The sequence below is a fragment of the Dipodomys merriami genome, unplaced genomic scaffold (genome assembly GCF_024711535.1).
Source record: "Dipodomys merriami isolate MVZ:Mamm:240054 unplaced genomic scaffold, mDipMer1.0.p SCAF_2, whole genome shotgun sequence".
Taxonomy (NCBI): Eukaryota; Metazoa; Chordata; class Mammalia; order Rodentia; family Heteromyidae; genus Dipodomys; species Dipodomys merriami.
In genome coordinates, this window is record NW_027203381.1 from 79,646,459 (window position 1) to 79,718,399 (window position 71,941).

Below are 71,941 nucleotides of genomic sequence, written 5' to 3' on the forward strand. Positions count from 1 at the left end.
CCTCTCTAGCCTAGCCCAACTGCATTTTGGCTTTGGATTGGCTGCCACCGCAGCCTCCCTAGCACCGGATTGGCGATCTGAGTGGTAGGGGCGGGAGGGAGGCGCACCCAGGGTAGGCTGTCGGCGTGCCGAGGGGCGGCCGCGGGAGGGGCGGGGAGGGGCGGGGGGAGGGGGGCTGGGAAAGTTGAGGCCGCGCTGCCGCCGGGTCTCCGGCCTTGAGGGCTTGGACTCGCAGGGGCGGCGGTGGCCGCTAGAAGAGGCGGCGGGGGCGGGGGGAGAGGAGGGCCTGGGCCCGCGCTCCCCCAGCCCCGAAGGCGCCGGCGGCGGCTGGGGACCGAGAGGCTCACTGGGGTGGTCAGACACCCCTGCTTTTCCCGCCTGGGATCATGACCCAGGCGGGGGCCGCCAGCACGGCCACCACGGCGGCCGAGACCGCGCAGCCGGCGGGTGAGTGCGGTGGGAGCGGGGGAGGGGGCGCTGACGGCCGGGGCGGGGGCCGGGGCGGCGGGGGCGGCTCCGGGGGGCGGCCCCGGGCTCGGCTCCACCCACCCCCTTCGTGCTCGGGGCGGCGAGGGCTCAGCCCGGCGTGCCTCCTTCCTGGGACCCCATTCTAGTTGGCCGGTGTGGGCGCCGGCGGCGCGCGCACTCCTCACCTCCCCGACCTCCCCGCGGCCCCGGTGTGCCAGGCCCGTGGTGAGGAGCGGGGCGGGGGGGGGGTGTCGCGCGAGCCCCCCGACGCGCGCGGGACGGGGGAGGCCCCGGGAGGTCCTGGGCACATAAAGGGCCGGGCAGCCAGCCGCGCGGCCTCGGCCACCCCGCGCACCCTGCCCGGCCCCCCGACTCGCCTGCGGACCCGCTCTTTCCTCCAAGTCCGGCGGCTCTGCTCTAACTCCCCTCCCCGCGGCCGAGGCTGGCGGGCTCTGTTTAGACGCCGGGGTGTCGTTTCGCGTTCTGAAGGGGGAGTGGAGCAAGCTCCCGGCCAACTCGTGGAGTCTGCGTCCACGCTTGCTGAAGAAACCCGAGCGTCCGCCCGCTCTGGTGCAGGGTACACGGTCTCTCACCTCCCGTCACCCCCTTCACGTTGGAACCGGGTCCCTGGCTTTTCTTCACTTACCTTTGACTTTACGTGTGTACTCTGAATCTGGGAAGGAGCCTGCAAACCTAATGCCAAATCCTAAGTAACAAGTCGGATAACATTCTTACCTTTACGGAGATTGGGGGACCTCACAGCACATACAAAAGCAAGTTGGGGTCAACAATGCAGGTAAAGAAGATAGCTGTTTGCTTATAAACAATGCACAGGTTTTATGTTAGTATTTATTTATTTCCATTTGTGTGTGTGTGCCAGTACTAGTCCTTGAACCCAGGGCCTGGATGCTGTCCCTTAGCTTTTTAGCTCAAAACTGGCGCTCTACTGGATCATGCCTATAATCCTACCTACTCAGGAGGCTGAGATCTGAGGATTATGGTTCAGAGGCAGCCTAGGCAGAGAAGTCTGTGAGGCGCTTATCTCCAGTTAACCACCAACTGGTTAATCTCTAATGACAAATACTAACTATACCACTCGTGTCTCTAGTGATAGAGTGCTAGTCTTGAACCAAAAAGCACCGGGGACGGTGACCAGGCTCTCAATTCAAGCCTCGGGACACACACACACACAGAGCACTAACATTTACGCACCCCACACACAGCACTGCATTGTAGGGATAGCAAGACAGCTTAGATTTGGCATAGTTATTTTCTAGGTTGTCTGTGGAACGTCACAGAAGTAAAATTACAAAGTTGTAGACCGAGCCGTGAGTGAGCTAGTCATGTGTGAGAAGTTGAGGGTTATTTCCTTATTTTCAGAGTTAGCCTATCAGCAAAGTAAAAGAAACATTAAGAAAACTGAGAATGTTTAACTCAGGCTAAAAGGTAAGCTTTTATAGGTAATCAGCTCAGAATTGTTGCTTATAAACAAGGACTTAAATCAAGCTTAGATCATAACCAGATCTCATATGTTTTACTGTCTGTTGTCTAGCCCAGTGGATGTTAAAGTGACCATTAGGATCACCTTGTATGTGTCTATATTTTATTGCCCAGACCATTTCCCCCTGAGATTAATATGAAAGGGAGAGTGACCAGCCACATACCTTTTAATGTTTTCTGTTCAGCAGCCAGGACTAAAAACTGCCATAATTCTAGACCAGAGTCCACATTGCTAGGATTGTCCCACGCTGTCACATGCTGCTTCAATTCAGGCCTTCACTTGTATCCAGCCCCTCCCCCCCCTTCCCAGGGTGAGCCTTTGGGCCCCTCCCATCCCATAGATTCACTGTAGATCCCTGCTTTTGTTAACATTAGCTTCTCTCAGTATATGCACTCTTCTTGCAGTTCCTCTCAACACCAACAAGTTTTAATTATCCTTTATATTAAGGTTTCTTCAAACTTTTACACTATGTATTATTTACTTTTCTTTTCTTTCTTTCTTTCTTTTTTTTTTTTTTTTTTTTTGTGTCAGTTGTGGGAGCTTGAACTCTGGGTTTGGGCACTGTGCAGGCAAACTCAACTTTTTTGCTGAAGGCTAACATTCCACCAGTAGAGCCACAGCTCCATTTCTCTGGCTTTTTGGTGGTTAGTTGGAGATAAAAGTCTCCACAGACTTTTCCTGCCTGGGCTGATTTCGAACCTCAGTTCTCAGATCTCAGACTCCTGAGTAGCTAAGATTACAGATGTGAGTCACCAGTGCCTGGCTACATATTCTTTAGAAGATTCCCTTCATGTTATAACACGTAGCAGTTTATTTATTTTTAGTGTTCTGTATGTTTTATTATGCCCAACTGTAATGACAAGGTGTATTATTTTCTGGCTTTGATGGTTATTTTTTCTGTAATGGTTTGTTTTAAGTTGAATGGCTTGGTTTGGGACCCTCTCGACTAATTGTAACAATCTGTCCTGATGTCTCTTAGTAGCTTCTCATACCTCAGCTATCACTGAATTCATGTATTGATGTCAATTTTTTTTTATATCTTTGCCTAATTTCTTCTGCTATGTTACTTGTTTCCTGTGGCTTGTTTATTTTGGAGGGAGGCACAGTTCTTTGAAATCATCCCTCATACTTGTGAGGTAGATGCTCTGTTGCTGGGCCCTGCTTCTAGCCCAACAGCTTACATTTATTTCTGTGTTAGCACTTACCACTTGTGGATATGTTTATCTTCCTTCCATACCAGACTGCCAGCCCCCAAGGCCTCTATGTTAGAGGGTATGATTTCAATTAATATTCCTCAGGATCATTGCAACATGGCAGAGCTAAAAGTTTATCACCAAAGAAATTGCATTCTCTTGATCTTTGTACTCTGAGGACTGAACATTGAATTTGTCATTAATAGCCATTTTATAAATGTGTTATATGAATAATTGACTGCTGTACTAAATACTATACAAAGATAACTAAACATCTCTAACATAGGTAAATTGCTACTTAGTACTATGCCTTGTACTTCTATTATGGACTTTTTTTTGGTTGGTCATAAGGCTTGAACTCAGGGCCAGGGCACTGTCCCTGAGGTTTTTTGCTTAAGGCTAGTACTCTACCACTTTGAGCCATTGGAGCACTTCTAGTTTTCTGGTTGGTAATTGGAGATAAGAGTCTCTTGGACCTTCCTGCCCCAGCTAGCTTCAAATCATGATCCTTAGATCTCAGCCTCCTGATAGCTAGGATTACAAGTGTAAGCCACTGGTGCCTGGCTTTTTATGGACTTTAGAGGATTAGTAGCATTTAAGTGAGTTGTATTTGTGACCAACCCCTTAAATATGTTCTCTTCTATCTGATATACATAGGCATATACACCTTGAGTCCTTTCCTCTGAGCTTATTGTCCATAAAATATTTGTGAATCTCTTGTTAAGAGAACACTGCTAATTGTCCAATTGGGTAATTTTTCTTTTTCTTATTAAATTTTCCATATGGGTACAATTGAACTACTTCAGAAGGCCAGATCTTTTAATTAGATCAGTAGTACATGATATGTTACTCTTATTAATGTGCTAATACAGTGTTTTTAATTCAGTTCATCAAGTATTTATTGAGTACTTAACATATGTACAACCATTAGGTGCTAAAGAGAATACAGAAATAGTAAGTGGTGAACTCAGCTCATAAGAACTTTTAGGGAAGACTGGAGAGCACTCATCAGATAGTTAAGAGATTTAATGCAGTATTCACTAGATTCTAAATTAAAGTGCCTAAAATCTGTGATATGATGATTAATAATGAAAAATTAGGATACTCTTTCAGGTATTCTTTTGGAAGGTATTTTATTTTATTATTTTTTGGGATCCGGTTGTGGGGCCTGAACTCTGGGCATGGGCACTGTCCCTCAGCTCTTCAGCTCAAGGATAGCGCTCTACCACTTGAGCCACAGTGCCACTTCCGGCTCTTTTCTTTTTGCTTATGTGGTGCTGAGGGATCGAACCCAGGGCCTCATGCATGCAAGGCAGGCTCTCTACCACTGAGCCACCTTCCCAGCCCCTGGAAGGTATTTTATTATACTAATTGAATACTAATTGTCAAGAGCACAAGTATGAAAGATATGATTTCTACTACTAGGAAGCTATATAGTCTGTGGGAAAGCTATTAAGTTCATGAAGTGTATCTCATATTAAAACATTATGATGTTTGGAACTATGAAGGATATCTAGGCTAACTTTAAGGATTTGCCATTAATAGATAGTTACATGCATTATGTGAGTGATTAAAAAGTTTCAAAGAATGTAATAGGAGTTCCCAGTTGGAAGGTTGATGTGAGTGTCCCATCTAAAATAGCAACAGAGATGTGGAAGTGAGAGAGAGCAAGTCGATTGGGAAGAATAGAAAGTGAGGGTGGATGTGAAAGAGAGTCAATTTTCAAATCATACAGATGTGGTTTACAAACTTTTATTCCTCAACAGTGTTAAGCCTTTGTCTCTGTAGGCTAGCAGTAGTCTCTTGGTAACATTCCTGTTAGTCTTGATACAAAGAGTTGCTCTAGAATTCTCCCACTTACTCTGTATGTTCCTTGCAATCTCTCCTGCTCTCTCTCTTTTTCCTTTCTTTCTCCTTCTCTGTCTCTTTCTCTCTACTCCCTTTCCCTTTCTTTAGTACTGGGGTTTGAACTTAGGGCCTTTACTAGGCAGGTGCTTTACCACACTGAGCCGGATCTATCATCCCCCGCTTATGGGCAGGGACACTGTTTTTTGTTTGTTTTGGTTTTTTGTTGGTCATGGGGCTTGAATTCTAGGCCTGGGTGCTATCCCTGAGCTCTTTAGCTCAAGGGCTTTACCACTTGAGCCACAGTGCCACTTCTGGTTTTCTGGTGGTTAATTGGAAATAAGAGTCTCATGGACTTTTTTGTCTGGGCTGGCTTTGAACTGCAATCTTCAGATCTCAGCCTCCTGTGTAGCTAGGATTACAGGCATGAGGCACCAGTGCCCAGCATGACACTAGTTATTTTTTAAATAGGGTCTCAATTCCTTCCCAGACCTTGTGCCTGAACTATGATCTACCTGTTTTAGGCTCCTTTTCCTAGCTAGGATGACAGGTCCATATAATCATGCCCAATATCCTCCCAATCTCAGCTTCCTACGTGGCGTAGGTGATAGGTACTCATCACTATGCCCAGCAATTGAGAAATAGTCTCAATTTTTTATTTTTATTTATTTTTTGCCTGTGCTGGCCTCAAACTGTAACCCTCCCATTCTCAGCCTTCCTGGTAGGTAAGATAACAGACCTGAGACACTGGCACCCAGTATAATTTCTTGTCCATTGCCTGGTTTAGACAGCATTACTTCCTAATTCTTGAAATCATAATTGGGTCTGCTGGGAAAAAAATGATCATATTAGCTATTATTTTCTGAAACAGTAGAAGCCACAGAGAATGGGCAGTGAAAAAAATTCATGGCGATCATGAGAGTTCAGACTTCGGCCTGTAAACTGCTTGTAGATTACAATTCTCTTTAGTTACAAGCAACAGAAATTGCCAGGCATGGTGGTGCATTCCTGTAATCCCATCAGTCTAGAGGTGGAGAGAGGAGAAAGTAAATCACTAACTACTTGAGACAAGTCTGAGTGACTTAGCAAAACCCTATCTTAAAACAAACCCAAAACCAGGAGGACGTAGAATCAGAGGGAAACAGGAAAACATACAACAGAGGGGCCTGTCAGCTGCACTAGTTAGATGAAAATAAACTAAGCAACTCAAAGGCAGTGATAGGAGGGAGGGAATGAGAGGGAAAGAGGAAACAGCTTACACTAAGCAAAAGGAAAGAAATGTACATATCACCCGATGTGGAAGAAATAGTTGTATTGTCAAAGCTCATAGAATTCACAAACTTTATCGATCATGATTATGACAATTTGCCTTGTGAGTTAAAATGTGTTTGTAACTTTAAGTATCACTATTCCACAATACTATGAAATATGTGAAATTTATGTAATCACCTAATCTCAATAAAAATTAAAAAAAAAAAAAAACGAAAATGGACTCTAGCTACCTTAAACAGACAATGGTGTTTATGGACAGATACTGGATAAGTTCACAGAAATGAAAAAAGGTAGAGCAGTGAAGCCTCAGGAAGATCTGGAAGTGTTAGGCTAACTCAGCCCCAGCCAGCCTTCCTTATACAAGTCTTACTAGTTAACCCTTTGTGTACCTTAGAGGTGCACTCATGTTTGAAGCCCCATTGGAGCTCAGGAATAGGGCAGAGAAGCACTCCAAAGGAAAATCAAGATACTGTTGCCAGACAGCCCAAGCTCCAGTATTTTCAAATTCATTGGATTTGTCAGTGTGTAGTCTTATGGTGAGTGTGGTGAGCGTGCTGTGAGCTTTTTTTTTTTTTTTTTGGAATGAAAGTCAAATAATAGCTGGGTGAAGAGTAAATGGAATTGAAGAAGAGGGTATAGGTTAAGTGTAAACTCATGCAAGAAACATCGTGATTGAGGGAACAAACACCTAGAGAGAATTTGGGTCAGGAAAAAGTTGCATTAGCCCTTTAAGTGCAAAAATGGATAATGATATATTTTAATGAAAAAAGGCTAATAGAAACTGGACACTGGGTGGCTCACCCCTATAATTCTAGCTACTGAGAAGTTGGAGATCTGAATATCATGGTCCAAAGCCTGCTGGGGCAGGAAAGTCCGTGGAACTCTTATCTCCAATTAACCACCAAAAAGCCAGAAGTGGAGCTGTGGCTTAAGTGGTAGAGTGTTATCCTTGACCAAAAAACTTCAGGGACTGTGCTAGGCCCCTAAAGCCCCATGACTGGTGTGCACACATAGACACACACACACACACACACACACACACACAAGCATGCACACATGCACAAAGATGGAAAATTAAATAATACAGTGAGATATATGTAACAAGCTTACTAAGTAGTGAGAGTGGTGAGTCCAGAGTATACAAAGAGGGCTTAGTGTTGAGAAATACTAGGAAATGTTTGATAGAGAACAGAAACAGACTGGACTTTAAGGTTTGATAGGAGTTGAAAGCAGAACAAAGTGGAAATGTTATTCCAGTGGGACAGTAGCGTGAACCAGCTGATGAGCATGGGAAAGAATCTGAATTGGAGAGGAGGGAAGAGTGGATGGCATAACAGCTAGTTAACTTGATCTGTGTGTTGTGCTAGGTAGAAGTGGGCAGGGCAGATTGGCCAGTGAAGAAGACAGAATCATGAAAGCCAGGATTGAGATCCTTTATGACAATAGTTAGCATAGTTATTTCTGAACTTTTTTGCTCACAGTGAATGCTCTATGACTTTGAACCACAGATCCACTTCTGGTTTTCTGGTGGTTAATTGGAGATAAGAGTCTCACAGATGTTCTTGTCCAGGTTGGCTTAGAACCTTGATTATCAAGTTTCAGCATCCTAAGTTAGGATTATAAGCATGAGCCACATGCCATGGAACATTTCTTCCAGGGTTTTCCACATATAAAAAATTAAAGATACTGGGCTGGGAAGATGGCTCAGTGGTAGAGTGCTTGCCTTGCATGCTTGAGGCCCTGGGTTTGATTCCTCAGCATCACATAAAGCAAAATGAAAAAAAAAAAGCCGGAAGTGGCGCTGTGGCTCAAGTGGTAGAGCGCTAGCCTTGAGCTGAAGAGCTGAGGGACAGCGCCCAGGCCCAGAGTTCAAGCCCCAGGACCGGACCCCCCCCCAAAAAATTAAAGATACTGAAATCTTAGAGTATACTTACATATACTCTATGCTCATCCTTCTGTATACTTTAAATTATCTCTAAATTACTTATAATACTTTAAATATATTAGGTATTGCAGTCACATTGTGAGGGCAGATTACATTCTAAGAACTATATCATTAGGTGATTTTGTTATTATGTGAATGTCCTATAATATGCTTACACAAACCTATAGAGTATTGCCGGCAACACATCCAAGCTATATGCTATATAGTCTGTTCTCCTATAAGCTGCAAACTAGTACACGGTATTACTGACATGAATACTGTAGGGAATTGTAACTTGGTGGCAATTGTATTCCTGAACATATCTAAATAGAAAAGATAAAGAAGAAAAATGTTAGACAATAGATTTCAATTACAATCTCAGGGCCACAGTCATATTTGTGGATTGTCATTAACCAAAAAAAAATGTTAAACAGTATGTGGCACTGTCATAATATTATACATATATACGTGCGCACACACACATATGTATCTATGTTTTGTGTAGCAAAGGCTGTCCTCAAACTTGGCAGCCTTCCTGCCTCAGTGCCCAACTAGGATTATAGGTGTTCACTGCCACACTTAGCTAATACTTCATTGTTTGGAGATTAACAACAAAGAAAGTATCTAGACATGTTCAGTACAGTGTTTTCCAAATATTGAAATCCAAGGCTAGTGCAAGTTATGGAGATATATACTTATATAAATTCTAAAGACTAAGAGGAGAATGTTGGAGTTTTATTAATTGGAAGAGAAGATTGATGAGACAGTAGGACATAGAATTCATTGAAGAACAGGAAAAAGATTGAGAGCAAAAAAGATGATGATGAGGCAACTTGTAACAGGGCCTAAACTAAGGCAGTAGTAGTGAACAGAAAGAAATGAACATTGTGAAGGATATTGATAAGATTTAGTCAAAAGCCTTACAGATTATTTTTGGGTTTATAGCCAGGTTATGGTTTGCTGTTGCTGATAAAAGGGAGGACTTTGAAGTTAAGTCTCTTAAAAGATGAGGGAATTTTAACATGTTCTACACCAACCTGTTTATTTTGAAATGACATACTCTGAAGAGAGCTTTGCCTAGCCGTGATGTGGAGCAAGATCAAAGCTGAAAGTATCTTTATAAAAAGATAATGGCTTAGGGGAGAAACACAAAGGCACAATGCCTCTGTGCCTTTGATTATACAAAATAATATTTATCAAAATGAATATACATATATAATGGCTTCTACACAGAAAAAAAGGAAACTTTTAACAGAAAATAAACAGCAAAAGGGAGAGAGTATTGAAATTAGAAATTCAAATGAGAAAGAAAAGAGAAGGTTTTGTTTTTTGTTTTTTGGGTTTTTTGGTTGGTCGTGGGGCCTGAACTCTGGGCCTGGGCGCTGTCCCTCAGGTCTTCAGCTCAAGGCTAGCACTCTACCACTTGAGCCACAGGGCCACTTCTGACTTTTTCCTACTTATGTGGTACTGAGGAATCGAACCCAGGCCTCATGCTTGCAAGTCAAACACTCTACCACTGAGCTACCTTCCCAACCCAAGAGAAGGTTTTATATTAGAGAAAGAGGATGCAAACATGGAAAAAGAAGATAATTTAGGATTAGAGCATTTGAGGATTAGAGCATTTGAGGAAAGGGATAGGGGAGCAACCTTAAATACTTCTGGAAATAGATTGGCAACAGAGAAAAGATACTTGATTTGGTCAAGACAGTGTCTGGCCTCCAAGAAAGAATTTTTGGTTGCCTAGGTTTAAAAAGGATTGGGATTAGAAGAAATTTCACAGGGAGAACAAAATAGGAATGAGAGGCAGAAAATTTTTGTTTAATGTGAGGGATATCTTTACAGTTTGGAAGCTAAAGATAGACAATTAAGAAAAGTCCATGAGACTTGGAACTCGGAACTCCAGTAAACTGCTAACACACACACACACACACACACACACACACACACACACACACACACACACACACACACACACACACACACACACACACACACACACACACACACACACACACACACACACACACACACACACACACACACACACACACACACACGGTAGATACAGAGTTATGGCTCATATGATAGAATGTTATCCTTGAACTAAAGAAGCTCAGGGTGGCTCAGTAGTAGAGTGCTTGCCTTGCATGCATGAGGCCCTGGGTTTGATTCTTTGGTACCTCATAAACAGAAAAACACCGGAAGGGGCACTGTGGCTCAAGTGGTAGAGCACTAGCCTTGAGTTGAAGAGCTCAGAGACAGCATCCATGCCCAGATTTCAATCCCCATAACCAACAAAAAACAAACAAAAAACAAACCAGAAACACAAAGCAGTACCTCAGGGATAGTGCTCAGGCCCTGAGTTCAAGATCCATGGCCAGCACCAAAAAAAAAAAAAAAAAAAGTTCTACACACTAACCTTCAGTCAACAAATTTTGAGTATCCACTGTGTGTCTGATATTGTTCTAGATACTTAGAATACTATATGTCAGTAAACGAGACACACTCAAATGCCTGCCCTCAAGGGAACTACATCCACTGAACCTGCAAATGAATCTCTGGAGATTCTTAAGAATTATTCAGGTGTTAGAATTATTGCCGTGCTAATAAGTGATGAGAGTCAGATTCATTGCTGAGTGTGACTTTATAGTGAACCTCCTTCATTCAGATGACACTCATAGGCAGTCAGTAACAAAACATTACTGGAAAGTACATGAGATCAAGGAGGAAGACTTTGAATTAGCTAATGCCAGTATCCATTATGCCACAAAGGAAGCTTATTAATGATTATAATGACAAATACTGTGTATAGAGTTACCTGTATTAGTTACTAAGGACCTTTGTTTATTAACAAACAACTGTACATACATTGTGTTGGGCTTTTCTAAAGGAACTTGAACATATTGATCCTTAAAACGATACCAGTTGATCCTTAAAAGAACCCTGCAAGTGGTATGTGAGTCATTTTTGAATCACATCACAGGGAAAAGTAACAGGAAGTACTGGAAACCAGGTTTCTCATTATCAGTAAGAGATACTGCAAATCAGTAAAGGAAGAACACCATTCTGAGCCCTCAGTATTTGTTTAGAACAGAAGATAAAGGTATAATCTCATGGTTATTTTAATGTAGATAGATGCACAAATGAAAATAGGTAATTATGTCAATATGGGTTAGTATATTTGCTAGGTCTGTAGAGAGGGACTAGAAACAGTTAGGTCATTAACAATGAGTACACGTAGCATTCAGAAATCCCTAGCAAAGGTAGATGGGCAGTTGGTAGGTGGTAGATAATGTTAAAAATTTTGTAGTGGAAGGGAAATGAACCATAGGTATGGTTTTTCATAGGAGAGAAATGTATTAAAATTTTAATATGCAGGTTCTGTAGGCACAGATTTAACCATTTGTTGAAAATATTTAGGAAGGTTAGGTGAAGCAAGCTCTACTTCTGGCCTCTTGGTAGTTAATTGGAGATAAGAGTCACACAGATCTTCTTGCCTGGGCTGGCTTCAAACCTCAATCCTCAGATCTCAGCCTCCTGAGTAGCTAGGATAATAGGCATGAGCCACCAATGCATAGCCCTGTCTCTAAATTCAGGTTTAGGACTTCAGTATATGAATAGGTGTGGAAGGTGGGGAAACATACAATTGGGCTCTCTCACAGATAGATAAAATACATGGTATCATCGTATTGTATGATGGAAATACAAGATTGAAACTGTAGTTTCAAGGGACTTAAAAAGGACTTAAGAACTAGGAGCCAATAGCTCCTGGGAGCTATTCAGGAGGCTGAGGTATGAGGATTTTGGTTCTAAGCCAGCCCTGGCAGGAAAGTCTATGAGACTCTCATCTTTAATTAACCACCAAAAATCTGGAAGTGCAGCTATGGCTGAAGTTCCAATGGTAGAGGGATAGCCTTGAGCACAAAAACTCAGGGACAGTACCCAGGCCCTGAGTTCATCCCCCAGGTCTGGCACAAAGAGAGAGAAAGAGATAGACAGACAGACAGAGACAGGAATATAGCTTAGCGGTAAAGTACTTGCCTTGTAGCTTTAAGGCCTTGAGTTCCATTGTCAGCACAGCAAAACAAACAGGAAACATTTTTTTTTAAAGGTCAAATATGGTTTGTTTCAGATAATTCAGTATAATACTATGACATTTAATCAGTCTCCTTTTGATAAGACTTTAGGATATTTTCTTGTGTTCTACTACTTCAAACAGTATTGCAATAATTATCCTTGAATAAATGTCTTTTTGTACTTATAGGAATGTACCTGAAGGGTACATTACTATTTGTTGCTATATCAAAGAATTGTGTTTTTGTGGACCAGTTATGGAGTGGTCAAGAAGGTGTCAGTCTGGGCTCTTTTGCCACAGGCCTTGTTGGCGAGTAAGGCTGTCTTGGCAGAAAGGACTAGAGTATTAGATGAGAGGAGATGTTAGGGGCACAGAAGGTGTAAGACATGGTGTGGGAATTACCCACATTAAAGGAACTGTACTGCTATATTCTCAGTGGAGAATAAAAATTAATAGAACTGCAAGTGAGAGCATTTTATATTGTTTGAATTGTATGTGTCATGTCCTTTCAGTGTGATAGTAAATATGTACATAGGTAATTGCTTGGGCATATTGGAATGTATCTGGAATTCATAACACCACATGGTTAAAATAGTGGTGGGGTATTTGTACTACAACCATTTTGTTTTAAATTTTTGTTTCGTTTTTGTAACTTTTTTTGTAAAATTTTCTTCAAAAGGAAAGAGTTATTTGTGTCATTTTATTTTATTATTTAATTAATTTGTTTAATTTATTTTTTTGGTTCCAGTACTGGGGCTTGAACTCAAAGCCTAGGCACTTTCCATTAGCTTTTTTGTTCAAGATGGGCACGCTACCTTTTGAGTCGTGGCTCCAACCTCTGGATTTTTGTTGGTTAGTTAGAAGTAAAGGTCTTTTGGATTTGTCTTTCCTGGCTTGTTTTGAATCTTGATCCTTAAATCCTCCTGAGTAACTAGAATTACAGGTGCAAACCTCTGGTGCTTGGTTGCAATTGAATTTTTTAAAAAGCCTTAAAACCTGAAGTTTTCCTTGGGTTTACTTATGAAGCAATTCTTTGTTAGAAATATTTAAAAGAATGGTCTGAAAAAAAAATGCTACACTGTTTACAGAGGTTATCCCTGAAGAGTGGGACTACAGCAGCACAAGTTTTCTATTTATATTTTCTGGACTCTGGGAAAATACTTTTTTCTTTCTTTCTTTCTTTCTTTCTTTCTTTTCTTTGTTGGCTGTGGGGCTTGAACTCAGGACCTGGGCACTGTCCCTGAGCTTTTCTGGTCAAGGCTAGTACTCTACCACTTTGAGATACAGCTCCATTTCTAGTTTTCTGGCAGTTAATTAGAGATAAGAGTCTCTTGACTTTTCTGCTTGGGCTGGCTTTGAACCATGATCCTCAGATCTCAACCTCCTGAGTAGCTAGGATTACAGTTGTGAGCCACCAGCATTCCACTGGAAAATTCTTTTGCACACACACACACACACACACACACACACACACACACATCACAACGAAATCCCTTTGTACAATTAATGTATGCTAATACCAACCAACAAACAAACTTCTGGGCCCTCTCAAGCCTTATTTGTCAAGTCTGAGATGAATGCCCTAAAAACATATACCATACACAAGTTTGAGGCTTCCTAATGTCACTGTCTTCATGGCATGTTTGTGAGTAAGTTCTTAGGCTTTTACAAGAGGGAAGAAGATAGGAAGTTGAGGGAAGGTAATTTTTAGAATCGAGGACAGATCTTATCATAAGGCATATATATGGAGGACTTTAGGTAACCCATGGGTCAAGGAGAGAATCTCTTCCTGAGGGTCATCCACTGTCAGTAGGACCTCTATTTTTATTATCCAGATGGAGCCTGGGAAACCCATTGGAAAAGGACTTTGGAGAGCAGCTGCACTCATTTGCTTTCAGGTATTGGGGAAAATTCAGGATCATCCTGCAACCCAGCAAAAATCCATCTGCGTGCCATGGGTTGCCAGCCCTTGACCCATATGCTGCTTATGGACACCTAGTGACTATAAGCACTCATTGACCTTTCCTTCCTTCCCTCCCTCCCTCTCTTTCTTTCTATTCCTTCCTTCCCTCCTTCCTTCCTTCCTTTTTTTCTTTCTTTTTCTTTCTCTCTCTCTCTCTTTCTTTCTCTTTTTTTGTAGTAAGAAGAAAACATAACCTATAGACCATCTTCTAGCAGAAGATGATAGATTTGAATCAGAAACAGGAGGTGTTGGAAGCCAGGAATCAAAAGTGAAGAAACTCTACAAGCTCTTGGGTGAGAAATGTGACAGATTGTTTATGTATCACTTATTTGTCCCACATTATCATTTGGTGATTATCTAATTTGTGTATGTTGCTTCTAACCCATAGGTACCCATCAGTCCTTTCTTTACAAGTTATAAGAAGATGGTGGAATAGGAATAAGCTGATGGAAGTCAGTTTTGACCACCCATGTCTTTGTAGGCTGCTTCAGTCAGTACTTTCTGTCATCTCTTTGCTTTTTGGGGGCTTCCCAGGACCTTCCCTGCTCCGTTCTAGAGCTGGAAACTGAGATAACTGCTTACTACTTATACATAATTCCCAGGCCTTCCAGTGTTATGCTTTCCCTACATTCTTTCCTGCCTTTCACACATCAATACAGTGATATAGATGGACACATGAGGTCTGAGAAGTTAGATAACTCACCAGAAGCTGACACATTTTAAATTCCAGCTTTCTTTTCTGACTTCAGGCTCTATACTTGCTACCTTCCTACCTTCTTGCCTCTCTCAGAGAAAAAAGGGGAGACCCTGCTTGTGCCTGCCCCAGCGTGGTAGAGCAGCCACCCCAGCCTGGCAGGCGTCCTCCGGAAGGTTGTCAGTGTCTGGAATTTAAAAGCAATAAAAGTTTTCATTATGAATTTTTTAATTAGAGAAGAAAGAAATCATAATATTGCTGACCTTTCATAACTACAATGAACACATCAATGCTTTTGCCTTGGGATATTTATGCTCTCATTTTCCAATATTAATAGAATTTTCATGCTTACTTTTTAATGACTCAAATGACAACATGAGACTTTTAGCAGTAAATGAGTGAATGAATGAATTCTTGCTTGTGTATGGAATATTATATTTGTGCACTGGTCACTTGTTCCTCTTTTCTGTGTTTTTATTGAGGAACATCATTGTTTTACAAGTTTAGATTTTGTATAATACTTCAGTGTAATAAACAGTATATGATATCAAGTCAAATATGTTCTACTTGTCTTGCCGAGTTTCGCTGAAAATCATTTCTCTTTTGAACTTGTCTTGATTTCCAAGCGCATGTTGACCTTTTTCTAGTCTGTTCAAGCAGCTTCTGACTATGCCTTAAATTTGACATCCATCTGTTTTACATTCACTAGTCAAAATGAATTTTGTCTGTCCCATCTGTTCATCCATCTACCTACCTACCTACCTATCTTCCTACCTATTTCTTGTGTGCTTTCAGTTCAGGACCTCCAACTTGCTTGCCTGCCTGCTCCCTCTCTCCCTCCTTTCTTACTGAACTCTTTCTCTCCTTTCTTTCTTTGAGATTTCATTACACAAACCACTCTGCCCTGGGACTTGCTACGTAATCCAAGCTGATCCTGGATGCTTCAAGCCTTTGCTTCAAATACATGTTTATGTCCATGTCTTTTCTTTCATTCTCTCTCTCTCTCCCTCCCTCCCTCCCTCTCTCTCTCTCTCCCTCTTTCTTTCTTTTTTTTTTTTTAATGATAAAGGCTGACACTTTTTTGTTTATTTATTTATTTTTTGGGTCCGGTCATGGGGCTTGAACTCTGGGCCTGGGCGCTGTCCCTCAGTTCTTCAGCTCAAGGCTAGCGCTCTACCACTTGAGCCACAGCGCCACTTCCGGCTTTTTTCTTTTTTGCTTATGTGGTACTGAGGAATCGAACCCAGGGCCTCAGGCATGCAAGGCAAGCGCTCTACCACTGAGCCACCTTCCCAGCCCCTCTTTCTTTCTGTCTGTCTTTCCTTCTGTCTGTCTTTCCTTCTGTCTTTCTTTCTCTCTGTCCTTTCTTTTCTTTCTTTCTCTTGCTTTTCTTTTTATTCCTCTCTTTTTTTTACTTTCTCTATTTCTCTTTCCCTGCCTGCCTGCCTCCTTTCCTCCTTGTCTCTCCTCTCTATCTATTAGTTTTCTTCTCTCTCATCCCTCCCTTCTCCCCTTTTCTCTTTTCTTCTCTCCCTGCCTTTGTTTTCTTGGCTTTCCTAGTCTTCCATTCTCTTACTTAGGAGATGGTAGGCTGTTTGTTGAGACAGATTCGCAGAACTTTTTTTTTTTGTCCAGGCTCAAACCACAGTCCCCAGTGTCTACTTCCCAGGTAGATTGGATGCTAGGCATGAGCCACTGTGCTGAGATACCCTGTAACATGTGATCTACTGTTTTTTTAATGTCATTTTAAAAAGCATTTTGGTATTCAAATGGAACTGCTATTTATCAAGTTCTCTAAGACGCAAGAGTAACTGAGCTTTTTTTTTTTTTTCCTAATCCTGGGGCTTGAACTATGTGCCTAAGCTTCTTTTTGTTCAAGGCTAGCACTCTATCACTTGAGTCACAGCACCACTTACAGATTTTTTTTTTATTAATTTATTGGAGATAACAGACTCAGACTTTCCTGCCTGGCTGGCTTTGAATTGTGATCCTCAGATCTCCGCCTCCTGAGTAGCTAGGATTACAGGCATGAGCCCAGGAATAATGAGCTTTATCATATCTTTCCATCACTCTGTAGGTTCCTATCACTATCATCATGCCAGAGATGACAGAGCATGAGACACCAACAAGAAAGCAGCACAGGTATGTATACACAGCCCAAAAGATAGTATAGTTTGGGTGGGTAAGAAGCACAATTTTTTCTTGTTTTTCTTAGTAGATAGACCTTAGTGAATTTGTATTTCTATACCTAGAAAATGGTTAATATCCAAACATATGTGTGGCTGAATGTAAATAAATTTACTGAAAATGGTATATAGTTAAATTTTACCTGTCCTTAATATACCAGAAGCATAAATAATAAGAATAATCATCAGTAGTTAAAATAATTTACTAAAACTGTGCTAAATGCTTAGTTTCTGGTTGTATTCTTATTAGCATACAATGCTTGTTTTTATAAGTGAAGCATTTAAGCATTTAGGCTATGGTCAATTTGAATAAGTACTTTGCAGTTTTATTAATGCCATTATGCCTCTCTGTACTGTATTATATTTATTATATATATATATTTTTTTATAACCCCCTCTTCTGAATTTCTAGTATTTTGGGCAATCTCTGCTTAGAATTGATAACCAGTGTTGTTTTTTTGTCTTGTCAGGGGGTTTGGACTTAGGATCTGGGCGCTGTCCCAGAATTTTTGTGTTCAAGACTAGCACTCTACCACTTTGAGTCTCAGCTCCACTTCTGGCTTTCTGGTGGTTAATTGGAGATGGGAGTCTCACAGATTTTCCTTCCCAAGCTGGTTTTGAACTGTGACCCTCAGATCTCAGTTTCCTGAGTAGCTGGGATTATAGGTGTGAGCCATTGACACCATGCTTGGCTAGTGCTTTTACTATTATAAAAATCACTACTCCTTACCTGTAGTTCTTAGAGAATGCTAATGTATTAGACAATTATGCAAAAAGAAGTGTTTTTGATGGATGAGATTTTAAGAAAATGTAAGAATTTGAATAAGCTAAGAATACAAATGCAGGAGGTGGCTCAAATGCCAGTTGTTAGGGCATAAGTGTGCTGTTGCCACCATGTATCTCCCCCTTCCCTGAAATGACTAAATTACTGTCTACTGTTGCTTATCTGCCCCGCATTCCTTCCTGCCTGGGTGTTAGGACAAATGTTAGAAGTCACTTTTCTGGCTCATCACTTTGAGAATTTATATTCTCCAATAGTTATGGCCTTTCAGTAACTGGTTCTGCTTTCAACCCTTGATTTCCAGGTATCAAAGAATTGAGAATTTCTGTTACTTCTAGAAAAAAATCGTTTTCTCAATTTATATAAAGATATATGCTGTTAGATTTTTCTACTATGATATGTATTAAGAAAAAAATTCTTGCCAGGCACCAGTGGCTCATGCCTATAATCCCAGCTACTGAGAAGGCCGAGATCTGAGGAACGAGGTTCAAAGCCAGCCAGGCAGGAAAGTTCTATGAGACTCTTATTACCAATTAACCACCAGAAAACCAGAAATGGTGCTATGGCTTAAAGTGGTAAAGTGCTAACCTTGAGTTCAAAAACTCAAGGATAGTGCCCAGGCCCTTGAGTTCAAGCCCCACAACCAACAACAACAACAACAAAATTCTGGGTACTGAAGGTGTGACTTAAAAGGTAGAGCACTGGCCTTGAGCAGAAAACACAAGCGAAACCATGATATTTTGAGTTCAAGTTCCAGTGCTGGCACCAAAAACAAAACAAAACAAAATAAAAAGACTTAAGATGGTTTCTTCTGATGCAAAAACAAAAATTTATTTAAGTTGTTTTTATGGTGCTTAAAATATAAACTGATAAAATCCTTTTCCATTATCTTTATTTATTTTTTGTCTATTTTTATTGTTTGTTTCAGGAAGAAGAACCGGGAGACACATAATGCAGGTAGACAAATTATTTTTCCTTGTTACCATTTTTGGCTTTCAAAATGATACTATACTAAAGTTGATTATAAGATCCTCCCTACCTGCTTCCCTCCTTCCCTCTCTTCTTCCCTCTCCCTCTCTCTCTCTCCCTTTCTTCCTTCCTTTCTTCCTTCCTTCCTTCCTTCCTTCCTTCCTTCCTTCCTTCCTTCCTTCCTTCCTTCCTTCCTTCCTTCCTTCCTTCCTTCCTTCCTTCCTTCCTTCCTCCTGGTGCTTGAACTCAGGGCCTGGGTGTTGTCCCTGAGCCTCTTTGTGTTCAAGGCTAGTGCTCTACCACTTGATCCACAGAGTCACTTCCAGCTTCTTCTAAGTAGTTTATTGGAGATAAATCTCATGGACTTTTCTGCCTGGGCTGCCTTCAAACTGCAATGCTCAGATCTCAGTCTCCTGAATAACTAGGTTTACTGGTGTGACCACCAGTGCCTGGCAATTATAAGTTTTATGTCATAAGCATAGAATAATTATTTGTTATATTTTTGTTTGTTTTTAATGGACAAATATTCTCAAGAGTGTCTTGGAGATGACTTTGTATACTTTGATTTGTACTTTATTTGGGTAAGAGATTAGTGTACTCTTGGAGCTAGTATTTGAAGGGATTTCAGCAACTGAAGAAATCCTGATGCAGTTCTTCTCAGAAAAATGAAAGTCATATACCTGTGTAAATTCCAGCGGGAACCTAGAAAAATAAGGAAAGATGAGCTGTGGACTGACTTGGATGTAACCAGTCTTAAGCAGTACAATTTTTTTATTAGAAAAAGAAATGTAGGAAATAAATGCTGATTTTTGTCTTTAAAATCGAAACTACAGGCCAAATCCAGATAAGCATGCATATATATATATATATATATGTATATATATATATATAGTGAACTATGTGTACTTTTTATCAGGAACTACATTTAGACTAAAACAAAGTTAGAAATTGTGAGGAAAGAACTTTGGGAAAATTTTATTTATAGAAAAATGAAAGATGACTTGAACACTGATGGGACACTTCTGTTTCCCTGAATGAAGAGTTTATTGCCTTTCAAATATCATTTATAACTATTGTTAAGGAGTTGTAATGTGATGTGTGGGAGTGTTAGTTTTTTTGGTACCAGGTCTCAATGCAGCCTAGCCTTGGACTCATGATCCTCTTGCCTTAGACTCCTAAGTACTGGGATTGTAGTTGTATGCCACCACACCTAACTTGGTTTTGTTTGTTGTTTAACTCTACACATTAAAAATGCAATTCTGCTTAGATAAAAACAAATAGTGTTATAAATTTCAGAGGAAAAGTAAATTATATTTTGTTGCCTTTGGCTTTTGGATGTTTGAATTAAGTTTAATTATTTATTCATATGAGCTAAATCTTTTTTATTAGAATCAACTTTCTCTGGTGCCATAAATATGTCCTTACCATAACTTACTAAGAAAGAATAAGATATCCCTAATAAGATATCCTTAATGCTAGATCATGAAGAAAAAAAAGCCTCCCTTTTATGTAAGTTCTGCCAGCCTCCCATCTGAACATGATCTTAGAATCCCTAGTGTCCTTTAAAAAAAAAAGGTTTAGAAAACTTCCTAACAGAAAATAGTCAAGAGTACTTGCAACTGAAAAGTTGTCAGTTGCACAGTTCTTAGTAAGAAAGGTTTGCATGGCCAAAGTGAATATCCCAGAAACCATAAAGAAAATGATACCAGTGCCTTTTCTTGCCTATTTTAAGATATAACTAACAGTTGCTTATGTTCCAGAAAAGCTCTGTAGACATCCTGTTTATGGTTCTTTAATAAGTATAGAAAAGTCTTGGGGGGGGGGTGGCGCAGGGAAGGCCGGAGAGCAGCTTTCTGATAATTGATTAGTGGGGTCTTTTAATTTTTTTGCCATTAAATCTCTGGTAGTTATTTGAATGGTAAGAAAATGATGGCCAATAATAATGCAATAGTACGGATTCCTCTTTCTTATCATGTTTCTTTTCTGTTAAAGGGCTTGAACTCAGGGCCTAGACACTGTCCCTAAGCCTCTTTGTACTCAGAGCTAGTGCTCTACCACTTGAGTCACAGCACCTCTTCTGGTTTTTGAGTGGTTAATTGGAGATAAGAGCCTCATGGGGAACTTTTCTGCCTGGGCTGGCTTTGAACCACAGTCTTCAGATTTCAGCCTCCTGAGTGGCTAGGATTACAGCCAGCTCTTTTTTATAATTTTAATGTAATTATTATAGATGATATTCCTAAAAGTATATTTGTTTTTATAATATTTATCTTAAAATGTTATATTCTTACATTATAGTTATTTGTCTTTAGTAGATAATATGTTTGCTGTTTGCTTTTGTGGTGCTGGGAAACAAACTCAGAGCCTTGTACATGTGTTATACCTCTGAACTGTACAGCTCAGCCCTTGTTTGATAATGTTTGATCAATATTTCAAGGGAGGGGGAGTGATGGAAGGGATGACTGATTAAGATGCATTGTAGTCATAAGTTGGTATGTTGAATTGAATCTCCTCTGTGTAGCTGTTTAAAGATAACATTAGTGGGGCTGGGAATGTGGCTTAGTGGTAGAGTGCTTGCCTAGGCTTGAAACCCTGAGTTTGATTCCTTTGTACCATATAAACAGAAAAGGCTGGAAGTGGCACTGTGGTCCAAGTGTTAAAGTGGTAGGTAGCCTTAAGTAAAAGAAGCTCAAGGACAGTGCCCAGACCCTGAGTTCAAGCCCCAAAAATTGCAAAAAATAAAAAATAACATTAGTAAAAAACATTTTTATGGGGATTTTTAAAATTTTTTTTCGGTCATGGGGCTTGAACTCTGGCCTGAACACTGTTCCTCAGCTCTTCAGCCCAAGGCTAGTGCTCTACCACTTGAGCCACTGAGCCACTTCTGGCCTTTTCTTTTCTTTCTTTTTTTTTGGGGGGGGGAGGTCCGGTTGTGGGGCCTGAACCCTGGGCCTGGGCACTGTCCCTCAGCTCTTCAGCTCAAGGCTAGCACTCTACCACTTGAGCCACAGCGCCACTTCCGGCTTTTTTCTTTTTGCTTATGTGGTGCTGAGGAATCGAACCCAGGGCCTCATGCATGCAAGGCAAGCGCTCTACCACTGAGCCACCTTCCCAGCCCCACTTCTGGCCTTTTCTGAGTAGTTTATTGAAGACAAGAATCTCACGGACTTTCCTGCCCAGGCTGGCTTTGAACCACAATCCTCAGATCTCAGCCTCCTGAGTGGCTAGGATTACAGGCATGAGCCACTGGAGCCCCACTTATAGGGATTTCTTTATGTAAAATTTCTTTGTCCAGAGCAAATGGAGCATTTTGACAGAGTAGGATAAGGCTTAAGAAATGGATTTTTTTTCTCCTATCCAGTGGAGAGGCATAGAAAGAAGAAGATCAATGCTGGGATAAACAGAATAGGAGAGCTCATCCCATGTTCCCCTGCTCTGAAGCAGGTAAGAATATACTTTATTTTCATTCCTCTCTTGGGTACAGACTACTTTCTAAATTGTTTCAGTGCTTGGGATGGTTGTTTTTTGTCAGTTTACATTAGTTGAATAGGGGAGATTCATGGTTTCATCTCTTACTCATGTTTACGCTGTATAGAATGATTATTTTTGTTTCCTGTCATATACGGAAGGTTTTTGGAAGCTACTAATTGCCTTATTCTTTATTAGCTTAGTTTTCTAACTTCAGTATTTCTCATTTTTTGAAACTAAATGCATTTTAATAGAAAGCAAAGTACAAAACAACTCTTTCAGAAGATAAAAATATCTAATCCTTTTCCCATACATTGGAACTTGCTTTGTCCTCAGAGCACACCTGATCTGCATGTGTATGCATGATTCATTCACATTTTCCCATATTTCTAGCAATTTCTTGGAACAGTGTTTTACAGAGTCAAATCAACCATATAATTCATAATCCCTTTTAAGTTATATTCCTTAAAGCTACTCAAGTTGTTAATTACTAAGTTAGTCCCATGATTATCTTTAGATATATCCCAGCCTGTTTATTAGGCGCTTTTTAAAAAATGTTGGCCATTCATGCTTTTTTACTCTTTTGAAATTCTTTATGTAGAATCTTGTGAAGATCTCTTGTTTAATTTGCTGTTCATGCCCTGCCTGTGTTTTGAGTCCAGATCTCACTAAATATCCCAGACTGACTTCTCTGTTCCTATCTTAGTCTCCAGCATCATGGGGTAACAGGCATGTGCATTACATCCAGCATCTCCATGTCCTCTTAACTCTTGATACTTAAAAATCTCAGCTTAGTGACAATGAGATTAAACTAAGCTCATTGGAAATAAAACAAATTATTAAAACAATATGGACTATATTGGACATTTTTAGTTTAAAAAATGGACATGCCACTCCCAAGTTATAACCACAAATAAAATGTTGTTACCCATCTCTTCATAAATCTTCTGTCTGTATATCCCATACCATTCCTAATCTGCTTTGTCACTTTGACTCAGTGGCACACAGTGTACTTCTGGTGGAGATACTGTTCCTTACATTATCTCACTTCTTTTTAATGGTTATGTAGTGTTCAGCTATCATAGGAAATGAACATGCTTAGTCACTTTTTTCAGTTGTTGTTGGTTGTAGGGCTTGAACTCAGGGGCAGGTTGCTGTTCTTGAGCTCTTTTTGCTCAAGGCTAGTGCTCTACCACTTTGAACCACAGGGCCACTTCCATTTATTAAGTAGTTAATTGGAGATTAGAGTCTTACAGGGATTTTCTAGCTGGGCTGACTTCAAATGGAGGTCTTCAGAGCTCAGCCTCCTAAGTAGATGGGATTACAGATGTAAGCCACTGGTTCCTGGCTTAGTCGTCTTCTTTTGTTAATTAATGTTAATTAACTAGTATATGTGATAATTAACATATAATATACACTAAGGAACTTAAAAGATGTTAATTTACTTGCTTCCCAATCCTAGCACAGCTTTCAGAGACAACCATTCTCAACTGTTTCTTCTAGCAGTTACATTTCTAAATAAAATACATTATATCTTTGTTTTTCCATTTTAGCTATAATTTATCAAAATCCTATAATGTTTTGTTTCTGGATTCTACTTTCTTGATCCTCTTGACACAATTCTGTCACAAGTTTTCATTAAGACAGAATTCAAATTTTATGTTATAAAGACTATGTAGTGTAGTAGACTATTAAAAGGAGGATACTTTCATGTTTTATTTCATATGAAACTTTTGATATTCTTGAGTTAAAATTGCCTTACAATTTTTCATTTGCTTAATATCCTGTGTACTTATCCTTAATTCTTTCCACACTTCCAACAAGCTTCATGTACAGTTTTCTAGATGGTCAGATGTACCACATACTTTCCATTTTCCTTGTTTTTCTTTTGAGACTATTTCTAGAACATTCTTTCTTCTGTTTTCAATACTAACCAATTATTTTCTACCCATGCTTCTGTTTTTAATTCTGCTTTCATATTTTTAATTTCTAAGAGTTTATTTCTTATTGTTACCTTTCATTCTATATGTTTATTCTGTGCATTCAATATCATTTCATCTCTCAGTGTTGTATTGTGTTTGTTGCGTTGTTTTGTTTGCTTTGTACTGGTTCTGGGACTTGAACTGAGGATCTATGCTCTGTCCATGTGCTTTGTGCTTAAGGCTAGCACTCTACCACTTGAGCCACTGCTCCACTTCCAGGTTTTTGGTGGTTAATTAGACATAAGAGTCTCAGACTTTCTTGCTTCGGCTGGCTTTCAACTGTGATCCTCAGATCTCACTCTCAAGAGTAGTTAGGCTTGCGAGTATGAGCCACTGGCACCTAGCTGAATGTTATATAGGTTTTTCCTTTTAATTTTCTGTTTACTTTCTGGTTCCCTTTTTTTCCTCTTTTGCTTGGATGTTTTGTCTTAATTTTTTAAGTTTTTCTTAAATATTTAGTGTTTGAAAATCAGGAATTCAAATTGATCAAATAAGCTTGTCTGTTGGAGGTCTAGATACTGCATGATTAGGTAGCATGCTAGTGTTTTATTTTGTCTTGACTCCTGGGCCTTAACCTCAAGGCCTGGGCACTGTCCCTGAACCTCTTTGTGCTCAAGGTTAGCACTCTACCACTTGAGCTACAGCACCACTTCTGGCTTTTTCTGAGTAGTTTATTGGAGATAAGAGTTTCATGGACTTTCCTGCCTGGGCTGGCTTTGAACCACGATCCTCAGATCTCAGCCTCCTGAGTAGCTAGGATTACAGAGTGAGCCACCTGTACCTGGCTTGTTTTGCTTTTTGTCTGTTTGGTTTTTTGTGCTAGTGGTGGTATGTAGAACTCAACAATATCAGTATATCAATATTTATATTTTATTGTAGTCATTACTTTTTTTCAAGGAAAAAAAACCTATAAAATTTATCAGTTGTTCTTCTCAACTGTAGATGCCCTACCCTGTGTCTTCAGACCAAGGATTCACACCTGTAACCTAGTGTACAGGAGGTTGAGATTGATGCCAGGCACTAGTGGCACATGCCTATAATCCTAGCTACACAGGAAGAAAGTCCATGAGACTATTATTCCCAATTAATCACCAAAAAACTGGGAATGGTGCTGTGGCACAAAGTGGTAGAGTGTTAGCCTTGAGCAGAAAAGCTCAGGGACCGTGCCCAGGCCCTGAGTTCAAGCTTCACAACCAACAACAACAACAACAAAAAGTTTGAGATTGGGAGGTTACTGGTAAAAGCTTGCCCAGAGAGAAAAATTGGTGAAACTCCATCTCCAAAATAACCAGCCCAAAACAGGGTGGGAGTGCCATCTGAGTAAAGAAGCCCAGCAAGCACACGACACTGAGTTCAAATTCTGATACTGCCAAAAAAATTTATTAAGAACAAAAGAATATTTTGACATAAAATCCAGTCTTTTGGAAAAGTGAAATAAGTTGGGAATATCACAGCAAAGTTCAGCCAAGTAAAATGGTTTTTAAGCATATTATTTAGAATAATTTGTTGTTGTGGTTAAAAGAATAGAGAATGATATTACAATCTATGTTTACATGGTGTTGAAGATCCTCTCTGACTTCTTTTTTATATCACTCCTCATGTAGATCAACTTGGCCCTGCTCACCTACTGGCCATCCTTTAGCATGCCAAGCCCAGCCCTGCCTAAGAACCTTTGTTTTATGACTTCTTGGTCTGGACCTCTTTCTCTAGCTAGCTATCCATACTACCTTTTCTTTTCTGTGTGTGTGTGTGTGTGTGTGTGTGTGTGTGTGCGCGCGCGCGCGCGTGCGTGTGTGTGTGTGTGTGTGTGTGTGTTGGTCGGTCCTAGGACTTGAACTCAGTGCCTGGGCAGCTGTTCCTAGCTTTATTTGCTGAAAGATTAGCCATCTACTACTGTGCGCGCACGCACCAGTCCTGGGACTTGAACTCATCCATACTACCTTTTCTTTTCTGTGTCTGTGTGTGTGTGCCAGTCCTGGGACTTGAACTCAGAGCCTGGGCACTGTCCGTGAGCTTTTTTTTCCTCAAGGGTAAATTCTATTTTTTTGATGGTTAATTGGAAATAGTTTCACAGCTGGGCACTGGTGGTTCACGCCTGTCATCCTAGCTATTCAGGAGGCTGAGATCTGAGGATCACGGTTCAAAGCCAACCCAGGCAGGAAAGTCTGTGAAACTCTTAGCTTCAATAAACTGCCAGAAAACCAGAAGTGGGGCTGTGGCTTAAGTAGTAGAGCTCTCGCCTTGAGCTGAAGAGCTGAGGGACAGCATCCAGGCCTAGAGTTCAAGCTCCACAACTGACAAAAAAGAAAAAAAAAAGTCTCACAGACTTTCCTGTCCAGGATGGCTTCAAACCATGATCCTCAGATCTCAGTTTCCCAAATAACTAGGATTACAGGCATGAACCATCAGTGCCCAGCTTGTACCACTTCTTATTTTCAGTTTTCTTCTCCAGATACTCTGAGAGCCTAACACATACTATATCCTCAATAAATATTTAATAAATGGAAACAGTAAAAGCTTTGGAATATGGTACCCATTATAAATTTTGAAAAGTTACATAGCATATATATGTAATAAAGTCAAAGCTTTTAAGTTTCTCCCAGAAAATTAATTACCTTTTAGTGAAACTTTTAAGTGGTTAATTTTCTTTGGCAGAGCAAGAATATGATCCTGGACCAAGCCTTTAAATATATAACAGAATTGAAAAGGCAAAATGATGAACTCTTGCTTAATGGAGGAAATAATGAACAAGGTAATGATTGGAGATTCTTAGCTCTTTTGTTATTTGTTAGATTCTTAGGTGTTAGTGTATAGTGAAGCTTTATTTTAGAGTATTCAAGCCTTTGCTATCCCTCAAAAAATATTAAGGCCTTCATATAGGGTATGGGAGAATCCTATGGCAAATAAAATCATTTTAGTTTAACTCTTCTCTCTCTCATTTAGATTAACTCTAATCTTGCATGCATGTATCATTTTGGTTTTGGACTCATGTTTGCCTAACTCATGATACTAGTACTAGAACTCATTTATTCCAGTTGGTTCTTGTAGGTAGTCCATAATATACAGTGTGTCCACCAAAATGACTGGATATTTGACTTTGGGTTGTAATTTTTTTATGCTGTCAAGCGAGTTGTTTTCCTACTAGCATTGGAGAGAGGCTAAAAAGAAAAAAATGTCCCAGACAACTGTAAAAGTGGGGTAATAGGCCAGTTTAAATAAAGCTTTATTTCTGGCTCTGACAACTGAAAGAGAATTTCCTATGACAGTTTAGTAGGCCATGTTAGAATGAGAAAAGCAAGGCAGAATTTGCTGAGGTAGGGACAGTTTATTGTAATGGGTGGGAAGCATGTTGGGAAGCCTGTCCAGGAGGTCAATGATCAGAATGCTTTTTTTTTTTCTTCAACTTTTAGCTAACTAACAGCTAACCCTTTCCTAGGGCAGCTGTCTTTTTATGGTCCAGGCCCTTGTGTTTGAGAAACATTGAGGAGTATTCCACAAAAGGTGTGAGAAGGCCAGAAAGAGGCATGAGCCTATGAATGCTTGATACAGTTAGCTGTTACCATTGTTGCTACTGTTATTAAATTAGACAATTGCCAGGCTATAAATGTACAGTAAGTGAGAACATTGAGGATTATTATTTCGTGCCTGCTAGTTGCCTTATAATTTCTCATATTCATGGCATGCTGGCATCTTTATTTTGCTTCATAGTTTAAATATTTGAAAAAAGCATCTGTTAGTCTCCACTCACCCTTATTGAAATGGAGCTTTACATTTCAGGCTACCTCTTAAAGGTAGGATTAGTTGGGTTAGGTGGGGCAGAGATAAGAATTCCTACCACCGTGGGAAGGCATCTGGGGATGTTTAGGGTTCCTGAACATAAATGCCAGCAGTCAAACCTGCCCCATAGTAGGACCAGTAGTGAAGCTGTGTCCCTTAGAAAGGGGAGGGATATGTTAGACACCTTCACTGCTCAGCAGTGACTTGGATTTACACTGGAAACAAAATTCCCAGTGCTGATGCTCTCTCTCTTCAGTGTTCTATCGCTTGACTTTTGATACATTTTCACTCCTGTTAGCCTCCATTGTATCAAAGGGTAGAATAGAAACTAAGACAATTGTAAAAAGAACCCCAAGTCATGTAAACTTTTGTAGCATTTGAATATATTATATATTCCGTGTGATTTTCTGAGATCAGTATGCCTTCTCTTGTTTCCCCTATGTAGCTGCACTACTAGAAAGTTTGGAATAGAGAACTGTGAAATCTATACCATTATGAATGATTTTTTTTTTATAGTTGGTTGACCTTTGAAGATTAAAAAAACGAATGGGTCAGGGGCTTTTATTTTAGAAAGAAGAAAAAACTTACATTAACAAAGTCAAATCTCAGTTGAGATATTTTAAATGCTAGGATTCAAAGTCAGTAGCTTAGTACATTGTTCTTTCTTGGTATTATAAATACTGATATTCACTAGTGTTCTTGAATTTTATTTCTAATATTATAGCCGAAGAAATAAAAAAGCTACGAAAACAACTGGAAGAAATCCAAAAAGAAAATGGCCGATACATTGAGTTGCTGAAAGCAAATGACATATGCTTATATGATGACCCCACAATCCACTGGAAAGGAAATCTTAAAAACTCAAAGGTGTCTGTTGTTATTCCAACTGACCAGCTTCAAAAAAATATCATCGTTTATTCCAATGGGAGTCAGCCTGGTTCAAACAGCCAGGGAACAGCTGTTCAGGGGATAACCTTTAACGTTGGTCATAATTTACAAAAGCAGACTGCCAATGTGGTGCCAGTACAGAGGACTTGCAATCTTGTGACTCCTGTGTCTATTTCTGGAGTTTACCCTTCTGAAAACAAGCCATGGCATCAGACTACAGTTTCTTCATTGGCTGCCAATCAGTCTGTTCCTCTTTGTCTTCCTGCTACCATTTCCACTCAAAATATTCTTGAGCTTTCCACTTCTGAAAGTGAATCACGTGTGCTTAGTGCCACTGCTGGCTCACTGATTGCTGTGTCGGTGGGGCCTGAACCTCACCAGCTTCGTTCCTTGCAGACGTGTGTAAATGATCAAAACACTTCAGAAAATAACAGTGGGCAAGAGAGCCCCAAATTGCTAAAGAAAACAGCCCCTTGCGTTACAAGCATTCCCCAGAGTTCCTCAGCAACTGCCATGAAAGTGCAAGCGCACCAGGGCCCCAAGTCCTGCCAGGACTTAAGAGGTGATTTTCAAAATCCCGTGGTTGCTGCAGTGACTTCCACAGTCAGCTCCCAGCCTCTGAGGTCTGCAGGTGATGCTTCTTCAGTGAGCATTATTAGCAAGAGCACAGACTCGGCAAATACCACCATTACTGTGGTAGCACCATCTGCCCCTGGAGTCAGGAAGACCACCACTGCAGTAAGCACTCTTGCTACAAATTCTTTGGACAATGGTTGGACTCTTTCTTGTTCTTTGCCTTCTTCAAGTGTTAGCGCTTCAGATTTGAAAAACATTAGTAACAGCCTTACTCGAATTTCATCAGCTGGAAACACACAAACAACATGGACTACTTTACAACTGGCAGGAAATACTATTCAGCCCTTAAGCCAGACATCATCTTCTACTGTGTCTCCAGTATTAAATGAGCTTGGTACCAGCCCTCCCACAAGCAACCACAGTAGACATGTGACTACAGGCATCAACTTAACTAATTCCCTTCCAGCAGATGGGCAGCCAGTTGAACAAGCAGTTGTAACCTCGTCTTCTTGTTCATCTTTACCTACGCAGCCATTAGTTGCCCAACCACAAATGAAATCTCAGCCTCCAAAAAATATCCTTCCACTCAATTCAGCAATGCAAGTGATTCAGATGGCTCAGCCAGTTGGGTCAGCTGTCAATGCAGCTCCAGCGAACCAAAATGTGATCATTCTTCAGCCACCCAGCACGACCCCATGCCCAACAGTGATGAGGGCAGAAGTTCCCAATCAAACTGTAGGTCAACAGATTGTCATCATACAGGCAGCCAATCAGAATCCTTTGCCACTGCTCTCTGCTCCCCCTACTGCTTCTGTTCGACTGCCTGTCAATGGAGCCAGTGCTCTAATAGGGTCTCATAATTCAGTGCAAAATGTTTCAACCCCCCAGACTTTTGGAGGAAAACATCTTGTTCACATACTACCAAGACCTTCATCTTTATCTACATCTAATTCAACACAGACTTTTTCTGTTACTGTGTCAAACCAGCAACAGCCTCAAACCATTTCTTTAAATGGACAGCTCTTTGCTTTGCAGCCTGTGATGTCTTCATCGGGAACCACGAACCAAACCCCTATGCAAATTATTCAACCCACCACCAGCGAAGATCCAAATACTAACGTTGCCCTGAATACATTTGGTGCTTTGGCCAGCCTCAATCAAAGCATATCACAGATGGCTGGGCAAAGCTGTGTACAACTGTCTATTAGCCAGCCTGCCAATCTTCAAACAGCTGCAAATAATCAAACCACCCCAGCTAACTGTGTTTCTTTAACAACAACTATAGCTCCTCCCTTGACCACAGAGAATTCAGCCTCACTATCTAATACTTACAGTCTTGTGACTGCTTCCTCCATGAACACTGTCACATGTTTACCACCACCTGCCACGAAGTCAAAGAAATTGTGTAAGAAGCCAGGGGCCAAGAAACACACAGCAGCTAACAAGCTGCCATGTCTCTCGAATCCAGGCAGAGATGTGGGCAAGTTAGACTGCCCCAGTACTGAAGGCCCCGGAGAACCATCATCTAGTGATGGGCTGCTGGAAAGCCTCCCTGTTGTCCTACCATCTGTCACCATTTCCCAGACAAATACTGGAAGTGTTTCTGCTTCACATTCCTTGAACGGTCTCAATTCTGAAGTCATTCCTGAGTCTGTCTCCAAATCTAAGTCAGCAGAGGAGTCTAGCTCACCCTCCCAAGAATCTGAAACTAGTGAACATTTTGCTGTGGCCCCAGCAAAATCCAAAGACTCTACCCTCACTTTGCAACGAGAGACATCTCAGGATAAAACACCAATTAGTGTTGCACTGTTAGATGCTACCAAGTCCTGCACTTCAGCCAGTGTGCTGATCCCATCTCCAACGAATCCCCAGAGTTTAGTTTCTCAGGTTGCTGGTTTGTCATCCACCTCAAGCACTACAAGTACTGAGTGTGTTTCTGAGGTAGAAATCCTCACAGAACCTTGCTCAGCCCAGCAGGAGTCACCAGATACAGTGCAAACAGCAAGTCTCTTCAAGGGGCAGGGTCTAACTACATTGCTATCTGATCTTGCTAAAGAAAAGAACCCTCAGAAGTCCTCTCTTTCAGTTCAGGTGGATCATTCTGACTTTTCATCAGAAAATTCTAAGATAGTTGATCCCAGTGTTGACTCACAGTCCAAACAGGAACTATTACTGATGAACAGCGATGATCGAGATCCCCCACAGCACCATCCCTGCCTCCCTGATCAAGAGGTTATTAATGGTTCTTTGCTCAGCAGTAGGCAGGCTGACTCTCCCATGTCAACCAGCTCTGGCAGTAGTCGTAGTTTCTCAGTTGCATCCATGCTTCCTGAACCAGCTAGAGAAGATGTAACCAGTGCAACAACGAACACATGTGAAAGCTGTACCTTCGCAGAGCAAACTGATATCGTCGCTCTGGCAGCCAGAGCTATTTTTGACCAGGAGAACATTGAGAAGGGAAGAGTTGGTATCCAGGCTGATATAAGGGAAGTTACTTCAAAGCCTTCTGAAACGTCATCTTTGGAGGGAGACCAGCCTTTCAAATCACAAATGCCTAGAGAGAATGACACAGGAGAGACAGAAGCAACACCAAATGAATTTAACTCTCAGGATTCGATTGAGGTAACAGTGGATAGACCCCTTGAAAAACCAAGTTGCTCTGTAGGAATTAAAACTTCTAATGCCTCCTTACCAGTCTCAGCTTCCCAACCGCCAAGTCTCACCAGCTTAAGTGTGAATAATCTTATCCATCAGAGCAACATCAACCATCCTCTAGTTAGCTGTTCAGGTTTGGCCCAAACTTCGGAACAAGCCCCTATGCCTGTAACAGTTAATCCAGCAGTTTCATCCAGCTCCTATGGAGGCCAGCCTCCTGGACCTTCTCTGATAACAGAATATTCCCAGGAACAGCTGAGTACTATGACTACCACCATCCCAAATTCACAGACTCAAGAGCCCCTTTTGAAACCAAGTCACGAAAGCCGTAAAGATTCTGCGAAGCGCACTGTCCAAGAGGACCTTCTGCTGTCTTCAGCCAAACGTCAAAAACATTGCCAGCCAGTGCCCCTCAGGCTTGAAAACATGCCCCTCATGAGCCGGACTCCAGACAGTATTTCTGATCAGACTCAAATGATGGTTAGTCAGATCCCGCCCAACACTTCAAACTCAGTTGTGCCCGTCAGCAATCCAGCACATGGAGATGGCCTTAAAAGATTATTTCCACCTGGTAACAACTTTGTGGCTCCTACTCTGAGGCAAAGTGAAGTTCAGTGTGGTTCTCAGCCTTCAGTTGCTGAGCAGCAGCAGCAAACTCAGACAAATCAACACCTCCAGTCCCTCCAGCAGCACGTTCCTGCTCAAGGAGTCTCTCACCTTCACAGTAACCATCTGTACATAAAGCAGCAGCAGCAGCAGCAAGCAGGGCAGTTAAGAGAGAGACATCATCTGTATCAACTACAGCATCATGTGCCTCATGCTGAGAGTGCTGTCCACTCTCAGCCCCACAGTGTGCACCAACAGAGAACTCTGCAGCAGGAAGTTCAGATGCAGAAAAAGAGGAATCTTGTTCAGGGCACTCAGGCCTCTCAGCTTTCCTTACAACCAAAGCACCATGGAACGGAGCAATCCAGACCCAAGAGTGGTCAGCCACATCCTCACCATCAGCAGTTACAGCAACAGATGCAGCAACATTTTGGAAATTCCCAGCCAGAGAAGAGCTGTGAAAACCCTTCAACTAGCCGGAACCACCATGGCCATCCCCAGAACCACCTCAATCAAGACATTATGCATCAGCAGCAGGATGTTGGAAACAGACAGCAAGGTACTGGGGTTTCCTCTGACCATGTATCTGGGCATAATCCAATGCAAAGACTTTTGCCATCAAGGGGCTTGGAACAGCAAATGGTGTCCCAACCAAGTATTGTGACCAGACCTTCAGATATGACCTGTACTCCACACAGGCCCGAGAGAAATCGAGTTTCAAGTTATTCTGCCGAGGCTCTCATTGGAAAGACATCTTCTAATTCTGAGCAGAGGATGGGTATATCAATTCAAGGCTCCAGAGTTTCAGATCAGCTTGAAATGAGAAGCTATCTTGATGTTCCCAGAAATAAGAGTTTAGCTATTCATAATATGCAGAGTCGCATGGACCACCCTGTCCCCTCAGATATCCGCCTTTCTGAATGTCAGACATTTAAACCAAGTGGAGCCAGTCAGCAGCCCCAGAGTAATTTTGAAGTACAATCTTCAAGAAACAATGAAATTGGTAATCCTGTATCATCACTGAGGAGTATGCAATCCCAAGCTTTTCGAATTAGTCAGAACACTGGCCCACCACCAATTGACCGGCAAAAGAGATTACCTTATCCTCCAGTTCAGAGCATCCCTCCAGGAAATGCCCTTCCACCAAGGGACAGTGAAAATCCATGTCACCAGAGTTTCATGCAGAGTTTGCTTGCTCCTCACCTGAGTGATCAGATCATTGGAAGTCAGAGATCACTCTCAGATCACCCAAGAAATACACAATGTGGTCCATCCTCCGCAATTGAATATAACTGTCCTCCGGCTCACGAAAGTGTCCACATTAGAAGAGAGAGTGAGAGTCAGAATAGGGAAAGTTGTGACATGTCTTTAGGTGCTATGAACACCAGGAATGGCACCTTGAGTATTCCTTTTTCAAGTTCCTCTTCTTCAGGAGAGATTCAAGGTCGAAACACAAGTCCCAACGTCTCTGTACAGAAGTCCAATCCTATGAGGATTACTGACAGCCATGGAACCAAGGGCCACATGAACCCACCTGTCACCACCAACATGCATGGGGTTGCAAGGCCAGCTTTGCCACACCCAGCTGTATCTCATGGAAGTGCTGACTCGGGGCCTCCTCTGCGGCAGGCTAATTCTTCAGTTCCCCAGAGATCAAGACATCCCCTGCAAGACAGCAACGGATCCAAAATTCGTCCTCCTGAAAGGAATCGTTCTGGAAACCAAAGGCATAGTAATGTCTTTGATCCAAGTCTTCCCCATCTTCCTCTCTCTACTAGTGGCAGTATGATTCTTGGACGTCAACAACCTACTACAGAGAAGAGAGGAAGTATTGTTCGTTTCATGCCTGACAGTCCCCAAGTACCTAATGATAATTCAGGTCCTGATCAACATACACTATCACAAAATTTTGGTTTTCCCTTTATTCCGGAGGGCAGCATGAATCCACCAATAAATGCTAATTCCTCTTTCATTCCACAGGTCACTCAGCCTAGTGCCACTCGAACTCCAGCCCTCATTCCAGTAGATCCCCAAAATACTTTATCCTCTTTCTATCCTCCCTATTCTCCAGCTCATCCCCCGCTGTCCAATGATATTTCAATCCCCTATTTTCCTAATCAAATGTTCCCCAATCCTAGCACAGAGAAAGTAAACAGCGGAAGTTTAAATAATCGATTTGGATCAATTTTATCTCCTCCTAGACCCGTTGGCTTTGCCCAACCAAGTTTTCCTCTTCTCCCAGATATGCCCCCAATGCACATGACCAACTCTCACTTATCCAATTTTAACATGACATCTTTGTTTCCAGAAATAGCAACAGCTCTTCCTGATGGCTCAGCAATGTCACCTTTGCTTACAATAGCAAACTCTTCTGCCTCTGACTCTTCCAAGCAGTCCTCAAATAGACCTGCCCACAACATAAGCCATATTTTAGGTCATGATTGCAGTTCAGCTGTTTAACTACATATAAACTCAATGTAAAGGGATTGGGTGAGATTACAGTTGCCCATTGAGAAAGAAGTTATGTGTGTGTCTGTATCTGTGTCTCTTTTTGTATAATCTTGTTTCAGTTCACTTATGATTGTAGGGAAGTCAAGCCAGAGATAATGCAAATACTGGGTTGCCAAAAAGAATTCGTTTATTTTTACATGTATGATGTGTTTTTATTTATTTTTTAATCTTTGAGGCATATTTACACATCCAAGTTTGATATATAGGCTTACATTCCCTAAATACTAACCAAGTAAAAGTTGATGGAGATCATCTTGGCATGTGCTGGGTGACAGGATGGGGCTAAGATTTTAAATTTAAATTGATAAATGTAAAATAGATGAAGTAGTTGAGTTGCAGTCCAAAAATACAGGCAACTTAATGGCTTATTACTAGATGTTGGCTAATAGCCAAATTTAAAACACAATTATTTTTATGACAGGTGTTGAATTGATATTGAATTGAATGCTCAATCAGTAACAAATGAATTATTTAATAAGCTTTTATTTCTAAGGTTTGGTTTAGGTAGAGTCTTTCTTAATTGTAATTATTCATCAATTATCTGAACTCGACTTGTTTTTCAAAGTACGGAGCCGCATTATCCTCTATTGTGCCAAGCTCTTCTGAAGCAAGGTCTTCCTCAAGATAATTAGTCTTAAAAATATAAAAGCTAAAAGGTAAAGTATGTAGATGTTCTCCATTTTATTCTTGTGTTGTATATTGGGCCATCAGGATAAAAGTCACATTGTGGAGTTCATGGGTTCACTTGACCATTAGAGTTTCAACTGAATTTTGACTTCGTGTTCTTTTTATTTAATGCTGAAAGAAATTCTTGTCCATTCATTTAAATATTAGGACTGCTCAGTAAATCATGAGTTTATAATTTACACATTTATGTGAGCTTTTTAAAATATTTCTGAACAGAATTTTAAGTTCTCAGTGTTTTAATTTGCTGATATTTATATTTTAAATATGATATTGTATATTGCATTATTATCTTCATAAAAGTTATAAAAGAAAATGAATTATTTTTCATGATAGGTGTGAAATGGTGCTTTAGAAAAAAAATTTTATATATGTCCTTATGAATATATGTGTGTATGTAAGAGTATGTGAAAACAGACATTTTTAAAGTAAAACTAGTTCTTAATATTCCACAGTGTGTATATACTTCAAAGTAATGTTGTACACAATACATACATAGAATCTTCTCTGTCTGTTAAAAATTAATAAATGAATTTGAAAAAATAATAGGCCTACCATCTGAAAATGGGAAATTGAGACCTGCAGAATCATAAAAAAACAACCTTGAAGTAGGTGGGTTTTTTACCCTCCCCCCACTGAAATTAATAAAATTTAAAACACACGTTGAATTTTAAAAACTTGTAAAAACCTATATTCTGATTTTAAGTCTGTAAAATCATGACTTCTTTGTTATATTCTGGTAAAAATGGAATGCGAAGGAGAAATGCATAAATATTGTTTTGTTAAGAGCTGTTAAAGCAGTGATTACAGGGACCAGCTTTCTCTCCTCCCTCCCCCTCCCCCCTTTCAAGCTCAAAGCCTCCTAAGGACTGATCAGAGCAGTTGTCAGTGAAAACTCAATGCCAGGGGTTTGTGCCTCTCCAACTGCCAACAAAGCAGGAAGGCCAAAAAAAAATAGGTGGCATCAAGAAGAGAAAGCTGCATTTTCTCCCTTGAAAATGATCTTGGGGAAGAGAATTTCATAAATAGGTTACTAAGACAAAATGGGTAAACATAGCATTTGAAACTTTTTAGCCAGGTGCTGGTGACTCAAGCCTGCAATCCTAGCTACTTAGGAGGCTGAGATCTGAGGATCACGGTTCAAAGCCAGCCCGGGCAGGTATGTGAGACTCTTATCTCTAATCAACCACCAGAAAACCGGAAGTGGCGCTGTGGTTCAAGTGGTAGAGTGCTTGCTTTGAGCTTAAGGGCTGAGGACAGTGCCCAGGCCCAAAGTTCAAGCCCCACAGCCAACAACAACAAATGTAGTGTACAAAAAAAGTGAAATTTAAGTGAACCTGAAGCTTGTACATTCAGATTTTGCAGTTGAAAGGTCTGATCTGCCAGTTTCTGGATGGGCAAGTTAGTATTTGACTATTCATTCTCCCTCACTTTTCTTTCCTTTTTTTTTTTTTTTTTTTTTTTTTGCCGGTGGGGGGCCTGAACTCTGGGCCTAGGCACTGTCCCTCAGCTTTTCAGCTCAAGGCTAGCACTCTTCCACTTGAGCCACAGCCCACTTCCAGGTTTTTCTGTTTATATGGTACTGAGGAATCGAACCCAGGACCACATGCATGCGTGGCAAGCACTGTACCACTGAGCTACCTTCCCAGCCCCACTTTTCTCTTTTTCTGTCTCACATATATATCCATTTGTCGGGGAGTTCTGACGGACTGGGGATTGCCAAGTATAATTGGAACTAAAGTAACAGGCTAGAGAGAAACTCACTGTGTGTGTGTGTGTGTGTGTGTGTGTGTGTGTGTGTGGTTGTGTGTGTGTGTGTGTGTGTGTGTGTGTGTGTGTGTGTGTGTGTGTGTGTGTGTGTGTGTGTGTGTGTGTTGGTCGGTCCTAGGACTTGAACTCAGTGCCTGGGCAACTGTTCCTAGCTTTATTTGCTGAAAGATTAGCCATCTACCACTTGAGCCCCAGCTCCACTTCTGGATTTTTTTGTGATTAAAGAGTCTTACAGACTGTTCTGCCTGGGCTGGCTTCAAACCAAGATCCTCAGATCTCAGCCTCCTAAGTATCTAGGATTACAGATATGAGCCACCCGCACTCAGCTCTTTCTTTTTTGTGTGTATGATTGGGATCTTGTTATGTAGCCAACTAATCTTGAATTCCTGGGTCCAACTAATCATCCATCCTGCCTCAGTCTACTGTGATTGTGGGGACCTGGGGACTGGAGACTACAGGTGCTTAGCACCACTTGTGTTGAGAAGCTGAAAGTTCTCAGAGTCTGTTACTGTCAGGATACAGCATTTGCATTTCTCAGTGCTTTCACAAGAATACTATACTTAAATGTTGACTGAGTCTCAGGCTTATTTGACCAGCTGAAGAAAGATGTGTAGTATCTGCAAATAATCAGGATTTTATGGCTCTAATTGTCTTATAAATATAATATGTTAGAGATTATTTCATGTATTTCATGTATGGGCCCAAATCTGAAACTTCACACCATTAGTGCTCTTAATGATTTAAAAACATGAGTATTTATCAGCAGTATTGTTTTAAGTATTTAATTTAAAGCAACATGATTTGGGAGAGGAATTTGCTATGTAATAACTAGTGATATCCAGACTCAACTTTTTGCTGGTATAATGGCAAAAAACAAAACAAAAAACCAAGCAGTCAGTTTTGGTTATAAAAAATGCAGTGTTATTCTCAGCTTGCTAACATTTGGTTCTTTTTTTTCTTTTTTCTTTATTATTATTTTTTTTTTATTGTCGGTTGTGGGGCTTGAACTCTGGGCCTGGGCGCTGTCCCTCAGCTCTTCAGCTCAAGGTGAGTGCTCTACCACTTGAGCTACAGCGCCACTTCGGTTTTTCTGGTGGTTTATTGAGATAAGAGTTTCACAGACTTTCCTAGCTGGGCTGGCTTTGAACTGTGATGCTCAGATCTCAGCCTCTTGGGTAGCTAGGAATAAAAGCGTGAACCACTGGCACCCGGCTTTTGATTCTACTTCTTAAAAATCATTAAGATTAATTTTGTAACACAAAGTTACATCGAGTCATAAGTGTTTTTGATTAAATCATTGCTCTTGCTTTTTTAGCATTGATCATGTAGATTCACAGAAAAAGGTTGGTTCAACATTAACAATAAGTTTTAATGGAGTGCAAAATTTCAAATGTCTTCATGTGTAAACTTTCAATGCATTTGTTAAACAAGTTGATCATAGAAGAAATCCATTTTGCTATGACTTTTTAAACTATCAATAGCTTTGGAAATGTTTTATATCGATTCAGGAGCTTTTTGTTGTTGTTGTTGTTATAAGATTGTAAGGGATAACATCATTGTCCTAAGTAAAATGCAGGAATCCCACAGTGATCACAATAGCTGAGATCTGACATGTCTGAACTGTGAGAAGGAAAGTGAACAGCACAGAGTTGTGAAGGACTGTACTGACGAGCAACTTGGAAAAAGCAAACTTCTTTTTTGTTTTGTTTTTGTTTTTTGCTGGTCATGGGACTTGAACTCAGGGCCTGGACGCTGAATCCGAGCCTTTTTGTGCTTACAGCTAGTGCCCTACCACTTGAGCCACAACACCACTTCTGGCTTTTCCTGAGTAGTTTATTAGAGATAAGAGCCTTATGGACTTTTCTGACTGGGCTGGCTTTGAAGTGTGATCCTCAGATCTCAGCCTCCTGAGTAGCTAGGGTTACAGGTATAAGCCACCGGTGCCTGGTTTAAGAATCAGCCTTCTTAAAGCACACAATTATTCAAGCATTTACAAGCTACATCATTTGCCTTGTTCTTGCCTTCTAACAGTCATTTCATGGAGAGGCCAAAATTAATACTTAAAAGAATGTGGACTCACTTTAATGGAAGTAAAATTTGCAGTTCTAAGAAAGGGTCAAGACTTACTAACATGCTTCTCAGCTTTATCTTTCCTTTGATGCATAGGGACCTAGGCTCTTATTTTCTCACACCAACTCCATTTCATGCTGTCACAGGGAGCCTGCGCATGTGCTTAGCAGGATAATTGCTCCTTTGCCTGGAAGCGTGTATTGGGGGACAACCATCTACTAGGTCAGTGTGTGCAGGTGATTCTCAGTTCCTGGCTTCGGGGACTGCTGTGTCTCCTATGCTCTTAAGGGGTGACAATAGTTTCTCCAAACAACATTAATGCAAACTTGGTTTAGTATTTTAGTGTGCCAAATGGCTGTGTTCCTTGGTTTGGTGGACTCGTTTTTTCCCTAGGGTACAATGAAGAAAGGGCAGGTGAACGTGGCAACAACATGAAATGGCTTTGGGCCAGTGTTCTTGGGAACTTGAGAGTCATTGTGATTCTGTCATCCAGATAAGTGCTGTCTTTGTCTATAGCTGTGTACACTAGAAGGCATCAGCCAGAAAAGGTGTTGTGGAGTCCATTTCTGAGCAATGATTTTCAGATAACATACATGCAAATTCAAGACGGAAATTAACTTCTCCAAATGTCTTTTTGACTGAATGTTACTGTTTTTCCTTCCCCAAAGTTCTATAAAACATTGGTCATTTTATTTTGACTTAACTCTGCATTCTCCTCTTCCTGTGTTGGTTTCTACTAGAGTGTGGAATCACGTTTATACTTAGGCAGTCTAGATATGCTGGAAGAAAGTGTTGACATTGTTTGACGTCCAGCTTCTAGTTCTGTCCCTATGCCTCTGCCCTGGTACTGCACTTTAACCTGGAACTGTGCCTCTGGTCCTTACACCAGATACTGGAACATATCACTCACCCATTCCCCTGTGAAAGCAAAAGGCCAGCTGGGATGGTACCTGCTGGGTCAGCAAACACCTTGTAGGAGACAAGTAGGAGAGCTGGTTTTTCTCACTGTTGCCTTATCATGCTCTGAGCCATCTTTAAAAAAACAAACAACTTGCTAGTTAGTAGCCAAATTGCTTTTATACACAACTTGTGTGTGAGGATCAGCATCCTGATTTCAGATTTGCATAAACTCAACTGTAATCTTCCTGGCATGTGTCTGTGGTCAGATGCTTCCTAAACATGAATACAGGTTAAAAATGTTGGATATAAGATGCAAATTGGTGTTATTTTGGAGACTGAATAATCTCTCTCTAAACTTGTATGAGAAGTAGAAACTTCATTTGTAATGTAACATTTTTTACAGAGATGTTCTTTCTTTTTTTTTGTCTCACAGCTGCACATATAACTATGTCATAGGAACTTAAAGTTTAATCTATTGAAATCCCTTCTTCACTTTTGTTGGGCCTCTCTGCCCTCCTACCCTTGAGGTCTTAAAGTCAGTTTCACCTGTGAGCTCACTGAGGCTGGACTTGACAATAGTGGTAAACTTTATGGGGAGTTGAACTGTTGATCTTCCAAGAAGAAAGGGACCAGACAGTGTTGCTTAAGATGCTGCAGCTGTTACTGTGAAGAAAGATTCTTCCACTTTGAGCAGGTTATATATGTATATATCTATTTTCATTTTGGTAAAAAAAAAAGAAAAATCTGAACATAATTACCTTCAGAAATTATTTATGGACACACTGGGTGAGAATCTTACTGTAGAGCACTCACCAGGAAAACCTAAAACTAATTTTAATGCTTCAATAGTGTAATATTTGTATATTATTATCAAGCCAGCAGTGTCTGCTGTCTCTCTGAACTATTACTGTACATGACCTGGTTTATAATTCTAATGGAAACAAATCTGTTTTGTAATAAAAATCCAGAGCAGGCGTGTATACTATGATCAGAATTGTACTACAGTTGTAAATAAGAATAGGTCCTGTTTATTTTGACATCTTTTTACAAATGCATTGTATTAGGGTGTGAATATTCCAAACCATGCTCTTGTTTAAAGTTTTGAAATTTTTATTGTTAAATGTAACATTTTAATGGCTGTAATAATTATTTGTATAGATATGAATATAGTATTTTATTTAAGAAAATAAACTTTGCATTTTTGCATTGTAAATTCTGCTTCTTCTGGTTATTGTATGTACTAATTTAATCTTAAAGTATTATTTTTAAGCAACCTTTAAATTTTGCCAAAATAGGACTAGCAGTGTGGTTCAAATGGGAGAGCATCTACCTAGCAAGCTTGAAGCCTTGAGCTCAAACCCAGAACAACCATAAGTAAATAAGTAAATAAAAATTATGTCTAATAAGCTTTATGAATATGTGAAGGTACAAGTCGATAGCACAAAGTGAAAGTGTAAAGTGTGCTTCAGAATATTTCATTGCTGAAAAGTTGGAAAAATTAGGAAGTAGGTTGTATAGTCAAAGTTATTTATCATAAATTTCAGGATAACCAGCAAAAGAATAATAAGGTAAAACCAAATGTTAATACAGAAGATAAACAGGAATAACAAATATTTAATTAATGTATCAAATCCAGTATGTATTTGAGCCACACAATTTTCCTATTATTTTATTCTTAGTACTGGAGTTTGAACTCAGAACCTTGAGCTTGCTAGGCAGACACTCAACACTTCATCTATGTCTCTTAGCCCTCACACTTTTAAAGTAAATAAGCTAATAGCAAAAGGTTAGATTTAAAATCAGTAAGTTAGAGTAATTCAAGAGTCAGATGTTCACTTACATTTTAAAAAGTAAACTAAACTTTAAAAGGCTTAACAAGCTATGTGATGTTTATGAGACATGGACCTATTAAAACCCCACACACATATGACATGTAACCACTTTTCAAAAGAAAGTTGATACACTATATTAAAACTAGAACATTAGAATTAGGGGCTGGGAAGGTGGCTCAGTGGTAGAGTGCTTGCCTCGCATGCATGAGGCCCTGAGTTTGATTCCTCAGCACCACATAAACAGAAAAGGCTGGAAGTGGTACTGTGGCTCAAGTAGTAGAGCACTAAGCCTTGGGCTGAAGAGCTGAGGGACAGTGCTCAGGGCCAGAGGGCCTGAGGGCCGACAAAAAAGAAAAAAGAATCAGACTTGGCTTCCTCCTGCTCTGCCTCCCTCCACTCTGAAGCAGAACTATTAGGTACCACAGCACAGGAGAGCCCATGACCACAAGTAATTTTAAAAGTTCATTCATTACTCATTAAGGGACTATGCAAATTTGCCAAGTGAAGAAAATCTCTGAGTGAGCAGGCTCACTATAAGAAGACTCTTAACAGGCTGGGAAGGTGGCTCAGTGGTAGAATGCTTGCCTTGCATGCATAAGGCCCTGGGTTCAATTCTCAGCACCACATAAGCAGAAAAAAAAAGGTGGAAGTTGTGCTGTGGCGCAAATGGTAGAGCGCTAGCCTTGAGCTGAAGAGCTGAGGGAAGGAGGGACTAAGTATAATAAAGGTGATAAGCATATTCAGGATAAGAATATGACAGGAATTTGCTGGTGGGATATTTGATGCTGGGAAGGACTGCTTCTGGTTGGCTCATCCTAGTTAAGGTGGGACAGTGGAAGATCAGTGGAATTATTGGGCTTATTGGAATTGAGTAGGGCTCAGACATCTCTGCATCCTGGCACATGTAGTAGTTTATCCAAATGCCATAAGACTTCAAGAACTGTTTTCTCATCATGAGAAAATGGACACTAAAGCAAATAATTTTAGTAAAGGGGGACGTTTTACAATAAAATGGTCAATTTTATAGGAAGATCTTTTTAAAATTCTAAAATTGTATATATCTTATAGCATTGCTTCGAGCTATATAAAAGAAATAATGCCAGGCAACAATGACTCATGCTTGTAACCCTAACTACTCAGGAGGCTGAGATCTGAGGACTGTGGTTTGGAGCCGGCCCAGGCAGGAAAGTCTCTATGAGACTCTTACCTCCAATTAACCACTCAAAAACTGTAAGTAGGGCTGTGACTCAAAATGGTAGAGTGCTAACCTCGAGCAAAAGAGCTCAGGAACAGTGCTCAGGCCCTGAGTTTAAGTCCCATCACATTAAAAAAAAAAAAAAGGATTTTGTTTTGGCTCACAGTTTGAGAGGTTTCAGTCCATAGTGAGCTAGCACTGTGAATTCTGTGCCTATGGGAGGCAGAGTATCATGGTGGAAGGATATGGTGGAGCAGAACTGTTCACCATATGGCATCCAGGAAACAGGTTGGTGAAAGAGGGAAGGGAGTAACAAGGACCAGATATAATCTTCATATGCAAGACCTGCTTCCTTCCGCAAGGCTCTATCCCTAGTTTGTACCACTGGGGGTGGGGCATTGAATGTCCAAATCAAAACATTTAGTATATCTGAACTATTAATCAAGGTAACCTCACATTTATGGAATGAATAATCCAATCAATCTAACAGTTTAGAAGGAAACACATTCCTTTCAAATTTCATATAGCACATTCAGGGCCATAAAGTAAATACTTATTCACATATGCTAAAATCAAAGATGTAATTGTCTTGATTTCAGTGAAATCAAACTAGAATTGAAAAAAAACTAAGAAGACTTACCAGTGTTCAGAAGTTACGCAACGCAATTTGAGATAAGCTACAAATCAATAAAATATGGTAGTGGTAGAACATGTTTTGAGCTGAAAGATGGAAACAAAATGTCATATGGTCCACTTAGTTTAACTCTATGTTTGAAAACAGAACAATGAAGTCAGCTGAACCTGTTTTAAGAAGGGGAACTAGAATGGGGGAAATTGATGGAGAGGTGAAGTTCACCGGGGCACATAAAAGACAAGTGTGGAGGGCTGGGAAGGTGACTCAGTGGTAGAGTGCTTGCCTTGCATGCATGAGGCCCTGGGTTCTATTCCTCAGCACCACATAAGCAGAAAAAGCCAGAGGCGGCACTGTGCCTCAAGTAGTAGAGTATGAGCCTTGAGCTGAAGAGCTGTCAGTGCCCAGGCCCAGAGTTCAAGCCCCACGACAGACAGACCAAAAAAAAGAGACAAGTGTGGAAATGTAACAATGAAACTTCTGTTGTACAACTGAAAGACTTAAACTACCAAAGTAATACTGTAAAGAAGATGGTAGTTCCAACCTAGCCCAGGCAGAACAAGTCCATAAGACACCATCTCCAAAATAAACAGCAAAAAATTTATCTGGAGGCATAGCCCAAGTGGTAGAGCTCCAGATAAGCAAGCAAGCCCACCAAGTGTGAGGCTCTGAATTCAAAACCTGGCACTGACAGAAAAACAAAAATTTGTCTTCATCAAATCACAGTCTATTGAAGATTCTATATGTCAAAAGACTAAAGATACACATAGACTGATTTTTATTTTTATTTTTTGGATCCGGTCATGGGGCCTGAACTCTGGGCCTGGGCGCTGTCCCTCAGCTCTTCAGCTTAAAGCTAGCGAGACCACTTTAGCCACAGCACCACTTCTGGCTTTTTTCTTTTTGCTTATGTGGTGCTGAGGAATCGAACCCAGGGCCTCATGCATGTAAGGCAAGCGCTCTACCACTGAGCCACCTTCCCAGCCCAGACTGATTTTTAAAATCAGTCCATACAAGGGTCTCATGTGTACTCAACATCATTAGTCCTCAGAAAATTGTAAGATAATATCCAACGAAAGAGCCCTTGCATTCTCCCAGAGGCTAGGCTTGACAGAACTGATGAAGGCTAGGTGCTGGTAAAGACGTGGAAAACTGGAACTCCCAAACAGACGCTATGGCATTATCCTTCACTAATAAATACATGTCTGCCCTGTAACCCACTAATTCAATAGAGCACTAAAAAAAAGGATTTTATTTTGGCTCACAGTTCACCAGAATCACACATAAGAATGTGCATAGAATTTCTTCACAGTTTTTATCACCCAGACTGGAAACAATTCAGATATCAATATATAATATATACCAATATTAACATATAAAATATCATATATTCACAAAATGAAGCTACTGATGTATACACAGATCTCACAGGTATGTTATGGAGTAAAGATGAATGGGGAATGTAAGGAAGGCAGAGAAATGGAAGGACAAAGGGTGAACAAATGCAGCAGTAAAACACACTAGACACTATGCTGAAAATGAACTATTCAACTTGTGTGGAGGCACTGGAGGGAAAAACAGAGAGAATGAGGGAATGGGTGACATTGTTCCAAAAGTAATATACTCTTTATCTAACTTATGTAACTGTAACTCCTCTGTACATTACCTTTATATCAATAAATTTAAAAAGAAGCAGACAAAAGTGATTATATCCTGATTGTGTTTTTTGTGAACTTCAAGAGCAGTCTAAAAGTCTATGAGAAAAATCAGAATAGTAATATTTATCTCAGAAAAGGCAAGCCAATACTGAGGAAAGGAGTGGGTTTGTGTATGTGTATGTGTGTGTGTGTGTGTGTGTGTGTGTGTGTGTGTGTGTGTGTGTGTGTGTGTGAGTACTGGCAACTAATTCAGGGCTCAACACTTGAGCCACAGCTCCATTTCCAATGTGTGTGTGTGTGTGTGTTGTTAATTGGAGATTGGAAATAAAAGTCTCATGAACCTTCCTGACCAGGCTGGCTTTGAACTGCAGTCATCAGATCCCAGTCTTTTTAGTAGCTATGAGTATAGGCATATAAGTCACCATTGCCAGTTTGTGTGTCTTAATGGTGATTAATTGATATCATGTGTACATGTTTGTACACGCATAACACATACAAATGTATTATCTGTTGTACATAGACAAGTGCATATGTTGTGTATTACTTCATACTTAAAAGATTATTGTTTTATGGTTTTATTTAACCATCTAGGAAAATTTGAACTGATGTTCATTTTTTCTTGATGTTTCTCATAACCCAGTAAAATCTGGAAGTTATTTTCCTATTATTCTTATTCCCCCCCTTCCCTTGTTGTAGGATCAAATCTAGGGCCTTAGCCAGGCATCAGTGGTTCATGCCTATAATCTTTCTCAAGGGGCTGAGATGTGAGGATCATGATTCAAAGCCAGCTCAGGTTAGAAAGTCTGTGAAACTCTCATTTCTAATTAACCAGCAAAAACCCAAAGTGGAGGTTTTACTCAAGTGGTAGAGCACCAGCTTTGAGTAAAAACTGTAAGGGACAGTGCCCAGGCCCTGAGTTCTAGCTCCAGTACTAGCAGATAAAAATAAAACATAAAGAATAAAAAATAAATCCAAGGGGCTTGGAATGTGGCTTAGTGATAGAGTGCTTGCCTAGCATGTATGAGACCCTGGGTTCGATTCCTCACTACCACATAAACAGAAAAAGCCAGATGTGGGGCTGTGGCTCAAATGGTAGAGCACTAGCCTTGAGCAAACAAAGCTCATTGACAATGCCCAGGCCCTTAGTTCAAGCCCAAGGATGAGCAAAAATCAATCAATCAATCAATCAATCAATCAATCAATCAATCAATCCAGGGTTTTGTGCATGCTAAGTAAGCTCTTGTTATTCTTGAGAGAACGCAAAACCAAGCACTGTGTTGTATCTGTCTCCCACTTTACCTGACTTTGACTTTGGGCAGGTGACAAAACTTCTTTGTGTCTTAGTTTCTTTATTATTCTTATCCATTGCTAATAAAACCTGTTTTACCTAGAATATAAAGGACAAATGAAATTTTGTATTTGAAAGTGTTTTCACATGTTTGTAAAGGAATATTTAGTGTAAAGTGACAAATATATTTTATATAAAATACATTTACAATATAATGTACTTATTTGTATTTTATATATTTATGATATCATATAATATAAATATATTTTATATACAAAGTATATATGTTTATAAATTATACATATATTTCTCATTTCTACCTCACCTGTCCAAGAGATTGAAATAGGTCTCCACTAGAATCTATTGAGCCTGGTCAGTACTGATAGCTGCTTTGGCAATGTTTTCTTCTTAAGGAGATGATGCTAATCTTCCTAGATAAACTCAGGAGCTGGGTCTGGTTGTTTAATTAGTATCACTGTGCCACTTAATTTCTCATACCATCAGATAAGTTACCAATTTGTAGGAAGATAAGAAAAATTTAGCTTTGAACTAAGTGTGTGCTGTGCTGATCTGGTTGTTGATGATGCTTTCTTACACCACCTAGTCACATGCAGACCTGTGGTCTGGAAGAAGGCTGAAGTCAAATTATAGCAGTGGAGAACATACTGCTCCAGGGAGTTTTCTGGGAATTCATGATTCAATTAGGTTAGATCCAATTTTTTTTGTAATGGGGCTTGAACTAGGGCTTGGGCACTGCCCCAAGCTCTTTGGTTCAAGGCTAGTGCTTTACCACTTGGAGCCACAGTTTCACTTCTGGCTTTCTGGTGGTTAATTGGAGATAAGAGTCTCACAGACTTTCCTGCAAGGGCTGACTTCCAACCGCAACCCTCAGATCTCATCCTCCTGAATGGCTAGTATTACAGGCATGAGCCACCAGCACCCAGTTAGATCCAATATTTTTGAAGGATGCAAACTCACCCAACAGGCTCAGACATCTTAGTACAAAAGAATGACACTGTTAACAAGTACCTATTCCAGACCAAATTGTGTTCTTATGTGTATGTATGTGTGTATGTGTTATTGCTGTAGCTTAAACTCTAGACCTGAGTGCTGTCCCTTAGCTTTATTTTTGTCAAAGGCTAGTAATCTACTACTTGAGCCAAACCTCCAGTTCTGGCTTCTTTTGGCTTTTTTCTTTTCTGGTTAATTGCACATTAGAAGCTTGCTTTGAACAGTGATCAGCCTCCCAAGTAGCTGGAATTACAAGGGTGAGCCAAGGGGACCTGGCTGTGTAGGTGTTTTGGGGTCTTGTTATCAGACAAACATAAAAATATTTATTATTGCCATTCTTATCATACTTCAAATGAAGAAACAGAATGTCCCAAGTCCATGTTTATCTATCTATCCATCCATCTATCTATCCATCCATCCATCTATCTATCTATCTATCTATCTATCTATCTATCTATCTATCTATCTATCTATCTATCTATCTATCTATCTATCTATCTATCTATCTATCTATCTATCTACCTACCTACATACCTACCTACCTATCTACCTATTTATCTATCTAATGCCAATACAAGGACTTGAACTCAAGACCTTGCCCTCTTAGTGGCTTGACTATTTTCCACTCAAGACTAGTGCTGTACCACTTGAGCCACACTTCCAGTCCAGCTTTTTTTGATGGTTTATTGGAGAGAAGAATCTCACAGGTTTTTCTGTCCTAGTGCCTTCGAACCTCTATCCATAGATCTCAGCCTCCTTCGTGGATAGGAATTCAGGTGTGAGCCAATGACGCCTGGTAATTTCCCAAGTCTCTGCAGCTAGTTCCAGAGGAGAGGGCTGGGCCAGCCACCCAGGACATAGACAGTTCAACCATTGCTGGCAATTCAACCAGAGTCTGCCTCACTGGCTCTGCCAGCACAAACCAGGTTCAGAGGCAGCGCTGGAGGGCTTTTGACTCTTGACAGCATTTTGAGTCTCTGAATGTTTGTTAGAAACTAAGAACAAAACCACCCTATTCCCATGCATCCTTTCCATTTAAAATTTTGTTTTTGAACCCACGTGCTTCCAATAGTAACCTGACACTTTATGGAAAGTATACTTAATTTTAAGTGAATTGGGGGTTCTACAGCTCTTTTCCAAGTGCAAGTATTGAATTTATTTTTTTAAAAGGAGTTTGTTTCTGTACCAGCCTAGAAACATAGTCAACAGTCTCCTTGAGCCCAGCTACTCCAATTTAGAGAGCCGACACTGTCCAAAGCTGTGGTTTCACTGGTTGAGCTTTCTGTAGCTTACATTGTTCTTTGGGTTTGCATAACAGTCACATAGCTTTTGAACTTTGGAAAGCATTCTCTTTTTGTTGTAATTCAATAGTTACATAATTCAATATGCACACTCAGGTAAGTGTTGAAAACTGGTCACGTGCTAAAGGCTCAAACCTGTAATCCTAGCTACTCAAAAGGCTGAGAACTAAGCATCTTGGTTCAAAGCCAGTCTGGGCAGAAAAGTCTGTGAGATTCTTATCTCCAATTAACAACCAAAAAACCCAGAAGTGGAGCAGTGGCCCAAGTTCCTACAGTGCTATACTTAAGGGGAAAAGCTTTAGGGACAGTGTCCAAGTCCTGAAATCAACCTCTAGTACTGAAAGTGGCTATCTTTTCCTCTGTTTTCCAATCCAAACTCATTTATCCTATTGTTAAACCCCCCACATTTATATATTTAAAAGATAGATTAGGGTTAAAATTTGTATCTTTCCTTCCCTCTATGCCTTTCTTCCCAAACCTAATCTTCATCTTCATTTCCATTTATCTTCTAGCTTGACATTTATTATTTTTGCTTCATATCAGTTTTTCTTCTCCTTAATGCTCTATCCATCACATTAATCTAGTACTTGAAAGTCAACTTTGTAAATATACTCCTTTTTTGTGATCAGAATGGGGCTCAAACTCAGAGCTGGAATGCTTTCCCTCAGCTTTTTTTCTCAAGGCTATCTCTCAATTGAGTCCCAGCTCTGGCTTTTTGCTGGTTAATTGGAAATAAGAATCCTATGGCTTTTTTTTTTTTTTTTTTTTTTTTGCCCAGGCTGGTTTTTGAACCACAATCCTCAGATCTCAGTGAGTAGCTAGGATTACAGGTGTGAGCTACTGGTGCTTCAAAGTTACCCATTCTTGAGAGTGATGGTAGGTCCCAGGAAGATTCCCCTCGAATTATTTCTTCGTATTATTTTGTGATAGGACTAGGAATCAGGAAAGGAGAAGCCCTGCACCTCCAGGCCCCTTATGGATCCAAATAGTCTTTCTAGGAATTTGGTTATAGAGAGATGCTATTGAAACTGAATTCTTAGACCCCAGGCCCCAAATCCAGGAGTCCCAAGTTAGCTCTAGCCACTTACCCCCATATGCCAAACAAAAAAGAGACACGGTGAAGAGGAGAGAAAGGAGTCCTTCAGTACATCTTTAGCCATCTTCTGAGATATAGAAGTTGGGTTTAGGTTTAATAGGGAGAATTAGGGGCAGGCGATGAGACAGATTTGCAGAGTTACAACAGTTCCATCTTTCAGGTATGGTCTGGTTGTCCATTAGCTCAGTATCTTTGTCCCAGGAGGAATTACAGAGAGGTTGTTATGACTTTATTACTGAAACAGAACAGGAACAAGGTGTTCTCCAGCATTTGGGGGCTGTTTACTTTGAGATAAAAGGACATTACTTATTTGAGGAACAGCTTGCCTTCCAGAGAGATGGTTATCACTGAATCTTCACAACTGCAGAACTGACTGCCGCAGAGAATAGGAAAGATCAAAGGATTCAAGACCAAACAAAACCATGCTATTCTGTGTTTTATCAGCAATTAGGAATACACATTTGGGATTGAAGATGGAAATGATATGATGATGACAGCCCATCATTATTTGAATTATTTTCTGTTCTGTACCTAATGATGCATGTAGGACCCTTCTCTCTCTCTCTTTGCTTGCTCTCAAGAATGAGTTATGATTATTTGTTTCATGTCTCTCTTCCCTCTTGGGCAGGAGATCGTGGGATGGGAGAGAAGAAGCACATTTTGTACACAGTGGCACACCAGTTTCTCATGATACCAGATCCAAATGTTTCCTCTTGACGGAAACAGCATTTATTATTTTTAAATTGTTGTTGGTACTGGAGCTTGAACTCAGGGCCTCGCTTTCTCAGATTGCTTACTCACCACTGGTGCTCTACTACTTGAGCTCCAACTCTAGCCTGGCTTTGTGCTGATTATTTTGGCATAGTCTCATGAACTTTTCTATCTGGGCTGGCTCTGAACTGTGCTCCCCTCGTTCTCAGACTCCTGAGTACCTGGGATTGAAGGCATGAGCTTCAGGCACCCAGATGAAGCTGTATTTCAGAGTCTGTGAAAGCAGAGAAGTGGTGATAAGGAGGAAATAAAGGGAAGCAACTTCCCAGAAAAGCAGACTGCTTCACAAGTTGTCCATTCTGAGACTGAAGCAGAGTAGACTTCAGGCATGAATTTGTCGTTTTCCTGGACAAGAGCCTCCGGGGGGTCACATGCTTTGGGAATGATTCTGATAAACAATCCAACACAAGTTATAAATGTAAATTAGTTTCTTTCTGTGATGATAGCATCCTTCATATTTATTGTTTAAATCCTTCTGGGTAATACTTTCTTTAAAAGACATCGTGTTTTGATTCATAAAGAATGTTAAGGCCGGGCGCTGGTGGCTCACACCTGTAATCCTAGTTACTCAGGAGGCTGAGATCCTAGAGTCTCGGTTCAAAGCCAGCCCCAGGCAGAAAAGTCCTGAGCCTCTTATCTCCAATAAACCACCAGAAAACCAGAAGTGGCGCTGTGGCTCAAGTGGTAGAGTGCTAGCCTTGAGCTGAAGAGCTGAGGGACAGTGCCCAAGCCCAGAGTTCAAGCCCCACAAACAACAAAATAAATAAAATAAAGATGATCATAAAGAATGTTAAAATTTGAAGCACAAAGGGCCCAGGAGCTAGCTATGGTGGGATTGTATACCGATTTAAAAAAAAAAAAAAAGACTATATATAATGTTAAGAGATAGGAAACTCAGACTTGTTTAGCCCTTGAAAAATAATATGACATTGAGGCTGTTCTAATTACTTACCTTAAGAGTTCAGGTGATGAACTTTCCTGACTAGGAAAGGAAGAAGGCAGAATTCCATTTCCCTAAGATCAAGGGAGCAAAAGGCGACGCTATAGTAACTATACTAGCCATCTCATTTTCTTTGTCTTTCAGTAGTCTTCAGGAAAAGTGTAAGGTGTAAAAGGTGCCAGTGAAGTCCAGCAAGAAGAGCTCTGTGGTGACACATGTGACTTGTCCAAGCTAAAACTCAATTGTTTGGTGTTCTTGAGACTCCTGTGGAAGGTTGACCTGTGGCTTTTTCCAAGGGCATTTGAATTCAGGCGGAGAAAGCCCTACCTAAGACTTAGTAGGCACTTGACCTTGTTCACAGTGGTGCCTGGACAATGAAGAGACATTAAAACTTAGCCACATCTATGTATCCTGCCCCCTCCAAACAGTGTACACAAAACAAGCCCTCTATTTCCTGAACAGAACCACAGCAATCAAGACTTTGGTTTGCAAGCTGGGGCCCTGTTGCTTGTGCCTGTAATCCTAATTACTTAGGAGATGGAGATCTGAGGAGCACCCATCAAAGCCAGCCCAGGTTGAAAAGTCAGTGAAACTCTCCTCTCCAGCTAACTACACAAAGGTTGGAAGTGGAGTTGTGACTCAAGTGGTAGAGCACCAGCCTTGAAGGGATAAGGCAAGGGACAGTGCCAGGCCATGAGTATTGAGGGAGAAAAAGGAAGGAAGGAAGAGAAAGAGAGGGAAAGAAAGAGAAAGAGAAAAAAAATAAAGACAGCCAGACAGAAAGAAAGATAGCGAAAGAGAAAAAGAGAGAAAGGAAGGAAAGAAAAAAGAAAGAAAGAAAGAAAGAGAGAGAGAAAGAGAAAGGAAGGAAAGAAAGAAAAGAAAGAAAGAAAGAAAGAAAAAGAAAGAAAGAAGGAAAGAAAACAGTATCTGATCTCTCAGTTCTTTCCTTTGTTTCCCAGGAGACGTTCCACGGGGGGGGGGGGGGGGGGGGGGGGGGGGGTTATTTGGAAAACCTGCCTGACACTCACCAGGCATTTTTCCTTTGGAACCCACTTTATCATCTTCCCATGAAGCTCCCTCTGTACAGAGGCTGAGCCCCCAGGAGAGGGTCAGGAACAGGGCACATAGTATTCACAAGAAGACGAGAGCTATGCAAGAGGAGAAAATGGAGGCTTTCTTTCCTTGATGGCAGAAATGAAGTCACATCTACACTTTGCACCCACTTTAGCTTCCAGAGCATTCTTTTCTTTGTGTTGAAATCAACGAAATGCAGAGATAAACTGCCTGGAGGAGGCTGGGGAAGGGAGATGAGGCAACCTGGGCTGAGTCTTTGAGGGTGAAGAGGCCTTCAGACCCTCAGGGCCTCCTGGAACTGGAGAGAATGACTTTCCTGAGAGAGAGATCGCAGCCCTGCTGATGAATGCACTCCTGCTCTGCCTCCCTGAGGAACCTGGGAATGCTCACACTGCACTTGTGCCTTGTCCCTCTTGGTCCACATATAAAGTCATGGTTAGCTAAGGATCAGAGTCACAGGAATTTACCCAAGGCCACACAGCAAGTAGGTGGGCATATTGATACTCAAGTCTACTTCATAATCTCCCTCAGTCTCTATTATTCCTTCAGTGAAGATTTCTTCTCTCTCCTCTCTCTCTCTCTCTCTCTCTCTCTCTCTCTCTCTCTCTCTCTCTCTCTCTCTCTCTCTCTCTCTCTCTCTCTCTCTCTCTCCTCTCTCTCTCTCTCTCCCCTCCCTCTCTCTCGTTGGTCTTGGGGCTTGGACTCTGCACCTGGGTGCTGTTCTTGAGCTCTTTAGCTCAAGGCTAACACTCTACCACTTTTAGCACCACTTCCAGTTTTCTGAATTGGAGATGAGTCTCACAGACTTTCTTGCCTGGATGGCTTTAAACTGTGAGCTGTAGCTCTCAGCCTCTCAGTACGTAGGATCATAGGTGTGAGCCACCAGCACCCAGCTGAAGTTTCTTTTTGTTCCTCCTTTTCTTCAAAGTTTTAGATAGAGAAATGATCACCCAGAATTGCTTGATTTACTGACACTGCATTTTTTTTCAGCCCTATAGAACATTCTGCTCAGGGCTTAGTTACTAAGGTAGCAGCTGATACTGCTTTTTGCCCTAAGGAGCTGGCTTAGAGATTACCTTCTTTCAGTCACGGAAAGAGAGACTCTGGTGTTCCACTGGTTTTTCTTGCTGCTAAAATAAAACCAGGCTAATCCCTCCAGCAGCCAGCATAACAGGTGGGGCTGCCCTCCAGCACTGGTCAGAGGTGTGAAGAGGTCATTTTTTTTAATACACTCAGTTTTCCCTCCTGGCTACTTTTTCTCAGGCCTGCTCCAACCTAACTGATCTTATTACCCTGTACTTGATCTGAGGGAGCCTCTCCAAGGTCATTGCTTTTCTTGGTGATTCTCCCACTGAACTTGGCCTTCAGAGTCAGCTAGGCTTTTGCTTTTAAAGAGCAACATGCATAAATGTAGACAAAAGATAGCATATGCATTGCAGACAAACGATATTCTATGGAGGTATTAAAGTCTCTAATTGGTGCAGTACAAACACTCCTCAAGACCTACATTTAGAATAGATCTTTATAAAAGCCTGACCTGGCCTAGAGTTTTAGCCCTGTTACATGCAATAGAAATGACCACGAGGGGTTGAGGATTTAGCTCAATGGAAGAGCATTTGCCTAGTAAATACAGGGCCCTGAGTCTTCAGGACCACAAAAAGAAAAGGAAGGAAAAAAACAAAAACAAAAAGACCACGACGGTGACTATATAATAATGAGCAGACTAGCTCTAGGAAAAGAATACTGAAACCAAGCCCTGGTCCTAGTCTAGGAGACAGCCAGGGGTTTTCTCTCTCCTCCCTCCGCACCTCCTTTTAAGGTTCAGAGTCATTTACAAGGAAATGTGGACAGAGCCACAGGTGAAGAGACAGAGAAAGTATATTCTTTTTAGTAAATAGAAAAGGGCCTGACTCAGAAGTTGAAAAGAAGCAGCAGCTAACAAAGCAGTTAAACTTCCCTCCATTTAATTGCTAAGTTACAAGGCAGAGGTGCCCTGGAGACCTTAGAGAGTTTAGGATCTAAAACCCACCTGTCCTTTGTAATGGTAAAAATTAGAGACATGAAGATGGGGGGAACTTGGAAAGGAAGCCCTCAAGCTCACCTCATTATTGTCCTTGTGTTTAGGTTAGGCCCAAAGACATCTATATCTCAGAATAAGTAACACCCATCTTAGCTTCCCAGAACCTTTGCCTAAAGGTTGGAAGGCACTAGGGGACTGTGTGTGTGCTCCCCTAGCTCAGAAAGGGAGCAGCAGATAACAGCTGCTGGTTTTTTTTGCCTTCAACTCCCATTTCCTTCACGGGGAACAGGAAATATCTCTACTTTCTCTACTTAAATAAATCTTACTCTTGAATCACCTAGCCATTTCCTTGCTTTACCACTTTAAGTGTGTGTGTGTGTGTGTGTGTGTGTGTGTGTGTGTGTGTGTGTGTGTTCATTCAATTGCTGGGGACACGAAGAATTTAGGCTCTTCACCTCTCCATCCCCCACTGATAGCAACAGCACAGGAACCCAGCAGTGTGGATGACACAAAGTAAATGAGAGAGCCCACAGGATGTGTAGCTGGCCACCTTCGGACAACTCATGGTGGGTTCGACACGGCTTTCCACATTTCTCCGCAAACATGCTTCCAGATGGTTAATGCATCATCCGATTTATTCAGTCCAGGTCGCAGGGCCATTTTGGCAACTTATTTGTCCACCCTTCCTTAGTGGATCCTTTGTGCATTAGACACCACTGAATGTGTTGAGAGCAGTAGGTCAAGTCCGCTCATAGTTACACAGATTTGACAATTTCTTTTAGTTGTTACATTAACACAAGCATTTAATGGGTGACCTCCAGAAGGCCTATAGGAGCCAATAAACATTGTAAGAATGAATAATAGAAGATCAGACATAAACTTGGAGGTGTTTCAGAACAACACACACACAAAATATTTCATATTTTTCCTATTTTGGTGTTTTTAAAATCAAGAAAAAGTTCAAATTTCCAAAGAACATGTTTGAGCATTATACAAATATTGGAGAAAATACCAATTTTTGAAAAGAGAAGGCCTGATCCAGTTTTTAAAAATGAATGACCAAGAAAGAAGAGATGAGAAGTGACTTCAATTTCAATAGCAAATACACAAGTGTACACATAATTGCATGATGATCCTTTAATGACATCATGCTGATTCTCTGATGTCATACTTCAGGCAACCAGGCATCCTGGTCAGAACAGGGTTCTACTCCTCAGGGCAGGGTTGCCAGAGAGCATGAGAAGGGATCTGGGATGCTGAGCTTGCCACACCTTATTGGGGGAAAGAATGAGAGTCAGGGGCAAGAAGAGGTAACACTAGGGTAGCATTTTGTAACCAGTGAGACAGGGAACACATGCGTCTATCCTGAGTTATGAACAGTTCTGAGAGAAAGGCCTGGGCCCTTGGTAGATGATGCTCCATCATGGAGAACCTCCAGTAATAACCATGGTAAGAACGTTTATTTCTCTTCCAAAGGTAGTATGTGAATAGCATGGAACTGTGTGGTTAGAGCTGAGTAGGCACTGTTCCTTTGTGGGATTTGCCCTGGGAGCCTGAGTCCTTAAGCGAAGGCCGGTGTACTGGATGCTGGTGTTTCCAGTCCCTTAGCACTGTCATTCATTTTTCTTGTTACTCCTATCGACACAAGTTTCCCTTTCCCACCATTTCCCCTTTTATCCTGGAACCGAGCACATATCTACAGAGTAACAGGGCCTTTCCAAGAACTTAGGGTCGGTTCACAGCAGTGAGATGGAGACATTAAGAAATAGGTGAGCCCTCTGGCCTTGGTCTTACTTTGGGTTATTGTTCAGAGGAGTGTGTGACAAAGCTGAATCGTAATGACTCCCCCATGCCTCCCCGGGGAGCCGTTCGATCTTCCTTCTAAGGAGGCCATGAGGTTGGTGCTACTGGAGCATCTGTTCCAGCTGACTATGGATCTGGGTCTTCTCTGCAGCTTCCACCATACTTTGAGAGGTCACTCCTCCTGGGACCTTGGAGACATGAGGCGATGCCTTGGTGGCTCAGAGGTGTGAAGGTGGCCACACCAATGTTTCTGGGTGGAAAATCCAGGTGGTGGCTGGCCATGTTGGGCAGGATGACAGCTGGGGGCAAGAGCGTGGCGGGCAAAACTCTGCCACATCTCGGGTGAGGGTGGAGGTGTCCCATGTCTCAGCTGTAAATAGAAATGGAGTGTTTTCAGTTTTTGAGGGTTTGCCTGTCCCCATGGTTTCCATTCTGCTCTTCGGGAGGTTTGGATGGCTCAGAGCAGCTCTCCTTCCTATGCACATGTAGGTGGAGTCCGCTCCACAGGCGGGAGCGGTGCATTGGCAGTGCCATGTCACCTGCAGTCACTGTGTTTTTATTTTCATTCAATACTGGGATTTGTACTTAGGCCTTCTGCTTGCTAGGCAAGTGCTCTACCACTTTAGCCATACTTGCAGCTCATGAATTTTTTCAGGAAACAGCACCAAGATGGATGACTCCTTCTCGCCTTGTTATGCTTGAATGCTTAGAACACAGGGATCTGGTCTCTGCGAACCACATCCAGGTCGTCATCCAGAGTCAACAAAACCTAAAGGGAGAGGAACAGAGACCAGAAAGGAATGCACAAGGCCGAATGAAGTCCTTGCTTTTCTGCTTTATATCTTAGGCAGTAATCTGCAGTCCCTTGCTCTTCACTGGCACTGAATATAGTTATGTAGTGCATTTGTCCCTTAAATGCTCATGTGAGTTTATTATGTGCTGTTCTCTGTCTCTCTTTCTTTCTCTCTGTAAATTGAACTAAGGTCCTTGCATTCTCATTTAGCTTTTTTGCTCAAAGTTGGCACTCTATCACTTGAGCCACACCTCTTACTTCTGGCTTTTTTTTTGCTGTTTAACTGGAGATATGAGTCTCTCATGGAATTCTCTGCCCAGGCTGGTTTCAAATTGTGATCCTAAGAGCTCAGCCTCCTGAGTAAGCTAGGACTACAGGCATGTGCTACCAACACCTGGCAATTTGCTGCTATAGATGCTGGAGTTACAGCTTAGAGTGGAAGAGGCAAATATCCCTAGGGAGCTTACATTCCAGAGAGAGTTTAGACACAAAAGGAACTCATGAGTCAAAAATAGTTTTGGAGGTTGTAATATATGTTGAGGATTAGACTTAAACTAGGGAAGGGACATAGGAAGTATGGGGTGGGGTGGTAGAGACTTGGATAGTGTCATTCATTGGAAAGATATTTAAGACCTAAAGGAAATAAAGTATTGTTGCATAAAGTAATGCTGTATAAGATATGAACCTTTGTCTTCCATCTTTCATTCCATCATCATGAGGATCTCTTAGCTCCACTCTGGCCTCATCACAAAGAAAAGCCCTAAAGAAATATTTGTAGAGATTGGTTAAACTTCCCACACTGGCCACAAGGGGACAGGCCAGCTCTACTCTTACAAGGACTATGATGGCAGCCTAGGAGTCTGGTGCTGGTGGTGTCAATCAGACTCTATGGGCACCATGGACTTTAAACTTGGAAATGTCAAGTAGGATTAGAAGGTTCTGAGAGCTATTATCTTAGATTGACAAAAACACGCTGGGTTCTGGGAAAAGGGTGGAGCAAAATACAAAGGAGACTACAGGAGAGATTTGGAACAGACTGGTTAGAAAATGAGTCTCTCTAGGAATCTGTAAAATATTCATATTCAGTGAGCCTGGAGGAAGGGAAGGACAGTAAGTCCACTATAAGAAGAAATAACCCAAGATTATGGAAATTTTTAGTGCGAATTCTGGGCAAATGAGGCTAATAACCAATTCAGTCCCAATGTGGTATGCAACGTAGGGAAAGTAACTTTCTGTCAAAAAATATTAACACAATGGTCAGGTACAAGTGCTCATACCCAGCTACTCAGGAGGATGAGATCTGAAAACAGAGGTTTGAAGCCAGCCCAGGCACACAACTCCATCGGATTCTTAAATCCAATTAAGCAGCGAAAGTCCAGATGAAGACATAGCTCAAGTGGTAGAGAGCCAGTCTTGAGCAAAACAGCTAATCAAGAGTGTGAGGCTTTGAGTTCAAGTGCCAGTACCAACACACACACACACACACACACACACACACACACACACACACACACACACACACCAGAAGTAAAAGGAAATTGAAAATTAAGATCTCACCAAAGGCTACAACACTAGCAAAAAAAAGTCTTTATGTTGAATGACAATGAAGAACTGGAAAAATAAATTAAGACTATAAAAGAGGGTATAAGGAAGGGTAGAAAACAAAAAAGTAAAGAGAAAAGAAAGCAACAAAAAGATATGATAATCCTATCTCACCAAAAATGAGAAAAACAGGGCAGTGGCGGAGAGGAAGTGCCAGATGTCGTGGTCATCGAAGAAGTCTAGCAGGACGCACTCGCGATTCTTCTCCCGAGACTCAGCTGGGGTTCCCTGAGGAAGGGGAGGCAGGACGTCGGTGAGAACCATCCAGCGTTTCATGCTTTGACATCCAGGAAGGTAAACATGCTCCTACATGTCTCAAAAAATTAGAGTCCAAGAAAACCTACCTACATGTGAACTTGTACACAACTATTCACAACAGCATCGTGTATCATAGCCCAAAGTAGAAACAACCCAAATGTCTTCTGGCTCATGGATGCACAGACAACATGGGATAGGTTCCCACAAGGGAGTTGTGTGTGTGTGTGTGTGTGTGTGTGTGTGTGTGTGTGTGTGTGTGTGTGTGTGTGTGCCAGTAGTGGGGTTTGAATTCAGGGTCTTAGTTTTGTCTCTTTTCCCATTCAACACTGGTGCTCTACCACTTAAACCATACTTCCACTTCTGGCTTTTTGATGGGTAATGGGAGATAAGAGTCTCACGACTTTCCTGTTCAGGCTGGATTTGAATCACAATTCTCAGTTCTCAGCCTTCTGATTGGCTAGAATTACAGTTGTGAGCTCTCAGTCAGACTGGAATATGAATCAGTGATAATAGGGCATGAGGGACTGACCCCATTGAGCAACATGAAGAAGTCTGACCCAAAGTACACAGGTTATGTGACCCCATTTACATAAAAAAAGTCCAGAATTAGCAAATGTACATAGACAAAAGTTAGCAGTTGACAGTTGCCATCAGATTAGGGAGAAACAGGGAGTGACTTCTCATAATGATCAGTTTTCCTTCTGGGGTGATGAAAATGTCCTATAATTAACTATGGTGATTGTTAGGATGGAAAGCTGAGACTTCCTGTCCTGTGCCTCAGATTGAGCACTGACTTGGGAGGCCTCCGCTTTCCTGTCTGTAAAATGGATGTAGTAACACCACACACGGTATTTGCTGATGGATGGTGGAGAAGATGCATGGTAACTATCTTTTGGGAATAGGAGTCATGAGAGAATTTGCAAGTGTCTATTGAGACTTACATCCCTTCAAAAGGAATCTGGCTATTTAGAGAAGGTAGAAGGAAGGAAGAAAGCAACAAATTTATTAAGAGACGGAGGCAGAAAGGTCAAAAAGGCTACTTACTTACCTCCCAGCTGCTCAGATTCTGGAAGAAGAAATACAGGGCGGCAGCCCACACCACTGCGGTGGCCATGATGCAGAAGAGTGGTACAGGAAGGACCTTCTCAGAGCTGCGAAGCTGTGGGGAGGAGATGCAGGGGTAGGGAAGATGGAGCCATTACCACCCACCAGGCCAGGGCGCTCCCAGCTCCCAGCCTCACCTACCTTCATGATGATGTAGAAGGCCAGGTACAGCAGCAGGTTGCAGATGAAGATACCCAGCATGTAGGATGCAAAGTCCCTAGGCCGGTAGATCAGTCCAAAGAGAGCACTGAGGACATAGGAGGAGGAAGGAGATTGTAGGAGAGAGAAGATGGATTTGTAACAAGGTTGGATGTTTCACTGCTTCATTCCTATTTGGGGGGGGGATGGGGAGGAATTTGTTTTAAAAGCCCACTTACAAGTCCAGTGTAGTGGTTCCAGGCCAGTCTAAGCAATAAAAAACTGGGTGTGGAGGTGTATGCCTGTTACTTCAGCTATCCAGGAAGTATAAATAGGGGGGTTATAGCCTAGGCCAGTCTGGGCATATACCTGTATGCCCAGACTTTATTAGAAAAATAACACAAATTAAAAGGACTCTGTGTGTGTGTGTGTGTGTGTGTGTGTGTGTGTGTGTGTGTGTGTGTGTGTGCGTCAAGTGGCAGAGTATTTGCCTAACAAGCATAAGATCCCAAGTTCAAACCCCAGTACTGCCTCAAATCCCCACTTTAACCTATAGTCACATAGGTTAAGGACATGAATATGTTCTGAGAGATGCATCAATGAGTGATTGTGGCATTGTCCAAATATCACAGAGAGTACTTAACACCAACCTGGGTGCTTACTGAGGCACTAGGTGATATCATTTTATGGGGTCACTGTTGTGAAGATGGTCCTCTTTTGATGGAAATATCACTAAACATGACTGTATAATTAGTTTTCAATTTGTTATAGTTTTTGGAATATTTATTTTTCATGGTAATGCCAAGTGGACATATTTTGTGCAGTCCTTTTCTACTTGAAATAAAGCTTTCCAGCTTCCTGAACTCTTTTGTGATTACAAGCAACACTGATGAATAAATGAATACCTCAGACATATCGTATTTACTTTTTAAATATAAGATCAGTTCTGTAGAGGGGATTACCACAAGTAGAATGATCTCAAGAATTGGCTAAAAACAATACAAAAGTGTGCTAACTGTCCATTTGTAAATGGATACTGGTTTACTTTGGTTGAGGTTTGGTTTCAATTTTGATTCAATTTTCTATTTCGCATTATAGTAGAATACTTTATTACTCTTCTTCATCTCCTATCTGATATTGTTTTAATAAATACACATTGACACACAAACTTTAGAAAATCTTTATCTTGACCCTAAAAACACAGTAAACGAAAGCAACAAGTGGATAAATGGGTTACATCAAACTGAAAACCTTCTTCACGGCACAGAAACAGTCAATAGAGTGAAAAGAGAGACTACAGGACCGGAGAAAAGATTTGTCACATACATAGTTGACAAAGGATTGGTGTTCAGAACATATAAAGCACTCAGAAAGACTTCACAAGACAAGTAATCCAATTTAAAAATGGACAAATGACCATGTCTTAATTAATGACTATGTCTAAAAAATGACTATGTCTAATTAATCAGCAAAATGCTGGTCTGGAGGATTGGTTCAAGTGATAGAGCACTAGCTCTATCTAGTGAAAAAATTTAGTGAAGACAGTTCTCAAAAGGGCTATAAGTGACCAATAAATCACTGGCTATCAGGAATATGCAAATCAAAACCATAACCACATTCTATCTCACCTAGTTTAGAAGGGCTATTACCAACACACACACACACACACACACACACACACACACACACACACACACACACACACGCATGCACACACTCACCCCCTGCCAAAAAAAATAACAAATAGTAAAATAACATGCTGGCAAGAAAAAGGAAGTCTTTTACATTTGCTGCAAATTAGGATAACCATAATAGAAAAACAGTATGGAAAACTCTCAAATAAACCTAAAATCAGATTCACCATATGATCCACTGGTATATGTCCACAAGAAATGAAATCAGTATACCAAAGAAATACCTACACACCCATGTTTATTGCAGCATTAATCATAATAGATAAGGTATGGATTCAACCTAAGTCCATCAGTGAATAAATAACTATAGAAAATGTGCCAGATTTTCACAAACCTATAATTCCAGCTACTCAGGAGGCTAAGACCTAGAGATGCTGTGTTCTAAGCCAGCCAGGGCAGAAAAATGCAAGAGACTCTAAGTCTAATTAATCAGAAAAATGCTGGTATGGAGGCATGGTTCAAATGATAGAGCACTACCTGTTAGTGAAAAAATTAAGTCCAAGAGGCCTGAGTTCAAGCCCTGGTCACTGGCAAGAAAGACAGAATGACAGAAAGAAAAAAGAAAGAATACACACACACACACACACACACACACACACACATCCATACTGGAATATTATTTGGTCATAAAAAAGAATGAAATCTTATCACTTGCAGCAAAATGAATGGAACTGAAGAACATTATGTTAAGTAAAATAAGCCTGTAAAAGACAAATATTGTAGCATATTCTCTCATACGTGTAAACTAACAAGTAGAGGAGAGAGACAGAAGAGAAAGAAGAGCTAGAGGAGAAAAAGAGATAGAGATAGAGACAGATAGGAAGAGAGAGAGAAGAAAAGGGGGCCTGGATGTTAAAGATAAGGAGCAGTTGAGAAGTGGAGGGAGGGTGGATGGATAGAGGCTGATCTGATCAGGGCATGGAATGTACGTGAATTGAAACAAACATCCTCCAAACCTCCACTGATGTGTGCAATTGCTATGTCTATAATTTTTAAAATATATAAAAATTCTGCATCTAGCCAGTGTTTTGGTAGGTTTCTAACATCTCTATTACAATCTATTGACTAATTTTGGGTCAGCACCTTCCTGCTTTATTATTATTTTAGAATATGTTAGACTATTGGTTAGGTTATCTTATCACAATTCTTGGCTACATATAGCTACTTTAATTAATTAGAATTAAGTAAAAATAAAAAATACAGTTCCTCAGTCACATGAGCTACATTTCAAGTTCTCAGTGTTCACATGTTAATAATGCTAGGAATTGTAGAGTGAAGAACATTTAGATAAAATGTTCTACTTATTTATATAGAAAGTTCTATTGGATAATGCTGGCCAATCACTATTATCCTCTTCTATTATTCAGAGACCTTTGAAATTTTTGCTTAAGTAGGCAAATACACTTTAGAATAAAATCATATTAACTTAATCCCACTTCTAAATTTATGCACTAACTTGGGATGAGATAATGTTATAATAGTTAATCTTCCCACTTAGGTCTTGACATCTTTTTTCATTTAGTTAACTTTTATTTAATGTCTCCTAAAAAGGCAATTACATTTTCTTTAGAAAGATTCATCACGCTTCCAAATTATTCCTAAGTACTTCTCTTGTAAAGTTATTATTAATGGACTTCGATTTTATATTCCAACAGACTTTGTTTTATGTAATAGAAGAATTTCCTTCTTTCAGATTTTGAAATTGTCAGTATACTACAACACACTGCATCTTGCCACGTTTGTATTATTATTGTTGGACTTGCTCTCTCTCAAATGTAAGTATGTAAATATTAGCTGGATGCCAGTGGCTCACGCTTGTAATCCTAGCTACTCAGGAGGCTGAGATCTGAGGATTGAGGTTCAAAGCCAGCCTGGGGAAGGAAAACCTGTGAGACTCTTATCTCCAATTAACCACTAGAAAAATCAGAAATGGATCTGTGGTTCAAAGTTATAGAGTGCTATCTTTGAGTAGAAAAGCTTAGGGACTGTACCCAGGCCCCAAGTTCAAGCCCCATTACTGACAAAAATAAATGTATGTATGTATGTACGTATTAATATCTATCTATATATATGCATCTACATACATACTCTTTCTCTGAACACACACACAGACACACACACACTCACACACATACACACACATACACACACCATATTTCTTTTTCAGAACAATATGGGAATGATCCCTCCTAAAATAACATTGACATTAAATCATGTGATATCTGTATGGAGCACTCACAGTGTTCTATATCATCACAGCTCATGCATCTTTGGAGGATCTGCTGTCTACAAAACAGTGTAAAAAGAGAGGCCCCTTGTCTTGTGAGCAGATTATAGAGAGGCAGAGACAAGCCAGGCAATTCTGAGCTCCTGAGACCACAGTGACAGTTGTTCATTATAAAGTGGTTGGTTACTTTCCTCTTACCAGTGCCATGTCTTGTGTAACTAAGACCATGGAGTCAGCTTCTAAAGGGGAGAGTAGGGCCTAGAAGTGACTACCACCTGCCTCATCCTGACTTGCTGCAAGCAGAGGAGGGACTCAAAGGCATGGACTTTGCTCCTCTGCTAGGAAGCCCCTTAGGACGATGACAGCGAGAAGTGTCTTCCAGCAGCTCTCTCCTTCAAATAAGATTGCAATTCCCATGACTTGATTCAGAATGTGTGCCTCTTTCTTCATTCCCTTGTAAGTCCTAATGTGTGCCAGGAATTTTCTCTCAAAGGGTATTCACTCAGAGAAGCATATCCGCTAAGAGCCATAAATAAATCAAACTTGTTAGTTATTTTTGAATTATCAACAATAGAGTTCACATCATCAAAATGAGACTACGTTGTATAATTTTCAGCTAGAAAAAAAAGTGTTGTACTGTTCTATTTGAAGTTCATTTGAAGAACTAAGGCCAAGGGGAGGAAGAGGGATGTGAAGAGGAAGTGTATGGGGTATGCAGGTATGAGACCTACAAGGGAAGAAAGAAATAGGAAAGAGTTGCACACATGTGCATGCACACATTCACACAGCAAGAAGAGAAATTTTTGTACTATAAATACATGCTAAAAATAGTAAAAGAAAGAAAAGGAAGAAAGAAGGAAAGATATGGAAGGAAGAAGGGAGGAAGGGAGGGAGAAAAGAAAGGCAAGATGGAAGAAAGAGAGGGAGGAAAGTAAGAAGGGAAAAAGGAAGGAAGAAGGGAAGAAGAAAGAAGGAAGGAAGGAAAAAAAGAAAGAAGCAAAATTCTGCAGTAGAGAATGTCTACTAGGAAGCCTTTATTAAAAGTTCTATAAAATAATTTGAAACTGTGTTGCAGTTTTGTGCTTACTGCCATAATATTTATCCTCTCTCTCTCTCTCTCTCTCTCTCTCTCTCTCTCTCTCTCTCTCTCTCTCTCTCTCTCTCTCTCTCTCTCTCTCTCTCTCTCTCTCTCTCTTCTGTCTGTCCTGTCCACAAATGTTTGTCATATTGAACAAATGAACTCAATCAACTCATCAATGCTTTAAAAGAAGCTACCAGAGTTTCCCAGTGCTTTCTTGGCAGGAGGAAAAGCAACTTTTCACTAAATCTCTAGGAAAGCACAGTCTTACCCTCTCCTTATTATCAGACTTCCTTAAAAAATGACAGTGTGAGTATGGTGGCTCAGCCTGTAATCCAAGCTGCTTGGGAGGTAGAGCTGGGAAAATTGTGATTTGAAGGCAGACTGGAAGAAAAAGTGTGACCTTGTCTTGGTAAGAAAGTGGGATGTGAAGGTTCACCTGAATCCCAGTTATACGTGAGGCAAGCGGAGGACAATCCTTGTCAAAGGCCAGCTCTGGCACTAGTGAGAGATGCTTCATGAAAAAATATCTGGCTGGGAAGGTGGCTTAGTGTTAGAGCGCTTGCCTTGCATGTATGAGGCCCTAGGTTCGATTCCTCAGCACCCACATAAGCAGAAAAAGCTGGAAGTGGTGCTGTGGCTCAAGTGGTAGAGTGCTAGTCGAGTTCAAGATTTACAAAAAGAAAAAGAAAAAGAAAATATCTGAAGCCCCAGGCTGGGTGAGGGGCTTAAAGGGGGTAGAGATCTTGTCTGGCAAGTACAAAGCGCTAAATTAAGAAACCAGCAAGGAAGGAAGGAAGGTAAGAGGAAGGAAGGAAGGAAGGAAGGAAGGAAGGAAGGAAGGAAGGAAAGAAGGAAGGAAGGAAGGAAGGAAGGAAGGAAGGAATAGGAAAAGACAGTCAAGGAAAGTTAAACTATAGTGTAACAAACATTAATAAAAATAAAGGCTTTTTTCTTCAGACTACTTACAACGACCAATTAACCAGATTCCCCACAACAAGCAACACCATTCTATCCTGGAAAAGAGAAAAGAAAACATTAAATGAGAGGTTGAACAGAATATTTTCTTGTATACTGGTACTGAACACATCAACTCTGGAAATACAAGTGCTTTGCTGAGAACTATTTTCTGTGGTTCTTAGAACAGACTTGTCTAGGATCTGATACTGAATCTCTACCAGGGCCACAGAGCAAGGCCCTTGACGTTTGCATCTCCATGAAAGAAACTATCAGCAAAGCAGAACCTGGATAGCTCCTCCCCCTTCCTCCCCCAACTCCTGCCCAACCACAATGCATTAGATTCCAGCAGTTGAGCCCATGTCTCAGCGCTGTGTGTCTTTCTTTTGTCAGTTGTGGGGCTTGAACTTTGAGCCATAGCTCTACTTCCAGTTTTTAATTGGGAATAAGAGTTTCATGGAACTTTTATGCCTAGGCTGGCTTTGAACTGTGCTCCTCAGATCTCAGTCTCCTGAGGAGCTAAGATTATAGGTGTGAGCCATTGGTGCCCAACTCCAAATGATTTCTTGAGCTTTATGTTGCTTTGGGCTGGATATATCCTGTTGCTGTGGGACATTCTCTCTTGATCTTTGTCCACAGCAATTATGATTATTTAAATGATTGGTATATATGTTTTTTAAAAATTCAATCTCTGTAAACTAGCAAATATTTTGTTTACAAAAATGGGACAATACTGTTGTCTTTTTTTAAAAGAGGAAGTAATATTCTTCTCTCACTAACAGGACCTCAGCCACTCTGGGCCATCTGGTCCTTCTGATTTCTATATCTTTGAGTGATAGCCCCCAGCTTAGCCTTCCTGCTGTTCTTCTACTTTCTGGGAAGAGGCCAAGAACAGAGAAGCATGCACATACCATGTACAGAGGCCGACTACACTGCTGGACACAGTCTGTGTAGAACACCATAGCAGCCCGTCGGAAAATCCCCAAATCTGCTGATAACACAACTGAATCATGAAAAGGCTTAAGAGAATACAAATGTGGGGAAATCAAACCATAGGGAATGCAGCTAGGATAATACCATCTTTGCTGTATTAAGTTGCATCAAGATGCTCTGTATATAATGGGTGAGTAATCAATATATTCTCTAAAGACGCTATTGTCACAAAGGGCACTAAGTCCATGCATCACAGAGAAGACAGGCAAACAAGAAAGACATGAATAACAAACTCTGCAAATCACATGGGTAGCTGGTAACCCTTACGATCTCTATTTCTCAATGTGGTTATGAATTGGTAAGAATTAAGCCAGAGGATCCTGGGTTGTGCTCAGCAGGTTCAGAAAGCCTATCTGTATTGCAACCAGTCAGAAAAATCAAAAGGCTGCAAATTAAGATGGAGAGAAAAATATGACAAAGCTTTAAATAATGCAGTGTAAGAAGACACCATGAAATGCCATCAGTGTGCACATTATAACAAGAATGAATCAAGGTCAAGAGAGGGGCTGTCAGTAAACTGTCCACGTTGTTGATATCAAATGCAAACCCAGTCTGCTCAGAGCCAGCATTCAGTGTGGGTCCCCACTCTGTTGGGGGTGCTATTTCTCTTCAAGGCTAACCATCTACTGAACTAACCATGAAGAAGGGCCTTGGCCTTGTAACAGACCAGCCTCTACCTACACAGCAGGTAGAGGCAGAGGACAGCCTGGCCTTTCTCCCCCTCTTTGTATCCTCTCTCTCCAACACAGCTTGTCTGACCTGGAAGAGGGTATTCAGGGATCAGAGCTGGTATACACACACCCAGAGCACTTTGACAGGAAACAACTGAGAGCCCTAGGAAGGATGGCAGGACATTACCTGTGTCAGACACATCTGAATCAGTAGGAAGCAGAGAAGAAATGAGAGAAAGAAACGATTTGTAATACGGAAACCAAACGGATAAACTACTGGTCATTTTATTTTCTCAAAACAATAACTACAATTATATTTCCTAATGATAAAAGTAATATTTGGTTATCACAAAGGACAGAGTCCCTCATTCTGTGATTCCACATTCCATTGAGATTTCTCTCTCTGTGTATCTATTATGATGTGCCAACTTGCCATTTTTATCATCTGTCTTCAGGAGACCCTGAGGTCTCTTGTCCTAGGCTCTGGGATCTCAGAGTGATCTGCTCAAGGTGTTCTCCATGCACCATCCTACATATGAAACATTCTGTCTCATCACTGCTGCCTCTCCTGGTCAGTATTTACTTTCTAGTGTCATCTGAGGGCCCTAGGGAAAGCATGCGGTAAGAAAGCAAAGGCAGAAGATGATATGAATAGAGAGGTTCGAGTTGGCAGAATATCACCTCCAAGGTTCATGAATCCAATACTTCCTGCTAGGGACTAACTTGAAACACCATCATTATCACAAGGAAATAGCAGGTTTTCCTTTTGATTCTGGTACCCCTGTAATCACCAGAGAAAGACTCCCTGGGCACAGAACTTGAACAGTCAGTTAATTCCAAGTGGCCCTTTCTACTTGCAACATCTCTCTCTCTTTGTATCAGAAAAGGAAACTGACATGTCTGAACCATGCTGTGGATCCCACACAGTCCTTTGGGTAGATGGTGAGGATCCCCGTCAGGATACTGCATGGACAAGGGAGGAGAGTGAGCTTAGAGCAATTATTTCCCTATGAGGCTGCCTCAGGCTGGCAATGTATGTCAACTAAAGGTCACTGCTTCTTTCAGAGTGATTAACGGTCCTGGCAAGAATTCCTCTCCAGGATACATTTTGGTAACGTCTTCTCCTTCGTCCTTTTGGGTTCATGGAATAAACTCACATCAGTCTTTGTGTATGACATCTTTTTTTTTCTGATGGGATTCTCAGAAATTATGACATGGCTGTAATATGTTATCTTTACTTCATTTGAAAGATAGACTGACTTAGTTATATTACTGTTATCCTCACTAACACCCTTGGTATTCATGAACATGGTAATGGAAATTCCCTTTATCTATGTCTGTGCTTTTAAATGGGTTAGCCCTTCCTCCTAATACACATTTCAATTCCTGGGCCTTGTGTTTGCTGCAGGGGCTGTCGGTGTGCCTCAGCGCTGAGGTCTGGTACACTTAGTTTCTCAGTTGAAAACACAAGTAGTGGTAACAACTTATTGTAATCTTGTAAGGGAAAAATTCCTGGAGACAACTGAACACAGCACAGACGTCAGAACATGTATCCATGATGATCAGTAACACTCTGATTGGGATGACAGAAGGCATCAGGGTAAATAAACCATGTGTTTACCACAGAAAAGAGGTAACTCACCTATCTTGAAACGACCCATGTAGTAGATCTGGGAGCTGAGGGCCAGGGAGGCCAGAATATGGATGGCAGAGAAAATGACCCAGAACCACACGTCATTTTTTCCAAACACCTAGGAATAGAAATGGAGGTTGTTTTGATCTGGTTTTTCTACTAGAATTGTCTCTTATACAATCTCAAGGAGAAAAACTAACTGTGTATATTTTATTTTCTCCCTCTCCCTAGAACTCACAAGGATATTACCGCACATTGGATGCAAAAAAATACTAGCTACCTGGCCACATAAAAACAGAAGACAGAAAAATAGGAGAGTCAACTGAACAAGACTGTGAACGGACCACAGGTCTACAGTGGGGTAATAAAAAACACCCCAGTGCTGCCCACGAACATTTAGAAAGTAGTTCCTGTTTATTCAGCTTGGTTCTCTCCAATCAGCTTGGATCTATCCGTTCCAATCTGACTTGAGTCGGTTCCAGTTTAATATTGAAATTCCCCAGAGGTAGTTTTACAAGCACCTGCTACAGTTTTCTAAAGAACCATCTAAGTAATCAAGTAAGTGTGCTCTGAATGGACCCATGATGACAGTGTGTGATGAACCCTAGAATCCTTAGCGAGGTGCTGGTGGCTCATGCCTGTAATCCTACTCAAGAGGATCCTACTTCAAACTGATCCTCAGATCAGTTTGAAGGCAACCCAGGAAGAAAAGTCTGTGAGACTCTCCAATTAATCACAGAAAAGCTGAAAGTGGTGCTATGGCTCAAGCGGTATGGCATTAGCCTTGAACAAAAAGGAGTTCAGAGACAGCACTAAACCCAGAGTTCAAGCCCTAGGACTGGCAAAAACAAAACAAAACAAAACAGAACAAAACAAAACAAAAAACCCTAGGTACTTGAGGTCAAACAAACAACAAAAATCCTCTCAAGAGGGCACTTTTCAAGAGCCCAGAAGGCAGGTGGAGAGGGGCATACCACTCCAAGGACGGTGAGTGTGATGACCACAGCGAAAGAGGCGTAGGCAGAGTAGGCACTGGCATTGATATCCGGGTGGCGAGTCTGATAGAGCTTCAACATGCAGAGGCCTGCGATCATGTACATGAAGGAGGTGTCTGAGGACACACACAAGTCAAGATATGAGGTTCGGGAGGTGACAGACGACACTTTCTACATTTGTCTTCATTTTCTGGGTATCCCTTCACTTCAATCCCATGATTATTTTTGGATGCCTCCAAACACGTCAGCCCCCTTGCCTCATGCATTTTCTAAAAATATCCCACTTACTCCATTTGTAACCCCTCTCTAAGGCTTATCCATTATATGATAGGATAAATAACCAACTACTCCCACTTGCAGGAGTGTTTTAAAGTATTTTAAAGGCTGATGTTCAACAATCATAACAAAAGAATCCTGAAC

General features: G+C 40.9%; 2 protein-coding genes across 6 annotated transcripts in view; one reads left to right on the top strand and one right to left on the bottom strand.

Moving 5' to 3' along the window:
- The first annotated feature begins 211 nt into the window (after window positions 1–211).
- Window positions 212–36,222, top strand: Usf3 (upstream transcription factor family member 3). Of its 2 annotated transcripts, none has more exons than XM_070030220.1 (7): window positions 212–447; window positions 14,419–14,534; window positions 17,013–17,077; window positions 18,831–18,859; window positions 22,230–22,312; window positions 26,974–27,070; window positions 28,820–36,222. In XM_070030220.1, exons 3-7 carry the CDS (start codon window positions 17,031–17,033, stop codon window positions 35,278–35,280), a joined length of 6,717 nt encoding a protein of 2,238 aa, XP_069886321.1. In that variant the 5' UTR covers window positions 212–447; window positions 14,419–14,534; window positions 17,013–17,030; the 3' UTR covers window positions 35,281–36,222. The 2 variants fall into 2 exon arrangements, with proteins under 2 accessions (XP_069886321.1, XP_069886322.1); XM_070030221.1 differs by lacking the exon at window positions 212–447 and adding an exon at window positions 13,707–14,176.
- Window positions 36,223–56,192: 19,970 nt separating this feature from the next.
- The window catches only part of Sidt1 (SID1 transmembrane family member 1), an 84,912-nt gene continuing 69,163 nt past the window's right edge, over window positions 56,193–71,941 (bottom strand). For 2 of the 4 annotated variants that reach the window (XM_070030222.1, XM_070030225.1), the window contains exons 18-26: window positions 71,501–71,637; window positions 70,536–70,644; window positions 69,081–69,095; window positions 68,141–68,217; window positions 67,242–67,288; window positions 61,277–61,382; window positions 61,080–61,190; window positions 59,888–60,001; window positions 56,193–58,147 (exon numbers count right to left, since the gene is read on the bottom strand). In XM_070030222.1, coding sequence (XP_069886323.1) covers window positions 58,085–58,147; window positions 59,888–60,001; window positions 61,080–61,190; window positions 61,277–61,382; window positions 67,242–67,288; window positions 68,141–68,217; window positions 69,081–69,095; window positions 70,536–70,644; window positions 71,501–71,637 — 779 coding nt within the window. In that variant the 3' untranslated portion in view covers window positions 56,193–58,084. The remainder of the gene's footprint in view (window positions 58,148–59,887; window positions 60,002–61,079; window positions 61,191–61,276; window positions 61,383–67,241; window positions 67,289–68,140; window positions 68,218–69,080; window positions 69,096–70,535; window positions 70,645–71,500; window positions 71,638–71,941) is intronic. The other 2 variants (XM_070030223.1, XM_070030224.1) reach the window with 1 other exon arrangement.

Bases quoted from the DNA above. Each gene is read 5' to 3' on its own strand.
- Usf3 (XM_070030220.1), top strand. From the start codon at position 17,031: ATGCCAGAGATGACAGAGCATGAGACACCAACAAGAAAGCAGCACAG. The intron at 22,313-26,973 runs GTAAGAATATAC...TTTCTTTGGCAG, and splicing joins GTTCCCCTGCTCTGAAGCAG to AGCAAGAATATGATCCTGGA. The intron at 27,071-28,819 runs GTAATGATTGGA...CTAATATTATAG, and splicing joins TGGAGGAAATAATGAACAAG to CCGAAGAAATAAAAAAGCTA.